Source organism: Sceloporus occidentalis, unplaced genomic scaffold, assembly GCF_023333645.1.
Source record: "Sceloporus occidentalis isolate IW3139 unplaced genomic scaffold, rSceOcc1.0.p SCAF_14, whole genome shotgun sequence".
NCBI lineage: Eukaryota > Metazoa > Chordata > Lepidosauria > Squamata > Phrynosomatidae > Sceloporus > Sceloporus occidentalis.
The window spans coordinates 15,332,520-15,404,100 of record NW_028316994.1 but is presented as its reverse complement, the minus strand read 5'-3'; the positions used below and the strand labels follow the sequence as shown (position 1 = coordinate 15,404,100).

The 71,581-nt window shown below is 43.5% G+C and overlaps 2 protein-coding genes across 2 annotated transcripts; one reads left to right on the top strand and one right to left on the bottom strand.

Moving 5' to 3' along the window:
- Positions 1–12,618: 12,618 nt before the first annotated feature.
- LOC149304214 (myosin-6) lies at positions 12,619–48,495 on the top strand. Its single transcript, XM_089479643.1, has 39 exons — positions 12,619–12,819; positions 14,200–14,343; positions 15,203–15,359; positions 16,777–16,804; positions 17,787–17,895; positions 18,240–18,332; positions 18,691–18,754; positions 19,304–19,402; positions 19,774–19,877; positions 21,138–21,276; positions 23,839–23,957; positions 25,883–26,032; positions 26,724–26,894; positions 27,954–28,263; positions 28,941–29,014; positions 29,522–29,609; positions 30,168–30,285; positions 30,902–31,025; positions 31,738–31,874; positions 32,180–32,306; positions 32,838–32,966; positions 33,374–33,616; positions 35,023–35,199; positions 35,582–35,727; positions 36,170–36,260; positions 36,861–37,250; positions 37,908–38,034; positions 38,182–38,300; positions 38,494–38,690; positions 39,733–39,916; positions 40,397–40,562; positions 40,694–40,818; positions 41,229–41,537; positions 41,706–41,909; positions 42,824–42,949; positions 44,815–45,090; positions 45,880–45,975; positions 47,086–47,220; positions 48,371–48,495. The coding sequence occupies exons 1-39, from the start codon at positions 12,619–12,621 to the stop codon at positions 48,389–48,391; spliced, it is 5,817 nt and encodes a 1,938-aa protein (XP_089335769.1). The 3' UTR covers positions 48,392–48,495.
- A 2,456-nt stretch (positions 48,496–50,951) lies between these two features.
- LOC149304213 (CKLF-like MARVEL transmembrane domain-containing protein 5) lies at positions 50,952–57,683 on the bottom strand. Its single transcript, XM_089480952.1, has 5 exons — positions 57,553–57,683; positions 54,714–54,866; positions 53,649–53,744; positions 51,721–51,799; positions 50,952–51,333 (listed from the first exon to the last, which is right to left on the bottom strand). The coding sequence occupies exons 1-5, from the start codon at positions 57,649–57,651 to the stop codon at positions 51,317–51,319; spliced, it is 444 nt and encodes a 147-aa protein (XP_089337078.1). The 5' UTR covers positions 57,652–57,683; the 3' UTR covers positions 50,952–51,316.
- Between the last annotated feature and the right edge of the window lie 13,898 nt (positions 57,684–71,581).

Sequence of the window (71,581 nt, the reverse complement as noted above, 5' to 3'; positions counted from 1 at the left end):
GACGAGGGTTTGGATCCTGGCTTGGCAATGGAAACCCATTGGGTGAACCTGGGCAAGTCACACACTCTGAGCCTCAGAGGATGGCAATGGCAAACCGCCTCTGAAGGAACTTGACAAGAAAACTCCATAATAAGGGTCGCCTAAGGGTTGCCATAAATTGGAAATGGCTTGAAGGCACACGACGACAACAGCAACATATGTTTTGGGATAATGGCACTGGGGGGAGTTTAAAATTAAAGTGAAAACAAGGCACGGGTGGGATATTTGGGAAACTGGGTTTAGTGGCAGGTGTTCAGACTGGAGCTACTGTGGTCGAGAATGGGGCCAGCAGAGGCAAATCCAAGGTTGTGCACGTTGTGCACCTTCACATTGTTTCCAACTTATGCCAACCCTCAGCAGGGACGTAGCTAGGATTTTAGGAAGGGGGGGTCCAGACTAAGTGCCACCATTATAATGGGGCTTGGGTGCAGCGGTGCAGCAGCACACACCATTCATTTTTCTAATGGAAGGGGGGTCCCAGGGACATAGCCAAGGGAGGGGTTCTTGGGGTCCGGACCCCCCCCCCTTCCATTAGAAAAATGAATGGTGTGTGATGCTACACCGCCACACACAAGCCCCATTATAATGGTGACACTTAGTCTGGACTCCCCCCCCCTTCCTAAAATCCTAGCTACATCCCTGGGGGTCCGGACCCCAAGAACCCCCCCCCCTTGGCTACATCCCTGCCCTCAGGCAAATCTGATCATGGGGGTTTCAAGGTTACCAGACACCAAAGCCAACAGCATTCAGCATTTGTTGTCGTTGTTCTTATGTGCCTTTAAGTTGTTTCCCACTTAGGGCAACCCTATCACAGGGTTTTCTTAGCATTACATTTCTGTACCGCTTATCAGTCCCCACTCTCTAAGCAGTTTACAATTTGTAAGCCAATTGCCCCCAACAAACTGGGTACTCATTTTAGTGACTTACGGAAGGATGGAAGGCTGAGTCAACCTTGGAGCCCCCTGGAATCGAACTCACAACGTTGCGCCTGCAGTACCGGCATTTAGCCATTGTGCCACCAGGTAAGATCTATTCAAAGGAGATTTGGCGTTGCCTTCCCCTGAGGCTGAGAATGTGTGACTTGCCCAAGGTCACCCAGTAGGTTTCCATGGCTGAGCAGGGAAATGAACCCTAGCCTCCACAGTTGTAGTCCAACATTCAAACCACTACACCATGCATCCTCCCTTGCAAAGTCTAATTACCCCCATATCCTTCCCCAACGGATTTCAACATGGGTGACCAAAGTCTCCATCTGCCCAAATAGTTGGGCTACCTGTACCCCTAGGTCTAGTCTAAGAAGTCCTCATTTATCATAGTGCCATTTTCTAGAATATCCAAGGGTCACATATTTTCAGCCCCAGAAAATCCTTTCACAGAACTCCCATTTCACAGTCACCATAAGTCAGAAACGACTTGAAAGCACACAACAACAACCCAATGGAGGAGGGATACAGATGCTGCTCAGTGCCCTCCTTGGAGAACACAAGAAGAGTCCATTGCTATTATTAAGGTGGAAGTTAAGAATTGAAAGACAAGAGTCATAGTCCAATGCTCCAACCACTACACCATGCATCCTCCCTTGCAAAGTCTAATTTCCTCCCTTGTCCTTCCACAAGTGATTGGAGTGTGGATGTGTTGGGGATTAGGTGAGCAAAGTCCCCATCTACTCAAATAGTTGAGCCACCCCTACATCTGGTTCTGGTCTGACAAGTCCTTGACTTACCACAATGCCACTTTCTAGGCTATCTCAGGAGTGGGCATTGCTAGGGCATGGAGGTCGCACATTTATGATAACATTGGCACCATGTGTGAGTGAAAAACGTGGGTTTTGGCCAAGCATTTTGGGTAGAGAATGGAGTTTTGTGGACACTGAGAGCCAGCATGGGGGAAGAAAAGAGAGCCAGAGTGGTGTAGTAGTTTGAGCGTTGGACCATGTCTCTGGAGATCGGGGTTCAACCATGGAAACCAACTAGATGACCTTGGGTGAGTCACACACTCTCAGCCTCAGAAGACCCCATAATAGTCTGGCCTTACGGTTGCCATTAGTTGGAATTGATTTGAAGGCACACAACAACAACCATTCCAGTGATGGAGGGATACAGGGGCTGCTGCTCCGTGCCATCTTTGGAGAAACACGAGTCCATTGGTGTCATTCCAGCAGGGGTTAAAAACTGAAGGACAATGGGGCAAACAGATGTGGGTCAGAATGTGAGGAATACTCTCAACAGGGGAGGAGGCACAGCATGACAATGGTTGAGGATCAATAGCACCCAGATTCTATTGCAAATGACATTAGACTTTGATTACAAAGACACATTTCCACACATGCCCCACGCCCACTCTCTCTTTGCACCCCTTCTGCCCCCCTCCGCAAATCCCTGGAATGTCTCACCTCTTTCGGGATAACAGTTGTACTCTTGTTTGGGTATCCACTTTATACTGACTAAGTGGGCATTATGTTCAAGGAACGAGGCCAAATTTAATTCCTCCCAGCGTCGCTTGCTTGCACTCTTCCCTTTCGGCCGTGGAGGAGACAAGGCCGAGAGATAATTAACTTTGTGCATCCCCCCCCCCACTCCTCACTGCAAGCCTCTCCTCCCTCAAAACTATTCCCTAATTCTTTTTGTCTCGATATAGAAAGGCCAGGATTCCAGAAAGTGAGCCAAAGCCGAGAGGCTGTCAACAGCAGCTGGGTGTCAAGAAGGATATTTCCCAGAGACAGGAGAATGCAACACTCCCAGATACCAAATCCAGGGTCCTCACTCCACCCTGCACCCCTTGACTGACCTGTCCAAACTCCTATTTGGGCAGTCTTGCACATTTTCAACTAAGCAGTGCCTCCCCACCCCATGCATCCCCATCAAATGTTGTTGTTGTTGCTGCTGCTGTTGTTGTGTGCCTTCACCCTAACACAAACCTATCATCAGGTTTCCTTGGCATGATTTATTCAGGGGGAGGTTTGCCATTGCCTTCCTTGAGACTGAGAGTGTGTGACTTGCCCAAGGTCACCCAATGGTTTTCATGACTAAGCTGGGAATCAAACCCTGGCTGCCAGTGATAGTCCAGTGCCCAAACCACTATGCCACATTGGTTCCTCCATCAAATGTCCCATCCCATAAAAAGAAACATGATGTTTAACATTCCTTTTGTTCACAACATGGAAGTGGACTTGTAGTTAAATGCAAAGGTCATTTATTTGTTGGTGAGGGAAACCGCTTCTGTACATGCTCAGCAATGCTCTTGTCATCATCGTACCTTTGTTTGTTCAAATGTTGTTGGACTTCCTTGGATGAAGACAGATCCAGGGACTTTCCGCCTACTCCAGCCGCTTGATAAAATTTGCTTTAGCCCCACACTCAGGGGGACTACATTGACCTGCAACTGGAAAGCCACAATGCAAGGCATGGGGGCTATAAGTTAACTGCATTTAAATTTATAGCATCTTAGGCTGTTGCCACAGTGCTGAAATAAAGCCATTTGACACTACATAGCTCAATGCTACGAAATTCTGGGATTTGTAGTTCAGCAGGGCACTAGAGCTCTCTGCTGGGGAAGGCTAAATATCTAAATCTCTCCTCCCATTGAACTTCACCCCACTCACACCATCTCTTTGGTGTTTTAAAGGGATGCAGGCAAATGCCACAGCCTTCCTTTGCCAAAAGGCAGATGATGGAGTCCGCTCTGAGGGTGTCACCTGGTGCAGACTGCACTCCCCGCATCCCCGTGATGCAAGTTTTAAAAAGGGAAACTCTTTTTCCACCGGCAAGTTAAGACCTTTTTAAAATTTGTTTAGGCAGACCTTTCATTGATTTTCAGCCATATGGCAGAATTGTCTTGACAGTGACATGTGGTATGCTGTGTTTTTATCTTATACGTTGTTAATTGTGTTTTAATAGCATGTGCTTATGTGCTTTCAAGTCGCCTGTCAACCAGTAGTGACCCCCATGAATTTTAATGGGTATTTTAGGCGAGGAACACTCAGAAATAGTTTTGCTAGTTCTTTCTTCTGAAATATAGCCCACACTACCTAGCATTCAGTCTCCCATCTAAGTACTAACCAGGGCTGATCCTGCTTAGCTTCCAAGATCAGATGGGATCTGGTGCCTTGTTAGGGTATTTAAGCCAATATTTTAAACATTACAGTTGTTTAATTTAAAAAAAAACTTTTGTAATGTGACATTTGAAGCAACTTCTATTTTAAATTATTGTAAACAGCCCTGGGTCCTTTAGCAGGAGAAACATGGGATATAAACTGAATAACTAGATAAATAAATTCATTACAATAACTATACTGCAGCAGTAATGTGAACTGAGCACATGCAAAGTGCCTTTCTGTCACCAATCTGGCCAAATCATGATTCCTAGGGTTCTTTAGGGGAATCATCACCTGTTAAATGGCTATGTAAACCATCCATCTGGTCAAAGTTTCATGATGGAGACTAGCTTTCCCCAAGCAGCTCATGCCTCAGAAGGCAGTATCAGGATTCAAGATGACCTTAATAGACGGAGAGATAGATCACAACAAACAAAATGGATATCTTTTTCGTGGTCTCTGTATCTCACACAAATAGGTTATCTCTGCCTGCGCAGTACATTGTTCTGAACAATGCACTCTGCAGGCATAGATAACATCATTTGTGTGAGTTTGCAGATGACCACTTGAAGAACTACCATTAAAGTGAATGTACATTTTGAAATTAATATACTTGCAGACTAAAATCCACAATATCAACTTCAAGAAGGAGACTATTCAGAAGATACAAAATGAAAGATTAATATATCTATCTTAATATTATAACCTTGTGAGCCTGATAAATTTAGGCATTTACCTCCAAAAATGTTCCACTGAAATCAGTGAATCCTAAATCCAATGGATGTATTAAAATTTCTGAGGGGGATATAAAGATACATTAGTGACTCCTACGTTACACAGATGTACAGTACACTGCATGCTGGTTTCTCTAGTTGTTGCAAGTCCTTTCCAACATCATCTCCAACTGCCTGGTCTGGAATTGGCTGCCCCCATTTTGCAGCCATTTCCTACCGCTGTACATTCTCTCCATCTTAGTGGCTCTTGCTTCTCCATCGGCCCAGCCTGGCTCCTCTGCCATGCAACTGTTTCCCGCCCTGGGTTATAACAAAAGAAAGGACCAAGGGAATGATCCGAAAGCATCCTTGTGACACAAACAAAAGCGGGTGTTAATCTCCAAACCCCGCCAAGACTGCAATCCCCCCTCTCCCCCTTTAATCCTACCCCTGGGCTTATCCGGCCCTGAGCACCTGTCCATTCTCCATCCCTCCCTCGGCCGGGTCAACAATAGCAGCTGAGAATCGGCTCCAGTCTGAGCGGCCTTGAGAGGTGTGAAGTTCCAGGGGCAGCAGAGCTAATTCCATCACTCTCTTTTGCTCTCCATCTCAGACTGCCTTCTCTCTCTGACTCCCCTCGCAAAACCCTTGTCCCCTTAAACAACCCCCTGGTCTGCCCAAGGTCAAAGAAGGTGAGGATGGTGGTTTGGGTTGGTGGAAGGCCGAGAATGACATTTAGGTCCCATTCACACTAGGAAAATAATCCGGGATGAATCTTTGTTGTTCACACATGTCCCAAATGCACTCAATGCACTTGGGGTGGTGGTGGCAAAAAAACCACTTAACCCAGGATATTCAATACTGTTCCCCCCCCTTGACTTTTTCTAAAAGATCCGCATTGATCCGCATTGTCGGCAATGTGAATAAGCTTCCAAATCGATTTAGATCACTCTGTATCATTCAAAGGAAGGGAGGCAGCTCCGTTTTATCCCAAAACAACAGCATGTGTGAGTAACAAAGGGGTTACAATGACTCGAAGAGATTCATGAATGCAAAACAAAATGGGAACAACAAACCTGGTATTCATCAGCGCAGTGATCTACATCTCTTTGGGACAAAAAATGAGTGTGCGTGCCCCATAGATGGTTTTCTCGTCTCAGCAGAAGTTGAGTTGATTCATGCCAGGATGGAACTGCTTTGTTGGAAATATTCCTTTTCTTAAGAAAAGTACAGCTCCCATAATAACCCAGCTGCCATTGTTATGGTCATGCTGGCTAAGTGATACTGGGAGTTGTAGTCCCCCTTCCCCCAAAAAGTAACTGCTTTCAACATTGCATCTGATCTCATGCAGGATAGATGCCATTGCCCCCCCACGCTTCATGGAGACAGGAGGTTTTTTTGCAACAGGAAAGAGTAGGGTGACTAGATTCATCATCATCCTACACTGGAATCTTTCCAAGAAGCCAGTTCTAAATTCATATACAATAACCCTTGGTAACTACTTTTCCCATTTAATCTACGTGAACTGCCCTAGAAGTTTAATCTATGTAAACTGTCCTAGAAGGGAGAAGGAGGGGGAAAAAGAGAGGCTGGTAAATGTACTGGACAATATGGCTCCAACACAGACTGGACCTCAGCTGTCAAGAGGAAAAAGGGGGGAAAAGATTCCATCAGTAAGGGCAGAAATGAGAAAGAAAGCAAAGCAAAGAGTTTAAGGTAAACGGTCCTCAGGGGAGCATCACACAATGAACCTCAACATATGGAGGGCTGGAAAGATGATGAGACCAGAATTTTCAACATTTATGTTATGTGAATTCGAAGGGTTCACATAGATTTGTGTGGGTTTTTCAGGAGCAGCCGCAGATGCTGGCGAAACATCAGGAATAAATTCTTCTAGAACATGGCCACATAGCCCAAAAAAACCCACAAAAATCTAGAGTTTATGTTACTTTTTTGGACTGCATGCCCCAGAATCCACTAGACTGTTTTTTTGGAGCCAGCTACCTAGGTAGAGGAGTAGTCCCACCATAATATTAAGGAGTGGACATGGGTCAGGTTAGATTGCGTGTGTTGAATATTGAAATCTCCCACTCCAACCTTGTGAGGCCTTCAGATTGCAAGCACTTCAGGACAGGAAACTTTCCAGTTGCATTCTGTAAAGTACCATGATATACACTGTTGATGCCAGACAGAATAATCTCCTCTTTAAAGGATTTCAGGTCCCAAGACTGGAAGAAACCCCAGTCTGAAAGAGTCAAGACTTTCTGCCTGTCAAAGCAGACAACAATGGATAGGACAAATCCAGTCAGGAGGGGTATATTTATGTTTCGTATACACCTTGTACACATAGCCTGGAGGTAATTTTGTACGATGTTTGTAATAATTTTGTGCGTGAGACAATTTTGTGCATTCTAATGTACACTCAACCATTTGGGGGGGAAAAGCAGTCACTATCACAGCTATCCAGGTGGACAATTTTGGATTTTGGAGTATTATGGAGCTCTAAATGAGGGAGACTCAACCTGTGTTGCTACTATTACTGTTGCAGTTATTACTAATACCCCCCCCCCCCCCACACACACACAAAGAATGCATGCCCTCCAACATTTGACAAATGAAAACTGGGACATGTGTGGTCAAACAACACCAGAATGTGGTCAGTCTCACCTAGCTTCGTTGAACTTCTTCATTAATAACATTTTTCATTGCTTGGCCTCGTACGTCCCAGTTTTTGTCAAATGTTGGACAGTAATAGGTTTTCAGTAGCACAGGCTGAATCTCCCTTATCTGAAGATAGTCTGGTTTACCCACAAAATGTTGGAGGGCATGTTACTGGGTTGAGATCTGACTTGAATGTTATACATGAGGCAATGTGGAAGTTTGTCAGATTTTTAAAGATTAACAGCAGTGATGGGAAAGGGATCAGTTTGGGTCAGGACTAGTCTGTTGTAGAGAGGATAGCTTGCTCTCTTTCCCCAATCATTATTTCCAGATAGAAGCTGCCTCACTCTCCCCCATCCGCTGCCACAATTTCCTTCAAGGAACAAGTGGTCTGACACTTTACTACTAAACCTTTTAAAACTGCCATCGTTTCTATTTATGTCATGTCTAATTTGGCTCTCAGACAGAAGGAACTCTTCACGTCACACAAGGCCAGTTAAAGGTGGAAGGACCACATGGCAGCCCCTTCCATTCCTCATACAGCATTGGATTGGCAGCCAAAATCTTTCTTCATGATAGTATTCTCTGATCTGTCAGTCAATCACTTTATCTATAGCTTGCCTTTTTGTTTCCAAGAGTGGGACTTGTTCAACTTACAGGATAAAAACAAATGCATGAAAAATCAGATGTAGGTTAAAACATACCAAAATCTTTTAATCTATGGTTTTAAATTAAGGCTTCTTTTTGGTAACAGGACATTGTAAAGAAAAGAATGAATGAATATATATATATATATATATATATATATATGAGAAATACTTGTACAAGTATGTGTGTGTGTGTGTGTGTGTGTGTGTGTGTGTGTGTGTATCTTCAACGAATATTTTGTAATTGTTATCACTTCTTGTTACAAGTATATTTAATTAGTATCCATTAGATATCTTTAAATTTAAATGTCTTTAAAGAAACCAAAAAGATTAATGTTGCATCTTGCTTTAGTTCAATACACCCCGAGAGGGAAGAGAACGAAGATGAAATCTATGAAAGCTTACGCTGCCAACTTCTTTCTTCCAGGTGCTGCAAGGCCCCTTTGCATGCTGATTTTCCAAACTAATGCAGCTATACCTTTGATTTCTCCTTTATCGTTTTCTGGGATTTCTCTTCCTTTCGTAAATAATTGCAGCCTCTAGTCTTGTTCAATTTGTTGATGACTTTTATTCTCTTACATCAAAATTAGGTTTGGATCACTCCATATTCTCCATATCCCCCAGCCTTCCTTCTGGCTCAAAACACACTGGGCTTTATGCAATGTACTTTAAAGTGAGAAGCCCCCAGCTATGCTTAAGCATCTTCTCCATTCCAGAAGTCTTTTCCTTGACCATCCCTTGTTTCTCTCCATCCATATTTCACTCCTGCAAGTGCGCACACAGACTGTCATTCTAGCTCTGTTCTCTTATCTGCCACCAGCATCCTCCTCCAAGTGTGTCTGTCCCCCTCCACCTCCTCCTCTGAGGAATGTGTCTCTCTTCTGGGAATCAAGGGATTGGGGGGTGGGAGGGAAGGGGGACAGATGAAGGGATGAAGAAGCACGCCATTCATGGTCAGGCTGGACCTCCAGAGAGCCATCTCTTGGCCTCCTTGTCATCATGTCACTCACAGCTGCCATGGGCTTGCAGTGAAGCAGGAGGGGGAGAGACTGGGATGGGGGGGGGGGGTTGCTGCTGGTGCTATTTTGGATGGAAGGATATAAAGGGAGGGGGATCGTGGGAGGCTCAGATCTTGCCCAGACTCCAGCCTGACTTGCCTTCCTGGCAGTGTAAGTGTTGGGGCACATTTTGGGGGGACTTGACGGCGAGGAAGAAAATGGCTCAGAGCGAAGAAGAAATCAGTTGTGGGTACAAGGTACTGGTGGGAACCCAGAAAGACTTGCAAAAAGAAAGAAAGGGTGTCCTCCAGCGTAAAACCAGAGTTTGGAAAAATGGATTGGCTAGATGATTGGGGAGTTAGAGTCCAAAAAAGTTACTTTTCCATGTTCTGCAAATCTGGTAGTCTTTTTTTTTTATCATGTTCTGGGGAAAACTGTCATGTTTTTCTGATTTGCTAGAGACCCTTTTCCATGTTCTAAGACTGCTCCAAATATACCTGCAAAACTGGATGAGGAAAGAAGGTAGAGGTTACCTGTTTCCTGACCCCCAGATGAGTTGGCACAAGTTTGCTTTTGTAGGGAAGGGGGTTTGGAAAGAAGTGATACGTCCATCTCTCTGTGTAGGGCAGGCATCTTTGTGTTATGTAACTGTATATGGGTGCAGTGGATGTGCCAAGGATGCATGGAGGGAGTCGGGGAAAGATAAATTGTTTTTGAGGATGGGAGGCACAGAAACCAAAAGTATCTTGTATTAGATCTACTTCTGGGTTTTACAGAATTCCTCATCTAAAGTTCCAAAGGGTTCTTGCACCTTTGTTGAACTGTTAATCCAAGAAGGTGAGGTGGATGAGGGGGAAATAACCCAACTTTCCTAGAAAAGTGGCTCTTAAGCAGAGAAGATGGAATTCAGAGGAATGTGTTGATGCACAGCAGGGGTAGGAAAACTGTGGACCTCTAGGTATTGTAGGACTACTTCTTTCATCAACCTGACCATGCTAGCTGGGGCTGATGGGAGATGGGGTCCAATAATGTCTGGAGAACCACTGATTCTCTAATCCTGAAGGAGAATATATTTCTGCAAATTGGATGCAAAACTGGCAGGAGAGAGAGAAAGAGGGAGAGTGGAATTGGTAGTAAGTAGAATAAAGGAGGGAGATAGCTTTAAAAACATGAAGGGGTGAAAACTTGTTGGGGGGGGGACAAAAGTACAATGGTATACGCTGGTGTTTGGTTCTAGGACCCCATGGATACCAAAATCTCTGGATGCTCTAGTGCCATTGTATACAATGGCAAAGTAAAATGGTGTCCTTTATGTAAAGTGGCAAAATCAAGATTTGCTTTTTGGAATTTATGTATTTTTAAAATACGTACAAGCCGTGGATGCTTGACTTTGGTGGATTAAAAAAAATCTGTGTCTATGGAGGGCTGACTGTAATGGGGAGCCACAGAGAGAATTCAGCTGACAGTTTTTGTAGAAAGTAACAGAAGATGGTGGAGGGACAAGAGACGAAGCAGAGATTGATGTCTAAAAGAGCAAAGATTCCATATAAACATTTGGTGGCTGGCGGGGAAGGGATTAAGGAGGCCTAGTGAATGGGACTAAAAATAGAGTACAGGATGGAGAACAAAGAAGTGAAGAGTTGCAGAGGAAAGAGACAAGAGACTGATGAATGGAGGCGGGTGGAAATCTGGAGAACAGAAAACAGTTTGGGGATAGGACAACAAACTGCTTGCATGAAGAAGTAAGATATAGGGAAGTTTTCTGGGTCTCTCACACTGCACAAACTTAACTTAGGGCTGTTAACCCACCATGTCATTTCATCTTCATGTCCACAAAGCAGCTGTCTGTCCTTAACTCCACATTTCTGACAGATTCTTCCAGCTGGTGATCCCACCCTGGCTAGGAAAAGTCAATTGATTCCTGAGATCCAAGAAATTCCAGGACTAGGGGTGGAAACACCAAAGTTCATATACCTACTGAGCCATGAAACTCACTGGGTGACTTTGAGTGACCAACCTCACAGGGTTGTCAGGAGGCTAAAAATGGAAGAGGGGGAGAACACTGCATGCCATCTTGAGCTCCTTGAAGGAAAGACAGGACTAAAATAACAGCAACAAAGTTATCATCATCATCATCATCATCATCATCATCATCATCATCATCATCATCATCATCATCTATGATTTATTTACAGCCTGCCTTTCCCCCAAGACTTGGGCTCAAATGGTTTACAAATTTAAAAGATTACAGTGGGCTCATGAGATCCGCTGGGGTTTGGTTCCAGGACCCACTGTGGATACCAAAATGTGCGGATGCTCAAGTCCCATTATAAGCATGCTGTGGCAAAATGGTGTCCCTGAAATAAAATGAGGAGGGGGGAAAAGGTTTGCTTTTCAGAACTTTTTGAAATATTTTAAAGCCGTAGATGGTTGAAACCATGGATATAGAATCTATATTTATTTATTTATTTATTATATTATGGATATGGAGTGCCAACTGAACATTATAAATCAAAACATTCAAAAGTCAATGTTAAAATAAAATAATAGCCATGTTAAAGCAATTGAAAACAAAACTATTTTAAATACAATAAGATAGATAGATAGATAGATAGATAGATAGATAGATAGATAGATGATAGATAGATAGCACTGTCATCATTTCTTCTCTTTTCTCAGGCTTTAGTTCTTCTTCTACTATTTCCTCCAAGACCCGAACAGGTAGGATGACCTTCCTTCAACCTCTCCATCACCCGTCCCAAATTCTTCCTCTACATCTGAATGCATTGGGGTGGGGGTGAGATTAGCCATGGGATACTGGGATTCAGTTCATTACTGATAGCTCCTATCAATCCCATGAAAGACGGCTCTCCTCAAGTACTTGATTTTTAATTAATCAGTATTTTATATTGTGTTGTTTTATTTTGATATGTCTTTTAGGAAAGGAGGGGAGGTGGGGGTAAGGGATTGTGCTGAATTTTAAATGTATAATGTATTTTACTGCGATTTTTGTTTCTCTTTGTTACCCACCTCGATGCGCAGGGAGAGGAGGGATATAAATTATTATTATTATTATTGCTGAATGAAATATCATGGGTGGTGCATGAAAGAATTCACCAAGAATAATGTTGCAGTGCTTGGAAACATTGGCTGTCGCATTATGGATAGTGTGAAAGCAATGGCAAACCTACTCTGAACAAATCTTGCCAAGAAAACCCTATAATAGGTTTGCCTTAGGGTCACCATACATTGGAAGTTACTTGAAGGCACACATCACACACAAACACAGAGAGAGAGAGAGTCCAAACCCTAGCTTTTCCAAGCCCTGCTTGGGGGTCCTGGTAATTCTGGCCCTCCAAAGTAACTTTCTTAAGCTCTCGTAATGCCACTCCACCTGAGCAAAGGAGTTGCAGCGTGCACAGCATGTTTCTTTCACATGGTCATCTTCTTTTTTTCTTTTGTCCAGGATGGGTGATGCACAGATGGCTGAGTTTGGAGCTGCGGCCCCTTACCTCCGCAAATCTGACAAGGAGCGGCTGGAGGCGCAGACCCGGGCCTTTGACCTCCGTACCGAGTGTTTTGTGCCGGATGAGAAAGAAGAGTTTGTCAAGGGCAAAGTGACAAGCCGTGAGGGTGGCATGGCCACAGTGCAAACTGAGACTGGCAAGGTACCCATAGCATAGTCTTGGGTTCAAGTCAAAGAGGGAACAGGTGCAAAACAGCATGCCCTGTAACTATACCAATTTGGCAGGGGCAGTCCTGTTCAATCCTCTGTCTTCTCACCTTTTCAGTGCTTTTAAAATGTCCTTTTCTCCCCCCCCCCCCCCAAAGAGCATCCTAGCTGCTGTTATCATATAGAGTAGTAGTTTCCTAAATTTCTTCTACGTTTGAATATTATATTGGTCTTATTCAAAATATACTGCTCTGGGCCGAATGGGATTCTCTCTTGTAGTATTTCCATTGTTAAATCATGTATTCTTCTCCAGAATTTACCTTTCTTTTCTTTTTGCTAAATTGCATCAAAACATACCAATACTAGAAGAATGGTTATCTAACTAAAAGAAATGATAGATTTAGATACAGTAATTGGCTAATGAGAGACAGTTCAACAAAAGAAGTAGAAGAATATTGGAAACCGATAAAAGCCTACTAGAGAAGGAAATGGTCAGGTTTAGTGGTCATTGACAAATACTGGATAAGCAGAAAGATTAATTGGAAGAATATTCAGGGACTACATAGGACATACACTATAACATATAACAAAAAATCAAGACAAGTTAAAAATCACTAAGAGTGCAATAAGAATAGAAGTTATAATTACAATGCAAGAAAGAGAAATTTCAGATAAGCAATCAAGCAGAAAGTCTAACACAGTCCTAGAAGAAGATGAATAACTGAAGATGTTAAGAATCATACTTGAGAAAAATGCAAGCCTATGACCATCATTTTATATATATATTTTTCTCCTCTATAATTTTTAATACCTTTCCCAATGAAGAAGCCAATGGAGCTTTGAAAGCTTGCCTCATGTATTTTGTGCATTTTTGGTTGGTCAGTGGAAGGTATCACTGTTTTGTGGATCTGGGATGTTAAAGAAACCTGGCGCAAGGATCCAGAGAGGGAAAGAAAGCAGAGAAGCCATGGGTTTGGTTGAAGGAGGCTAAAGGTCAATTTGGTGGATAATGGGTACTCTGCTTTGCCACTTGGGAAGACAGAATTATCACTGACAGTGCATCCACAGTTCACAGTTATAGTACTTCCATACCATTTTAATGCCATGACACCATCCTATGGAATTCAAGGATTTATAGCAGAGTTGGTGAGGGATGTAGCATTCTCTGCCAGAGAGGTCTAGAACTGTGGTTCTGGACTGGAGCTCTCTTGCAGAAAAAGCTATGTCTCTCTCAGCAAAGTACAAATTTCATGACGCCACAGAATGAACGCATGGCAGTTAAACATGCTAGAAGTATGCAATGTTTATACACCTCGGAACCTAGGGATGGGTAGATCCTGCCTACTCACAGGTCCTTCTTCCTCTTTTCCTTTAGACAGTGACGGTGAAGGAAGCAGATGTCCACCAACAGAACCCGCCCAAGTTTGACAAGATCGAGGACATGGCCATGCTCACCTTCCTCCATGAACCTGCTGTCCTTTTTAACCTGAAGGAGCGCTACGCCGCCTGGATGATCTATGTAAGACAGCTCACACCCCATTACACAAAGCCTGAGAGGAGCAATGCATAGGACACTTTCATGAGGGGGAACCCAATGTTCAAATATGGCCCCACTTATATCTCTATTGATCTAAGAGTGCATCAACGCTATAGAAACAGTGTAGTCTGACATGACTTTAACTGCCATGGCTTCATCCTACAGAATCCTAGGATTTGTAGTTTTGTGGGACACCAGCATTCCTTGGCAGAGAAACTAGCCATGATCAAATCACTCCCGACAGATGGCCATCCAGCCTCTGTTTAATTACCTCCAAAGAAGGAGGCTCCAGCACACTCCTTATTTGCCAGGTAATTTTATTACCTCACCAAACTACAAATCCCAGAATTCCACGGGATGCAACCAATGCAGTTAAAGAGTTATAAAGACAGTTGCTATCAAGATTGCTTTGTAAATATGTAGTGTGAATAATACCTGCATCTCCCTTACAGTCAGCCAATGGGTTTAGTTGCATCCTCCACGAAGTTTGGTGATAAAGAACATTTTGTTCTATAGACACAAAAATTTGTTAACATGCAAAGCACAGAGACTGCTGAAAAAATAATAACCAGACGTGTTCTTGTTCTTTTATATTCAGATCAGATTCACTTTTCTTCTCCTGGCCCAGAGGTCTGGGTTTTGTTATTGTTGTTGTGAGGGTTTTTTCTTTCTTTCTTGTGGTTGTTTTAGATCTTTGGGATTTTCTAGCCTGGCATGCCTTTCTATCCTTGAAATCCCAAAGATATATATATATATATAAATGAATTTCTGCTGGGTGGGCTTAATACATTCTTCTCACCAGATCCATTGCTCTTCCATCTGTTGACTGTTTTTCCCACAGACATATTCTGGACTCTTTTGTGTGACTGTAAATCCTTACAAATGGCTGCCTGTCTACAACGCCGAGGTGGTGGCGGCCTACCGGGGCAAGAAACGAAGTGAAGCCCCTCCTCACATTTTCTCCATCTCTGACAATGCGTACCAATACATGTTGACAGGTTTGTTGCCCCCACTGTCCTATGTTGTTCTAACCTATTTTTGTGCAAAATGGTCCAACAACCATTCAACCGTTCCCACTGTCCAATTTTACCTCTTTTCATAAGCCATGGAACTCATGGGCTAAAAGATGCTATGGTCAAAATATACAGTGGGAATTATGCAGCCTTTCAGCTATTACTGGACTACAATTCCCAGTAGCTGTAGGTACTGAGAATTGCAATCCCAACCTAGACGATGAGGACTATAGAAACAGTAAAAGAGTTCCTATACCTTGGATCAAACATTGATCAGAACAGGGACTGCTGTCAAGAAATCAGAAGAAGACTATAAGAATGGGGGGAACATCTATGAAAGAACTAGAAAAGCTCCTAAAGAGCAAAGATATATACCTAAGCATGAAAGTTAGAATCATACAAGCCATCGTATTCCCTATTTCCATGGAGGGATGTGAGAGCTGGGCAGTTAAGAAAGTGGATAGAAGAAAAATTCATTCATTTGAGATGTGGTGCTAGAGAAGAGTGCTGAGGATACTATGGACATCTAAGAAGTCAAACAAATGGGTCCTAGAGCAGATCAAACCAGAAATCATTTGCATTCCCCATTACTATGTATGGATGTGAGAGCTTAACAGATAAGAAAATGGACAAAAAGAGAATGAATTCATTTGAGATGTGGTGCTGGAAAAGAGTGCTGAGGATGCCATGGAGAGCCAAAAGAAATGAAAAAAGGCAGCAAAGTGAAGCTGCAAGAACTTAAAAGAATAGTAGAGGGTAGGGAGTCTTGGAGATGCCTCATCCACAGGTTCGCCATGAGTTCAGGTTGTTAACCAAGGGTGGTTAACAACAAAACATCCAGAGGGCTGTAAGTTTCTCACCCTGCCATAAAGCATGGATTGCATTTTTAAAAAAGGATTAAAGGACAGGAAAATTCACAGAGCACAGGCCTTAGGGCTGTGGATGTTTACCCAAGTCAGCTAAGCAATGGAACCTCTATCTTCTAGAGCACTTTGATAACTTGATATTTAGATATGATATAGTTATATCATGTAGATATATGATATATAGCTACATAGATTTATATAGATATCTATATAAAGATATATAGTCATGATCCCATTCCCCACTGCCATTTCCTTCTCCTTTTGTGTCATGTCTTTTTAGATTGTAAGTCTAAGGGCACGGGACTGTTAAATTAGCAATCTGTAAAGCGCTCTGAGAGCCTTTGTGGCTGGCAGTGGGGTATAAATACTCTAAATAAATAAATAAATATGAGAGATAAACAATAAGGGATGCCTATCAGCATTTTATCTTACCCGCAAACCTCCAGGTGTCTGCCTACCGATTCACTGCTGCAGTCAAAAAACTAGGTTAAGCCTGACCCAGCATGGTTATTCTTACTTTCTCCTTTTCCTTTCAGACCGAGAAAACCAATCTGTCCTCATCACGTGAGTGACAATGTTGTTGTTATTAAAAATATGTCATCTTGCTTACAGTTAAAAACAAAAGACAAAAACCCTGCAGCAACTCAACAACCCTGAGCATTAAAAAACTCATTAAAATCAAAGCCAAACTTAACATCTCCTAGAAAATATATTTGATGTTGACATGTTACATTCTTATACCTGTTGTATTTTTTTAAAATGTAACTTGAAACCATCTATTTTAGTTGTTTTTAAACAACGACAAACTAAATCTACTTTTCAAGGAGTGTAACTACTGGTGGTGTGTGTGTGTGTTGGAACTTCTAACACATGACTAAATCTTGGAGAAGTTGTTTTTGAAACTAGAACTTCCAGATCCCACCAGCTTATTCAGAACTGACCCCTGGAAGCTGTAGTTCTAGGAAAGTGGTTTCCCCAAGCTATTTTAATTACTTTTTCAAACTAACTTTCCAAGTTTTGAGTGTTCCTCAGCTGAAGGTGTCAGAATGAAGTCCTGTTTCTGTTGTTGCTGATAGATGTATTTGTAGGTTGCCTTCAGCACAGGCTGCATCCATACATCCATATTTCAGAAATGATCTGGTTTGACACCACTTTAACTGCCATGGCCCAATGATATGGAACCCTGGGCAAACTACAGTACCCAGAATTCCATAGCATTGAGCCATGGCAGTTAAAGTGGTGCCAAACCAGATTATTTCTGCAGTGTGGATGCATCAACCATCAAGGAGACCTGCCGTCAAAATCTTGAAAGAACTAACGCATATACTCATGTTGGCCTCATGTATAAGTTGAGGGCAAGTTTTGAGACCAAAATAGGTTTTGATATGACCTGTGGATAAGTCAAGAGTAAAACTTAGACCCAGGACACCCTTCTTAAAAAACAAGAAGTGACTTCCAGGTCTAATATATATTAGGGGCCTGTCTGCTCTTCCATCACCTGCCCTACTGCTTCCATTCTCACAATTGCATTCTGTCCTTGTTCCAGCGGAGAATCCGGTGCTGGAAAGACAGTCAACACCAAACGGGTCATCCAGTACTTTGCCAGCATTGCTGCCATAGGTGACCGCAAGAAGGAGCCTGCCAACACCAGCAAGGTCCCTACCATTTTCAGTCATTTATAACAGGGGTGGGCGAAGTGCAGCCTTCCAGATGTTGTTGGGCTTCAGTTTTCATCACCTGTCAGTGACATTTTAGTCCAACATATATTTTGAGGTGGACAGGTTAAAGATGTCAACTTTTACCCCACTACACAGCAGTAGTCCAGTTTTCCTCAAATCTTCCCCCTCCCAGAAAGACCAAGACACCCTCCCTGGTTCTCTATACTTTCCTCATGGCTGTGCAGCAGAGAGGAAGGAGGGATAGCAATGGGGTTTCTCAAGGATATGAAGTTAAACATCAAACGTTTCTCATTTCTTTTCCATCATTTGCTCCATTTCAGGGGACGCTGGAAGATCAAATCATCCAGGCCAACCCTGCCCTGGAGGCCTTTGGCAACGCCAAGACGCTGCGAAACGACAACTCGTCCCGATTTGTGAGTGCTCCCAGTCCAGGAATTTGGCTAGCATAAGACTTAAGAGAGAGAAAAACGTGGCATCCCACTCAGGGACTGTGCCTAATATGAGTTGATACTTAGGTGGGGTAGGAATCACTAGCATACCCATATGCCCTTCTGTGACTATTCATAAATACTCTTGTTATATTTTTGCTCCATATTTCCTCCTCTATCCCAAGATACCTCCCACGGGCAATGCTTGGTAAGAGGTTGAAAAGTCTTGTATCTTTTCCAAATTCATCCAATGAGCTTTATCACTGTGGAGGATTTGAACCCAGGATCTCATTGATTCATCTCTAACATTCTCATGTACTCACACCCATATGCTTCCACCTAGGGTAAATTCATCCGAATCCATTTTGGGGCAACGGGCAAGTTGGCATCGGCTGATATAGAAACCTGTAAGTGGAGCTACAGAGACTTAGCTCTCTGGCTTATCTGTATGTCCATCTGTAGTGTCTATCTGTGTTTGTCTACATGCCTTTCTGTCTGTCCTTAAGCCTCTCTTTCCATATTCCGTATCCAGCCGTACATATTTCTATCCAGAACATGGAAAAGTTATTTGCGGGGGGTTATATCAGTTGTATGAAAGCTTGGATGTTTTGTTCCCAATGCAATGAACAGTCTTATTATTCCTACCAGTAGAAGCCTTTTATTAACTCCTTTTATTAACTCCACATACATATTGACCTATATGAAGCGGGGATTGTGTGGCTCCCCAGATGTGATTGACTGCAACTCCCAGCAGCCCTAGCCAGATGAGCTAATGTTGAGGAATCCTGGGAATTGTAACTCAACAACCCTTGCATCTTGGCTGCACAGTTCCCATCCTTGGTCGATATTTTGGCTAGTCTTTCTATTTGTAATGGCTTTCTTGGCTTTTGGACACTGGTTGTTTTTTTTTTTTCCAGTCTGTTCCTTTGGTTTTCACATGCACTTTTTCCTCTTAGATCTGCTGGAGAAGTCCCGCGTTATCTTCCAGCTTAAAGCTGAAAGAAATTACCACATCTTCTACCAGATTCTGTCCAACAAGAAACCAGAGCTGCTGGGTGAGTCTTTTTGTTTCCTTCCAGAGGTGATAGAAGGAAAAGCACACTGACTGAAGCCTCTTCCCTCCCAACAATGATATATCATTGTGAACCTAGACCTCTTGGAATGAAACATGTTTTGATTTGGCTTGGATAGGTGGTTAAGAACCACTAGCTTTACAAAAGACATGTACAAATATATAGAGAGATGGATAAAGACAGCCACTTGCTTTTCCAAAAAGTTGTTTGCAAACGCAGCTGTGAGGGTTCTTCTAATAAGTGCTTTGCAATGTAAAATATTGCACCTCACCACTGATGCTCACCTCATCGTATTCCACTCCTAACCCTTTCTGTATCTATTTTCTGTCCTCCCATAACTCACTTCCAAACAGACCTGCTCTTGGTTACCAACAACCCATACGACTACCACTACGTCTCCCAAGGAGAGGTAACTGTCGCCTCCATCGATGACTCCGAGGAGCTGATGGCTACTGATGTAAGTGACCTCAAATTAGGACAACCAGAGACAGAAAAGGACAAGTCACCGCTACTTTTGATAGTGGCATAGAAAGAGGGCTTCCACTTCTTGGCATTATGCTTCTACGTCTTTAGAAATTCCCTTTTCTGCACAATTATTGAATTTACAGGGCCCCTTTCTCAGGGTCAGTGCTAACATTAGGCACAGTGAGACAAATGTCTCCTTGTTGCAGATCGACCCTGCCCTGATACGGCAGCAAATTATTTTTCGATTTGTTATGCTTGTACTATTACTGGAAGAAATAGGAAGATGTACCGGTGAGATTTTTCTGCCACAGGTGCCAAAATGCTTTGGTTTACCTCTTTGGGAGAGAGGGCATTCAATGCTTCTCCTTACATCAAGTATCTTTGATCTGCACTGCTGCATCTAAGGATAATATTCTACCATGGATAATGCAGGGAAGAGAGAAGCAATGAACCATAAATCATCTGGCAACTGTGTGTTTCCTTCATATCCTGCACATGGGCTTCCTAGATCTAATCTGCACAGCAGAATTAATGCAGTTTGACACCACTTTAATTGCCATGGCTCAATGCTATGGAATCATGGGACTTGAAATTTTGTGAGATACTTAGCTTAGCCTTCTCTGTCAGAGAGCTCTGGTGGCACAACAAACTACAAATCCCAGGATTCCATAGTATTGAGCCATGGCAGTGCAAGCAACGTCAACCCGCATTATTTCTGCAGTGTAGATCCTTGAAGCAGTTTGACTGTTGGAAAAGAGGTTGGCAAGAAACCTTTGGCCTGATCCAGAAAACCTCTGACAAAACATACTAGGATCCTGGTTGCATTTGCACTGCCGAAATAATCTGGTTTGATACCACATTAACTGCCATGGCTCAATGCTATGGAATTCTGGGAATTGTAGTTTGTTGTGGCACCGGAGCACAACAAAATAGAATTCCCAGAATTCCATAGCATTGAGCCATGGCAGTTAAAGTAGCATCAAATTAGATTATTTCTGCAGTGCAGACACAGCCCTTGTTGCCCAAACAAGGCTAGAAGATTGGGGTGGAACTATTTATAGTCAGTGGGGGGTGCTGTGGGCCAATCAGCTCTCAGGGGGTGGAGCTATCATGTAACTGTGGAGCAGTGCCACCTGCAGGCCAGGTTGCAAAATGCAGGAGTCTAGGAACACAGCGGGTACCAAACTCCAAGAGCATCTGTTTGTGGCCAGTCATCCTCAATATCTGTTATCTCTTTTTATCCCTCACGCAGAGTGCCTTTGATGTCCTGGGCTTCACTCCAGAGGAGAAAGTTGGAGTGTACAAGCTAACCGGTGCCATCATGCATTACGGCAACATGAAGTTCAAGCAGAAGCAGAGGGAGGAACAGGCAGAGCCTGATGGGACTGAAGGTGAGAAGATAATGGGTGGCATAAAACAAGAATTGGACAGATCTGTTGGGTGAGAAACAATGTGGTGTAGGGGTCAATGTTGGACTGGGGCTTGGGAAAATCCAAGGTCTAATCCAAACATCTAGCTATAGAGGGGTCTTAAAATAAAGATTTGTACTTGTTGTTGGGTGCCTTCAAGGGTCTTAAAATAAAGATTTGTACTTGTTGTTGGGTGCCTTCAAATCCTTTTTGACATATGGGAACCCAAAGGAAAATCTATCATAGCGTTTTCTTGGCAAGATTTGTTCAGAGGGGGTTTGCCATTGCCTTCTTCTGAGGCTGAAAGAGTGTGACTTGCCCAAGGTCACCCAGTGGGTCTCTATGGCTGAGCAGCTATTCGAACCCTGGGCTCCAGATTCATAGTCCAACGCTCAAACTGCTATGCCATGCTGGTTCATGTCAAATAAATAGGAATTCTGCCCCCACTGAATTTTCCTGCAATCCCCAATTTATAGCATTACAGATACTGAGATAGTGAAAATCATTCATACCTAGAATGCTTGGTGTAATTGTACCTGTCCCTTAGATGCCAAAACTGTATTTCTAAATGTTCATCTAGAGTTTTAAGGCACTGCAATAGAGTGTGCCCTTGTTTTCCGCTGGGGTTTGGTTACAGACCCCCCCCCCCCCCCATGGATAATGAAATCTGAGGATGTGGAACAAACTCCCTCGGAGTGTAGTGGAGTCTCCTTCCTTAGAGGTCTTCAAACAGAGGCTGGATGGCCATCTGTTGGGGATGCTTTGATTGTGATTTCCTGCATGGCAGGGGTTGGACTGGATGGCCCGTGCGGTCTCTTCCAACTCTATGATTCTATGATTCTGTGATGTTCAAGTCCCATTATATACAATGGCATAGCAAAATGGTGTCCCCTATATAAAATGGCAAAATCAAGGTTTGCTATTTGGAATTTGTACCTTTTTTTGAAGATGGTCAAGCCTTGGATGCTTGAATCCATGGATAAAAAACCCTGTGGATAAGGAGGGCCAACTGTACTTGAAATTTTGTGATTGAAGGAAAATTTTGTGGGGCAAGGGAGAGAAATTCTTATTCTTATCTCCCCAGCTGCTGCCCATAGTTATATTCATGAAAACATGGGGGGGAATTGGATGATCTTGAGTCCATTTCTCTCTCTTTCTTACTGCTTTATCACACGAGGGGGCAAACGGGAATTAAACGAGAGTTAAACTAGAGAAAACCAGGAAATGTCATGTGATAAACATCAGGCATTTCCTGGTTTTCTCTAGTTTAACTCTCGTTTAAATCTCGTTTGCCCCTTAGTGTGATAAAGCAGTTAGTCTGACCTACCTCACAGGGTTGCTGTGGGCATAAAATGGAGAAGACTGCTGTATACACTGCTTTGAACAAAATGGAAGGAAGATAGCAGCTAAGAATAAGGATAATTAATAATTCATATGAATCATAGAATCCTCTGAATCCACAGAAAAGAAGAAAAAAAAAATCCACTGTGGACCTATCGTTGACCATACTCTCTCTCTTGTTATTATCTACTGTGTACTTCCTTAGGCTGTAGTTCAAAGTTCCTCTTGTTTTTTTTTTTCCTGTTGTTCGTTTACTAACTCTCTTTGTATTCTTCGAATACCACCATTAGAACTATTAGAAGTTAAATATATCAGTGCCTAGTGAGTAAACTTTGACTTAAAATTAATCTTCTAACCCCAATGCTATCTAACCCTCTAATATTCTATTTCATTTTATCTTTAGCTCATAATTCAAATAATCGACATTCCCTTTTCTCTTTTAGTATATAGTTCTTCCATGGATTCCAGATTCCATAATGTGTTTCTAATGTTTCTTTACTTAATAACATTGTCAATTTTTGCATCTCACAAATTTCCATCACCTTTAGTCTCCAGTCGTCCAGTGTCGGGCTTTCTTCATTTTTCCAAAGCTTAGCATAGACTATTCTGGCTGCGACTATAAGAAAAAATAATAGTTTGTCTTGATTTCTATCCAAATTCAGATTATCTGAAAGGTTTAGAAGATACAGTCTCGATTCCATCTTTTTTACTGAATCCAATATCTTCCTAATTTCTTTATGTATCTTTTTCCAGTAATTTTTTGCTTTAATGTAATTCCACCAGCAATGTAAATATGTGCCAATATGGGTCTTACATTTCCAGCAGGTGTGGTTTTTATTTTTAAACATTTTGGCCAATTTAAATGGCGTTAGATGCCATCTGAACATCATTTTATAAACATTTTCTTTTATTAGGACGCATGGTGTGTATTTAATTCTTATTTGCCATATTTTTTCCCATGATTCTAATGGGATTCTGTGTTTTCTTTTTCTTTTTCTCTTTCTTCGTAATGTCATTGCATGAGTTGTTTTTTATTTGTACAAATAAAATTTAATAAAAAAAAAAAGAAAAAAAAAGAATCCTCTGAATCCAGTGTGGCTTGTGTGAGAGAGAGAATAAGATTTGTTGAAGGCAAAAGAAATCACAAGAAATGAAACGACTAATGCATCTACCAGATCCAGAACTATTTCCTTTCCTTTCTAGATGCGGATAAATCCGCCTACTTGATGGGCCTGAACTCAGCTGACCTGGTCAAGGGGCTCTGCCACCCGCGGGTGAAGGTTGGCAATGAATATGTCACCAAGGGGCAAAATGTCCAACAGGTGAGGAGATTTGCTTGCGAGCAGCTCCAAGGTTGGGCTGAGGTTCTGGTCCCCAAGTCTCCAGGCAGAAACTTGGCAACAGGCAGCTGGTTTGAACTAATAGGTCCAGAGTTGCACTGGCAGAGAAACTGTACCTGTTGACTTAACTCTCTGTTAGACAATTGTCAAAAGGGAGGAGCCTCCTCTTTGTTTCAGGCTTATATACATGCTTTACAGCATTCTCTATCCAATTTTCAAAAGAATAAATTTTCATCTTTAAAAGAAGTAGGTTATAATGCAGGAATGGGAATCATGCAGTCCTACACCTGTTTGGGGGTTGTGAATCCCAGCATTCCTCGCCATTGGCTATGGCTGGAGCTGTTAGGATACCCAGTAATATCTGAAGGGCCAAATGATTCCCATCCTTGCTATAGTGGTTCCAGAAAATTTACAAACATACAGTATCCAGAACTTAGACAAATTACTTTTGGGACTACAGCCCCCAGAATCCCCTAGACAGGGTGGCTATGCTGATAGGGAAATCATGAGCGCTTTCTTCCTTAGAAGGAAGAACTGCTGATGCAGGCCAAGTTAGTCCCATAGTTTGCAACAGGCTGGGCTATCAAAATCCAGCAAATTCTGAGTTTGCAAGAGCATGTTCTTCTGTCTCTCTTTCCAACATGTGGACATTTTCAAGGAGGAGTTTAAATGTGCTTTTAGGATATGATTGTATGCATGCTTGCCTGAGAAGGCACCCACATTGAATATAATGGGATTTTTCTACATAGAAATGTACTGTTAGGCCCACAGATTTTCAAGTTGTTACTGTCACACTAAGGACTAGAAACGTGATTTACCACTACCAGTGGAAAGTCAACAGGAGTAAAATGGCCATATTTAGGGATAGCCAACCCAGGAGACAGCCTGGAGCCACTGGGTTTTGAGAACAGGGTACTGGGATCAGGATACATCTGTCACACAGAGACTATCTCCTCAACAGCTGAAAGAAACAATACAACTTGTGATTCTGATTTACAAACCCTAGCATGCACGGTCTTTAAGGATTCTCAGACAGGGATCAATTGTGCTTGCAAACTATATATCGGGGTTATGATATGGGCCACAAATGCAGTCATAAAAATAAGGTATTCCAGAGTTGAAAGACAGTCCTCATCCAGGGGAGCACTTGATCTAAAGCTGAGCCCAGGAATAAGGTCTGAAACCACAAGAGATCATGGCTTATTTTGGAAGCATTCTATCTGGGAGGCTTTAGGAAAATCCAATGGTTTATGGAACTGGGAGGCAGAAGGATTAGATAATCCATGGTTTCTAGTCCTTATGGCTGTATATTAAATCCTGTATCGGAAGCAGCATGTGTGAGAAGAGGAGCTGGGATGTGCCATTTCCCTCAGCTTGTGCTGGTGGCCTTCTCAGAAGCAACCAGTTGGCCCCTGCAAGCCTAGAAAGACCATTGGTTTGGTACAGAGTTATTTTTGGATTACAGCTCCCAGAATCTAATTCTGGGAGTTGAAATCTGAAACTCTTCACTGATCTATTAAAATTCTCCTGAAGTTCTTTGCTTTTGGAAAATAAAGAGAGGAAACCAAACTGGTTGTCCCTCCACCGGTGGTGGTCCTCCTCCTTGTTCTGTGACAAAACACATCCATCATTAGTCTGGATGATGTTAGAACCAGGTGTCTTTTAGAAGTTGCCAAAGCCTCAAATACCAGGGAGGTGATATAGTATAGGGACATAGAGGCTTGTTGGAGTTCTTTCACAGTGCCTTTCTTGAATTTTGTTCTTTTTCTTTCTCCCAACCCAAGTCAATGACTCTGTAGTGGCTTCGTCTTCTTTCTCAAGAGGTTGCTCATGTTTTTCTCTTCGTCTTCTCTCATTGCATTTTTGCATCAACCCATGGTTGGCTGACTTACTCATTTTCCACTCAGGTGTACTACTCCATTGGAGCCTTGGCCAAGTCTGTGTATGAGAAGATGTTCAGCTGGATGGTGGTCCGAATCAACAACTCTCTGGAGACAAAGCAGCCCAGACAGTATTTCATCGGGGTGCTGGACATCGCAGGATTTGAGATCTTTGATGTAAGTCCATTACAGTAGGGCAATAGAGGGGATGGAGGGGGGAGCAATGGCATGCTCTCAAAGAGAATTTAAAAATGCAGGAACATCAATAAACCAGTTCTATCCATTTTCATCTCTGCCAGGTCTCAAGTCTTTTGCAAAGCTAATGAATCATAATTCTCTACTCAAGATCAATCCACCCCAAATGCATTATAATAATATATTGTTCCTGGGATAATCCAGCTGCATCCTCCCTGTTCCTAGCTGTTCTGAGGATTGTGAATAAATTTAGAAATAATTGAGGAAGGTGGCAGATGATATCATTGTCCCCGCAAAGCAGATTGTCTGGACATATCATCCCTGTGGGCTTTGGTTTTACTCCACCACTGAGGAGTGATTTAAGACTACAGGTTGCTCATATGTTATATATTTCAGCCACAATTTTGCAAGAGTATTTTGGACTGAAATTCCCAGAATCCTCCAGACAGCTTGGCTATGCTGGCTGGAGGATTCTGAGAGTTATAGTCCAAAAGGAACTTCCCCAAGCTCTGATTGAACCTTCCAGTTTCCCACCCACCTGTAAGAACAAACCATGGGCTGTAAAGACTAGTGATCTTTGTTTCAATCTTGGGGAAATATTTTCTACCAGGATGGTCCCAGCTCATTGCTTCTTGACTTTATTCTCCCCCACCAACCCCTGTTCTCCACCCAGTTCAACAGCTTTGAACAACTCTGCATCAACTTCACCAATGAGAAGCTGCAGCAGTTCTTCAACCACCACATGTTTGTCCTGGAGCAAGAAGAGTACAAGAAGGAAGGCATTGAGTGGGTCTTCATTGACTTTGGCATGGACCTGCAGGCCTGCATTGACCTCATTGAGAAGGTAAATTATGAGATTGAGTTATAGGAAATTCAAGATTTGCTGCACAGATTCTCTTTTCTTACACACTGCTGTGAGACAGAGGTGCTGTGTCTGCCCTTCATAGCTATACCAGTTCCATACCAGAACTCCATCCTATGAGATCCTGGGATTTGTAGTTTGGGGAGGTATACAGTCATAACAATTCCATACTATGGCTGCATCCTGTGGATTGCTGGGATTCGTAGTTTGACTAAGCTTTTAGCATTCTCCATTAAAGGCAGTTCTTGTCTGTTCTCCTGAATTTCTGCACTAGAGGTTTATAGGAGAGAGTAAATTCCAGCATTCCACCAGACAGTGCCATCAAGATTCTTTTAAACCACATTTTTCCAGCTGCACAGATGTCCCATCAGATCCTGTTCTGCCACCACACAAAGCCAAACACAAAGGGATTTTCCCAAAGTTAAAAAGTGCCGTGATTTTGCTGCTTTTCGCACAGGTTAATGTCACATTGATACTTAATTCTAGTGACATCATCTGAAAACATCCTGGGCTTAAACCCCAGTTATGCACGGGATTTAGGCACTTCCCTCCCATGTGATAAACTCCTATGATAGGTTTACCTTAGGCCACCATAAGTCCAAAATGACTTGAAGGCAAATTAATTGATTGGATTTGCTCACAGTGAGCAACTGCTGCATAACATTACCCTGCTGAACTTCTAGTGACTTCCATATCAGAGGAGCAGTAAGTATGTTCTGGATTTTAGACCAAAATTTAAAGGTGCTATGCAAAGTGCTAAACCTTATCTGACAAATAGGTTCAGGATTTCTGATAGCTTCTTTAAAATTCAGATTATTTTATTTATTTTATTTATGGTATTTATACCCCACCCTTCAGCCCTAATGGCTATCAGAGCGGCTTAAACTCAGATTAAACTCAGAGCAGATTCACCACCCTGCAGGTATGGAAGCAACCAGCTGACACACTAGTATTCTGGAAGTAAACTGATCTGGTTTAGCACACCTGTTATTTTTTTTACCTTGTCTCACTGTTATTTTTCTCTTCCTTTTCTTGGGTCAGCCACTGGGCATCATGTCTATCTTGGAGGAGGAATGCATGTTTCCAAAAGCATCAGACATGACCTTCAAGGCAAAGCTGTATGATAACCATTTGGGCAAATCTAACAACTTTGGTAAGCCGCGGAATGCCAAGGGCAAGCCAGAGGCCCATTTCTCCTTGGTCCATTATGCTGGCACCGTTGACTACAACATCCTGGGCTGGTTGGAGAAGAACAAGGACCCCCTCAATGAGACAGTGGTGGGGCTCTACCAGAAATCGTCCCTCAAGCTCCTGGCTACACTCTTCTCCAGCTATTCTGGCACTGACGCTGGTGAGACTGGGGTGGTAGGGCAGAGGAAAAGGAAGAAAACTGAGAATGCCAGAGAGAGATGAAGGAAAGATGTGGGGTGAAGGATGGGCAGATGGATGATGAGGGAGGGAGGGATGGAGGCAAGTTGATGAGGAATGGATGATGAGGAAAGAGTGAAGGAGAAATGGTTGGAAACAAATGGACCAATGAAGAATGGCTGGGTGGAAAATGAAGGATGGTAAGATGTAATAGGAGGAAGATGTGAAAGACAGATGAATGAATAGATGACAAGGGATGGAGAATGGTGGGTGGAAGGATGGAAGAAGAAAGATGAATAGATGACAAAGGACAGAGAATGATGGATGGAAGGATAGATGCATGGATGGAAGAAAATCGAAAGGAAGGAAGGAAGGAAGGAAGGAAGGAAGGAAGGAAGGATTATGATGAAAAATAAAGATGCAGGGTGGAGGGATGGTAGAAGGAGATGTGCAAGAACTAGCTTTCAAAACCAAAGTTTCTTGAACCTGCCTTGACTCCTTCGGGAAAAGGTGGGATATAAAATTATTATTATTATTATTATTATTATTATTATTATTATTATTATTATTTAGAGGAACATTTATTTTGGCAGCTGTGGATTTTCAAAGCTTTTAATTCACCTATAATATGTAACCTAGCACTTTATCCTTTTATCCTAGGTGGAGATGGTGGGAAGGGTAAAGGTTCCAAGAAGAAAGGATCCTCTTTCCAAACTGTTTCTGCACTTCACCGGGTATGAAACTAAAGCCTTCTAGACCTAAGCATGGGCTCGGGGATCCCAGCTCTCTGGATTGCCTTTTTCTGGTGGGACGGGGAGGATTCTGGGATGATATGCTAAAACTGCAAAGAGGACACATTGTTCTGTTTGTTGTGTCCAAGAATTTTCAAATCTTGTTTTGGAAAATTTGGAAAGGAGGGAAAGATAGAGAGGCAAGTGCATTATTGAGAGATGATGGCTAGATTCTATATTGTGCTTGAGTAGTGTGAATTTGTGCCCATTGAGTTGCACTTTGCTTGCAGTACACCACCTTTCTGCAGAATATCAATGCTATGCCAACAGTTGTCTGCCTCTCTGTCTATCTGCCAGTGCACCTGCTTATAGTCCCATTGTAGAACAGACAACACACAGTGGCTGTTTCTGCAAACCCACCAAATAAAGTGGTACCTCAAATGTAAGTGAAACAGCCACCTTGTGGAGACCTTTATTCCTCTCTCTTCTCTTTTTCCATTTCTCTTATAGGAGAATCTGAACAAGCTGATGGCCAATCTCAAGACCACCCATCCTCATTTTGTGAGGTGTCTCATCCCCAATGAAAGAAAAGCACCTGGTAACCGAGTAGAGATGGAATTGACAGACTAGGAGTATAATGGGCTGCTTTGGAGAGATCTTTGGGCCACCAGTCCCAGTGGTTTCCCTTCCATCAGCAGATCTATGTTTCCCTCATAACTTTTGTCATTCTCCAGTAATTCTCCTCTTCCTCATTTCCTGATTTTGGGCAGGCCCTAGAATGAGGCACTTGCCTCAGACAGCAGATTTCTTTGGGCATCAGGAAAGGGCAGTAAATTCTCAGTTATTCCATGTGTTGTTATTTTATTGCTGCTCTAAATGATGAGAGAGATGCTGGTGGGAAGTTCTGCCTTGTGCAACCCCAATAACTATGTTGGCTATGGGTTATTTTGCACCTGGACTTGGGATGGGATGTGGAATTCTGGGACTTGTAAGCCAAAAAAAGGAACTTTCCAGGACTCTGGGGAGAAATGAAGGTACATGTGGGTAAAGTAAGTTTGGTGGAGAGACTCAGTGGACCAAATGGAGAAGACATGTTTCTTTACAGCTGAGCCCTTCCCTCCCATCTTCCCTCCCATTTCTCATTTTGCTTTTCCAGGTGTGATGGACAACCCCTTGGTCATGCACCAGCTCCGCTGCAATGGAGTACTGGAGGGGATCCGGATTTGCCGGAAGGGATTCCCCAACCGGATTCTTTATGGGGATTTCAGGCAAAGGTGAAGTTGGTTGAGACAGTTGTGTGTGGGATCTACCTTCCCTACTCTCCACTGTGTCCTTTACAGTCCTTTACAGTCTCTAACATCTGACCCCAAATGCCTTCCTTAAGAGGAATTTCTAAAATGTCACTCTGGACATGGGGAAGAGATGGCTCTCTCTTTAAGTTATGGTATGGCTTGGACAATGTTGGATAATGAATATTAATGGGTCAATGTACTAGCTCTTAAACATCAGGAGTGTTAGTTGGGTTCACAGTCCAACAGGAGGAAACCTAAACTGGTGCTGTCTAAAAAACAGTTTAAATGAGGGGGGGGGGGAGCTTGTCCAGGTGAGAAAGTTGGTGGACATTGCAGAATTTGTTGCTATAGTTCTCTGTATTTGTTAAGAAAAAAAATATCCAGATGACATTTCTGTCCAACAACATCTGGAGGGCTGACTGATTCCCACTCCTGCTTAGGGCTCAAGCTGCCCCCTGCATGCTTGCTTCTTGCCCCAGTCAAATCTCAAGTTCCTCTCTTTATGAAAACTGGACCCTGTGCCTTGATATTCTTCATCTGGAACCCCACAGGAAGAAATTTTCAGGGGAAATGTAATACAGTTGTTCTCTCCCCACAGATACCGCATCCTGAACCCAGCTGCCATCCCCGAGGGTCAGTTCATCGATAGCCGGAAGGGAGCAGAAAAACTACTGGGCTCTCTGGATATTGACCACAATCAGTACAAATTTGGACACACTAAGGTGAGGGGGCAGAGCTTCCATCTGTGTAAAAAGGAGCAGAGCTTTGAAAAGTTATTTTGGAGGACTACAACCCCCAGAAACCTCCAGGTGCCATGGCCATGCTTGCTGGGGGATTCTGAGTGCAATTAAATGTCTGTGAGAAGGTTCTTTATGGTTTCATTGGGAGGCGAAGAAGCAAAGCTGTTCTTCAAGGACATGTCCACATTATAGGGTTAAATTTCTTATTTCCTTCCTTCTGCCACAAGGCATCCTGCAAAATGTAGTTCTTGGGGGAGGAGGAGATCTTGGGATCTCCAACCTAGCATTCTCAGCATCTTTTTCAAAAGTACAATTCCCAAAATTGGCTGTTATTTTTCTAAGGGTGGGAGGATGCCATGATTCCTAGAGGAGTACTGTATAAAAGAAATTTCTGTTTGTAGGTAAACTATTAGATTGAGGGAAGGCCTCAATCAGGGGTGGGCAAAGTGTTGCCCCCCCAAGACTGTTTTTGTGACCCTTGATGCAGACGTCTTGGGCTACCTTTTTCTGTTGCCTCAAAAAGTGGATTACATCTTCAGAAAGCCTCCAGGAGCTAAACTTCATTTTTTAAACAGAGCTCTTGGGCCTCCTGCACTGAATGACGTTCAAAACTATCAATTTTTTTCCAAGCTTATGCATGTATTTAAATGTTGCCACAAGCCACATTTCTCCCCTGTATTTTCCAACCCAACAGGTATTTTTCAAGGCTGGGCTGTTGGGACAGCTGGAAGAGATGCGTGACGAACGCCTTTCCCGCATCATCACACGCATCCAAGCTCGAGCACGAGGCCAGCTCATGCGCGTTGAGTTTAAAAAAATTCTGGAGCGCCGGTGAGTCCCACTAGTTGTGCATGGATCAGGGGGAAATTGTTACGAATGTGGGGGGAAAGATGAGATTCACAGGAAAACCAATTGCTCATAGACTACTAGAAAGCTATTCTTTAAAGGCAAAATGCAGGCTAATAGTCTCAAATGCTCAGCTGATGTTCCATTAATGAGAGATGGACTATTAATAGCTGGATCTCTTTGTGTTTTGGAATGAGATACCCATCAGAGTTTGGGAAAGTTGATGGGGATGCAAAAGGAGGAATATGTTTTCCTAAGGGTCCAACCTTCTTGTGTCTTTATTTCTCCAGAGATGCTTTGCTTATTATTCAGTGGAACATCCGTGCTTTCATGGGGGTGAAGAACTGGCCTTGGATGAAGCTGTTCTTCAAGATCAAGCCTCTGCTGAAAAGTGCAGAGACTGAGAAGGAGATGCAGGTGATGTGAAGGGGAGAGATCAAGAATCCTCCCAGGAATCTCATTCTTATTCTTAAGATCCAGAAACTCTTACATGGAGCTGAAATGTGTTTTGGAGGTCCAGGAAGCTGCCCCAGTGGACTTGACTCCTGAACTGGCATGCACTGTATTGAGCCATGTATGCTTGATGGGAAAATACCCAAATTCATCAAAATTAGATCTGGTCCCACTGACTTTGCTTCGCCATGCCCACCACATGGCCTTAGCCTCAACCTCCACTAGAATGGGGCTCCTGAAACACTTCCCAAATTGGAATCTGATCCTCAGACTAAAAAGAATCCCCACTCCTTCGTTAAAGAGTTGCCAGTCTGAAATGACTAATTAGATCAATCTGTTTCAAGGCTTTTAGCAGTGCAATCCAACATGTGTCAACTCAAGGTGTAATTATACTGTAGAATTAATGCAGTTTGACACCACTTTAACTGCCATGGCTCATACTACAGAGTCTTGGGATTCTAAAAGTTTTGACAATCTGTTCTATGTTCTCTACAGACAATGAAGGAGGAATTTGGGAGGCTGAAAGAAGCTCTGGAGAAATCAGAAACACGAAGAAAGGAGCTAGAGGAGAAGATGGTCTCTCTGCTGCAGGAAAAGAATGATCTGCAGTTACAAGTTCAGGCTGTGAGTAGATTTATTAGATCAGATTTAGACCCCCCTATTTCCCCTTTAGTCTTTCAGCCCTACTGCACAAATCTCCCCTGTATTTGAATCAAGTGCACAATTCAGAAAATGACTTTTTTGGATTATAACTTGCAGAATCTCCTAGTCAGCATGGCCAGAAAAATGACTTTTTCAAAGTTCTGATAATAGAGGCTTGAAAGCTTGCATTATTATTATTATTATTATTATTATTATTATTATTATTAATTGGTCCAATAAAGGCATCAATGTTTTGTGGATTTTGGAGTTTTCTTTTGTATTTTGGGAGTGCAGTTGTTCATCTTTGTTGATGGGGATGATGGGAGTTGTAGTTCAACCCATCTACAGCATTCGCTCTGTTCTTCTTTCCCTTCCTTTACCTCTTCCAGGAGCAAGACAACCTGAATGATGCAGAGGAACGATGTGACCAGCTGATCAAGAACAAGATCCAGCTGGAAGCCAAGGTGAAAGAGATGACCGAACGGATGGAGGATGAGGAAGAGATGAATGCCGAACTGACAGCCAAGAAGCGGAAGCTGGAAGACGAGTGCTCTGAGCTGAAGAAGGATATTGATGATCTGGAGCTGACCCTAGCCAAGGTGGAAAAGGAGAAGCATGCGACAGAGAACAAGGTGAGCAGAGAGAAGGCCTGAAGTGAGTGTGCCTTTGAGGGAAAAGCTGAGATTAGGGTTGGAAAGAATATTCAAATATATTTGCAAAATGATTGAAAAACATGACTTTTGCATTTTGAGAAACCCTGATGAGAAGAATCCTGGATTGACAAGAATCTTCGGAGTTTGGGATATGTTCTGTGCAAAATTCACACATATTTGTGTGTACTCCCAAATTGCAAACAGGCTTTGAAAACTGTGGTTTTTGAAGACTTTCTCACCACAGAAAGAAAATTGTTAAAATTATTCATTGCGTCCTTCAAGAAGAAACTTTGTGAATAATGTATTAAAAGATGAGTTCTGGAAAGTAGTTGTGTTGGGGTGGGTTGAGCATTAAAGCTCTCCTAGGCCAAATGTTGCCAAGTCTGAATTGATTGTCTTGAAGTGTCTTAGTCTGCAGTGCTACAGACCCAGGTTGTATTTATACTGGAGTTATAGCAGTTCGATATCACCTTAACCATAATGACTGCATCCTGTCAAATCTTGAGAACTGTAGCTTAGAATTTTCTGCTAGATAGTTCTAATGCAATCTCCTTTACTACTAGAGGATTCCATAGGATTGACTCACGATAGCTGAAGCGGTATCAAACTCTGTAGTGCAAATAAATCCCAGGAATGGGGAACGTGGTCCTTCAGATATTGCTGGACTGGAGTTCCCATCAGTCTTAACCTAGCCAGTGCTGAGCAATACTTAGAACTGTAGTCCAACAACACTCCCAACAATCACAAGTTGCCCATCCCTCCTATAGATATTTACATTAGAGGTAATCCCATTTACTTCAGTGACGCTTACTTTTCAGCGAATACATGTTGGACCTCACTGTTAGTCACCCACACTAGAAAATTTTTGAAATACATTAATTTGGTTGACTCTACTATTGCTGGAGTTATTGTTGTGATATTCTGAAATCTTTGTGTGTGTGTGTGTGTGTGTAGACTTGCATCCCTGTCAAAATGAGCTGGGTATCAATTATATATTTTCAGCTTGTTTTTGAACTGAAAGTCTTTTTACTAGCTTTGGGTCAAAGATAGTGGACATCAAACAAAAATAAGTAGGCCTGATTAAGCTACAGAAGGTTGGACTGAATTAGAACTAGAAAAAGTTACCTTTTTTGGTCTAGAACTGCCAGGCTCTCAAAGCCGGCTTGGCCATTAGAGATTCTGAGAGTTGGCTCCAGAATCAGCTAAACTATTGGATGCTGGCTATTTCATGGGTCTTGAGTATTTCTTGAGTATCTTCCTATCAGTTTGTCTTCTCAAAGCTAGTTGAATTGAATTGGCAAACTACAATGGTCAGACCTCAAGTTATGACTTTCCTCTCCCTTCCCACAACACCTTATATTTTGGGGAATTTGGTCTTCTTTTAGGTGAAAAACCTCACGGAGGAGATGGCAGGTCTGGATGAGATCATTGCCAAGCTTACCAAGGAGAAGAAGTCCTTGCAGGAGGCACACCAGCAGGCTTTGGATGACCTCCAAGTTGAAGAAGACAAAGTCAACACACTCACTAAAGCCAAGCTGAAGCTGGAGCAGCAGGCAGATGATGTGAGTCAAAAAACAATGCCAACAACAAGAGAGGATTCTCCTGAATGTGAATGTATGAACATAGTCAAACATGTCACCATCTAGCCTGAGCCTTTCCCAACCATGAACTCCAGATGCCTTTGGAAAACATGGCCCATCTTCCCTAGACAACTGGTCAGTTGGCCAGTAATGGGTCTTGTAGTCCAATTTCTGGGGACTCAAGCTGGGCAAAGTCTATGGTCTAAAATAAGTAAGACCTATCTATCCTTTAATCTATGACTGAACTATGGAATAGCCTGGATACCATGCCTAGTAGCATATTCTATTATCCTGAGCATAAGTAATAATGTGTTATATTACAATCCTTTTTCTCCCCTTCATTCTGCTGACTCTTGCTAAACAGTTGGAAGGCTCCTTGGAACAGGAGAGGAAGATACGGATGGACATGGAACGGGCCAAGAGGAAGCTTGAGGGGGACTTGAAGCTGATGCAGGAGAACATCATGGATCTAGAAAATGACAAACAACAGCTGGAAGAAAAGCTGAAAAAGTAAGAAAGATGCCTCTGTCTGGCACACCTTGAGAGACAAGAGGGGATGGAGTAGCACAGGATGAGGGACCAGAGAATTCAGATCTGTATGCAGTACAGAAAGGACACGTCTGGTCATATTTGGGTCAAGTCAGCTAATGAAGCCATCTTTGCCTTCTGCCAGGTGCACATGGCTACCTGCCAATGAAATATATGGTCTACTGCCAGCACAAGGCAATCAGAAGCTTTCTGGGACACAAGAAGATGTACTAGAATAGAGGACTATTGTCAAGGCTAGTGGGAGGGTATGAGCAAGAATGTAGTTTCTACATTCTTGACCACAGGGCCTTGCAGGTGATGGCATAGTAAATGAGGAGAGCAGTTGGATGGAAATCTTGCCTACCACAGAGATAGATGAGTGAGGTGCAGGAGACATATTTACTTCCTGAAATGCCCTATGCAGGAAAGAATTTGATATCAACCAGCAGAACAGCAAGATTGAAGATGAGCAGGCCCTTGCTGCACAGCTGCAGAAGAAACTGAAGGAACTTCAGGTAGGTGGTCCTTTGGCTTTCAAATGGACCTAAACTCATCTCGGACTTAGTAACATCCTTTCTAATGGCCCTTTGCTTTTTCCATCTGTACACCATGGTTCCAGTTCTAGAGCCATGTTCTATTCTATTCTAGGACATCTACCCCTTTTGGAGTAACAACCTTCGTATCTAGAGGAATTCTAGAACATTCTCTGCTCTTGAGATCTTTCTGGCCCTGGGGAATTTCTATTCTAGAGCAGCTCCCTGATCTAGAATTGCCCACAGCCTTGGGAGCATTTGATTTTAAAGCAACAATTTGCTCTAGAATTTCCTAGTCTACCCTAGGAATTTCCTTCACTCTAGAGCTGCTTCTTCCAAACTACCTAAAGAACATTTCTGCTACATGGGAGCTACTTAACATTGTCTTCACACACACACAAAAACCCAGTAAGATGCAATACTTTTAGAATAAAAGGATGTGCCAGTAATGATGAAATGATCTCAAGAACTTTACTCATGGAGTAGAAAAGTGTCAAAGACTAAGATAATCTTACATAGATCTATTCTGGGGGGGAAGAGACTGACAGGACTCATAAATTATCTTTCTTTTCCATGTTTAAGGCACGGATTGAGGAGCTAGAAGAAGAGCTGGAGGCCGAGCGCACAGCCCGGGCCAAAGTAGAGAAGCAGCGCTCTGACCTTTCGCGAGAGCTGGAGGAGATCAGTGAGAGGCTGGAGGAAGCTGGGGGAGCCACCTCGGTACAGGTTGAATTGAACAAGAAGCGGGAGACCGAGTTCCAGAAGATGCGACGTGATCTGGAAGAGGCAACTCTCCACCACGAGGCCACGGCTGCAGCCCTGCGCAAGAAGCATGCCGAATCTGTGGCAGAGCTGGGCGAGCAAATTGACAATCTGCAGCGTGTGAAACAGAAGCTGGAAAAGGAGAAGAGTGAGCTGAAGTTAGAGCTGGATGACCTGGGCTCCAACATGGAGCAGCTGCTGAAAGCCAAGGTGCAAGAATGAGGGAAGAGGGAAGGGCTGAAGCTAGTTAAGTGTGCAGGGAGCCCATTCATTGATTCCTCACTACTTTAAGGATTCTTCACAGGAAGGTAGAAGCTGGGAGGTGGTAGGTTAATATTTTCCAGCATAAGAAAAATGCATCCTCCCTAAACACTCAGAATCCCCCTAAATTAACATAAAAAGGTCAAAATTGTCACTGACTGCAACATTTTTTTACCCCTCAGTACCCTCAGTTCCTCCAAATACCAGGAAAATAGGAACAATCCCAAAGTACGTCAGAAAACAGCCAAAAAATGAAAGTGATCATGACGGTTGTGGTGGTGAAAAATGTCCCTCAGTCCCTCTTCATTTGCACACCCTGATTTAAAGGCCTACTTAAGCCCAGAGGTCCCCTCCAGGGAATTTTCTCATGGGTGGCTTCAGGAATTTGGAGGCACTCAAGCAAGAACCCACCCTTTTTACCCAGAAAAAAGAAGTAGAATGCGCATGTTGAGGGGGCACCTCAGAATCCATCAAGCAGATGAATTACAGGGTACCCTTTCTGGATGGGTTGATCCAGCTTCCTTAGACTGGATCTTTGCTGACATTTAGAGCTACTTCTGTTTCTTTCTCAACTTCCTTCCTTTTACTTTTTCCTCTTTTCCACAGGTGAATTTGGAGAAAACATGCCGTACTCTGGAGGACCAATCCTCAGATAACCGAGCCAAGCTTGAGGAGACCCAACGGACCCTCAACGACACCAACACACAGCGGGCTAAGCTCCAGACAGAAAATGGTACCATCCTGCCTTCCTTTACTCATCTTCCTGTTTATGTCCTTCCTCTTTGGGATGGCTGCTCTTGAGATCAGCTGTAGTTGGGGACAGAACACTCATCCCTCTTAGCTTATGACCTTTAACTTTCCCTTTTTTTTCTGCCATTAGGAGAACTGAGCCGTCAAATAGAAGAGAAAGAGGCTCTCATTTCTCAGTTGACCCGGGGAAAACAGTCATACACACAACAAATGGAAGATCTAAAGAGACAGTTAGAAGAGGAGGCTAAGGTATGACAATCTCTTGGAAACAGTAGGTCAAGACTGATGGGGATGGGGATGGAGAGATGCCACAAAAGAGAGGGCTGGGAGAAATCAGTCAAGAGTTCCTGCATGGCAGGGGGTTGGACTGGATGGCCCTTGTGGTCTCTTCCAACATGATTCTATGATTCTATGAAATGTATACATGCCCCTCCTTTCTCAGGCCAAGAATGCTCTGGCGCATGCACTCCAGTCTGCCCGCCATGACTGTGACTTGCTGCGGGAACAGTACGAGGAGGAGATGGAGGCCAAAGTGGAGCTCCAGCGCCTGCTCTCCAAAGCCAACTCTGAGGTGGCTCAGTGGAGAACCAAGTATGAGACGGACGCCATCCAGAGGACAGAGGAACTGGAGGAGGCCAAGTAAGTGAGAGAATGTGGAGCAGAGCTCCCAACTTTTCATAGGAGCCAGTCAATGAGCAGCTGACTGATCTGACAGGCTGGGCTACAAGAGTGGCATCTGGGTTTGAAGATCAAGTTGAAGCAGGATAACCCAAGGCATGGAAGAGCAGGAAGTTGCATCCACTCAGTCCTTCAGATCAAAGAACCAAGCCTAACATGACATTTCTTGTAGAAGGCCACATCTGTCCTCTGTCCTCGCAGGTTTTGGATGCCTCTTGAAATTCAGACCAAAAAAAGGTGGCTTAATGATTCCTCTTTTTTCACCAGTACTCAGTTGGTGGAATTTTGTCCCCCTGACAGTTGTGAAGTCCCCAGCTTGGGGCCTGTTTTGAGGTCTGATACCTCCCTGCTTTTCTCCTTCACTTACACACCACCAGTTTGTCTGGTTTTTGCTTCCCTAGCTTTTTTAACTGAATGGCTGTCCTTTCCCCATTTCTCCCCTCTGCCCAGTCCCATGGATATCACTCTTCACAGTTGGTTCCTCTAACGGGGAAGCTTTTGGCTCGGGTTATATTTTAGAATGGTGGCGTATAAGACGAGCAAAAAGCTTTTTGGTTGGAGGAGAAATCCCCATTTAAAAAGGCGCCAAGGTAGGTGGATAGGAAGACTGATCTGGGAATACTTTGACTTTGCTAACTAAAGGAACTGGAAGGAGTTGCTTTTCTGTGACTCATGAGGCTAAAAGAACAGGGGGTCAGCCAAGAAACACCCCACAAACATCATCAAAGCCACCAAGGCTTGCTCCCCTCCCTATGTAGCTCTTTGTTGATTCATATACAGGCCAGAAGTTCCAGGTGAGACACAGAAATGGCTCCCTGGTTCCCTTTGGTCATGTCATCACTTTTGCTCTGGTACCTCCTGGTGGTGTCATCAGTCTTTGCTCTGCCACTCCTTTGCCATTTCATCTATGAAAAGGTGGGAGAAATGACTTCTCCATAAGTGATGGAAGAAAACATCTCCTTCCTCCATAGTAAATTACTTGCTGCCATTTTTTGTGTGTCAGGAAGAAGCTGGCACAGCGGCTGCAGGATGCAGAGGAGGCAGTGGAGGCTGTGAATGCCAAGTGCTCCTCATTGGAGAAGACCAAGCACCGCTTGCAGAATGAGATTGAAGACCTCATGGTGGACGTGGAGCGCTCAAATGCAGCTGCAGCTGCCCTGGACAAGAAGCAGAGGAACTTTGACAAGGTGAGAAAGTAAAATGGATGCCAAGTAGGGCTGCCATGACAGGTCTGTCCCAAATCCTGAAAGTTCAGAGCCATATCCTAAGACCTTGGGTCAACATCTTGTGAAGTCATAGGAGGCTGGCCCTGGTAATATTGAAAGGGTAATAGAAAAGGCAGCATCTTAAAATGTCATTAAGCATGATAAATTAAGCATCATTGACAGCTGCACAGAGTACTATACACTATTAAGGTGAATAAACAAACTACTAAGTCTAACAAATGAGGAAAATAAATATACATAGTCTTCAAGGTAGTGCTCTCACCCTGAGATTCGCTGACCTGAAGATCAAAGAAGATGGTCCAGGCCTTGAAATCTGAGACCCCTAATACAAAGCACAATGCACGGGGGGAAAGGGGGAAATAAAAGTGAACAAAGGAAACAGCCTGCAACTCAGGTGAACAGAGCAAACATTATCTCCCTTTTCCCTATCTGCCCTGTTAGATCCTCTCTGAATCAAAGCAAAAGTATGAGGAGTCCCAAGCAGAACTGGAGGCTTCACAGAAGGAATCCCGCTCACTCAGCACCGAGCTCTTCAAGCTGAAGAATGCCTACGAGGAGGCACTGGAGCATCTGGATACTTTAAGAAGAGAGAACAAGAACTTGCAGGGTGACTTAGGCTGGGATGAGAACCTTCCTTTAAGGAAGGGCCCTTCTTTACTGCCTGGGGCCACCATCCCTCAGTCGTACATACCCATAGCTGAGTCTAATCCAAATCTTCTGTTTCCCTTCTCAACACAGAGGAAATATCTGACCTCACTGAGCAGCTGGGTGAGGGATCTAAGAGCATGCATGAGCTGGAGAAGGTCCGGAAGCAGCTGGAAGCTGAGAAAGTAGAGTTACAAGCTGCTCTGGAAGAGGCTGAGGTGAGAGAGAGAGAGATGGCCAGATTCCTGTCTTCATTCTCCCTTTAGTATCAAATTTTCTTCCTCCTTCCCAGTTTTCCTTTTTTCCTGCATCTTCTCATTGTTGCTGGTTTCCCACTTTTCCTGCATCTTCTCATTGTTTCTGGACCACAAATTTATTATTATTATTAACCTTTATTTATGAAGCGCTGTAAATTTACACAGCACTGTACATGCAATCTTTTTAGTTAGACGGTTCCCTGCCCTCGGGCTTACAATCTAAAAAGACATGAGACAGAAGGAGAAGGGTTTAAAATTTAAAATCAAACTACAATCACCACCACCACCACCATGATTTGTCTCTTTCCATCCTCCCTCTTTTTCTTATCCATTTGTTCTCTCACTTTACACATAAATCCCTGACTCTACAGGCCTCCCTGGAGCATGAAGAAGGCAAGATTCTCCGGGCTCAGCTGGAGTTCAGTCAGATCAAGGCCGACATTGATCGCAAGCTAGCTGAGAAGGATGAAGAGATGGAGCAGGCCAAGCGGAACCATATGAGAATGGTGGACTCGCTTCAAGCTTCCCTGGATGCTGAGACCCGCAGCCGCAACGAGGCGCTGAGGGTCAAAAAGAAGATGGAAGGCGACCTCAACGAGATGGAGATTCAGCTTAGCCAAGCTAACCGGGTGGCAGCTGAAGCCCAGAAGCACCTCAAAATTGCTCAAGCCCACCTTAAGGTAATGAGAAAGGCATCATCTTTTCTTCAGTATATCACAGATGTACTGATGGTGGAATTTCACATTGTGGTCTGGACAAGGTGGAGAAGTGCTTGAGAAGGATTGTTCTCATTTTAGAAAAGAAAAGCTTAAAAGTTGTTGCTGGCTTTCCTTTTTTGTGTTGCACAGGACAACCAGATCCAACTAGATGATGTCTTGCGAGCCAACGAGGACCTGAAAGAGAACATTGCCATAGTGGAGAGACGGAATGCCCTCCTGCAGGCTGAGCTTGAGGAGCTGCGCAACGTGGTGGAGCAGACGGAGCGTGGCCGAAAACTGGCGGAACAGGAATTGATTGAGGCCAGTGAGCGGGTCCAACTCCTCCACTCCCAGGTGAATGGGACCTCCTATTCTTCTGATATCACTTTGAATGATATATCTATTCCATGTTTATGCCATACTTTAACCCACACAGTGTCCTTTAAGAGATTTTGGACTTCACCTCCCAGAAGCCTCAGCCATGTTGGCCAATAGGCTAGGATTCTAGGAGCTGAAGTCCAAAATCTCTTAAAGAGCACAGTGTGGTGACCACTGTTTTAAGCTCACGGGAGCGGAACATTCCCACAACCCAGGACTAGGACTTTATCACATGATGCTAGAAAAGCAGAATTTTATCAGGATAAAAGCATCTTTGGCCACCTTTTATCACATGACATTGTGTCTGTCCTACTGCTGCCTTTCATTTTATTTGTTACTGTAGCGCACGTTTTAATTGATGGGCAAAACCCATCAATAAGCTCTCAGTCTTGCTGCTATTATAGCACTGTCTTTGTGTGATAGGTCCCTTCTGCGGCAGTTCCACTTTTCATACAGTTGCATGGTATGAGTGGCCATGATTCTGTTGGGAATTACAACCTGACGGCATTCTGAGTTGCATCTACACTGCAGAATTAATACCATTTGACACCACTTTAACTACCAAGGCTCAATGCTATGGAATTCTGGAATTCATAGTTTTATGAGTGATTTAATCTTCTTTGTCAGAGAGTTCAGGTGCCACCACAAATTACAAATCCCAGGATTCCATAGGATAGAGCCATGACAATGAAAGCGGTGTCAAACTGCATTAATTCTGCAGTGTGGCATTGGCCTACAACAGCCATGTGTTACCCCAGTATTGTTATTGGCAGAGTAAGGATGAATGGATAGTTATGTGCCTGAAGCCAAAGTGGGAGGTTGTAATGGAGGGGATATTTGGACTCAGCTTCTCTCTTTTCTACTTTTTGACACCTTCTCCTTCTCCATAGAACACCAGCCTCATCAACCAAAAGAAGAAGATGGAGACAGACCTGTCTCAGCTCCAATCTGAGGTAGAGGAAGCTGTACAAGAATGCAGGAATGCTGAGGAGAAGGCCAAGAAAGCCATCACTGATGTGAGTTGTTTTAAAAATGAAATTGCAAAATGTGGGGCAGAGAATGGTGACACTCAGGGATAATTTTAGCCTCCTTTCCATCACCTAAAATGGAACTGTCTAGCCTCAGATGCCAGATGCTCATCCATACCTCACCTCTTTTTTCTTGAATGGCTGTGAAAGAGGCTATCAATCCCATTTTGGAGAAAGGTGGGGTATAAATCCAATTAATCAATAAGACACAAGACCTGTGCTGGATCAGACCAAAGGCTTGTGTTTGCCAGCATACTAGTCCAGAAGGCAGAGCTGAAATAGGATGAAATTGTGAGAAGACATCACCAGCAGTGTTTTCTGATCCAGCTTTTTCTGTACAAATCCACAGCTGTGTTTTCTCCTTCCCAATGCCCCACTATCTAAATTTCCAGTTACACCTGTCATTGGATCTAGAACACTGCTATGAGGGAAATGTAAAAAGAGTACTTCTCTCATAATGATCATATATTAGTATTTTCCAGTCATGGCTTGAATTATGGCAGCTGCTTGTTTTATTTACTGAATTTATATCCTACCTTTCTACCAAGATGGGATTCCAGGTGGCATGAATCTAGTTTGGGCATGATGTTCATTGCAAAGACTTTAATGTTTCTTTTTAAGATGTGCATCCAAGGCTGATTTTACAAGTGAAATTTGAAGAAAAAAAAAGAAACAAAACTGGATTTGAATTCTGACATAGGAAACATTTTTTTTAATTGTTGCTATTCAATTTCAGTGATAAGAGTGACAGAAAAATAAGAGAGGAACTTCTCATTCATTCTCCCATGCACATATATATGTGTGTGTATCCGCTCACATCGTCCAAACTACCTCATATGTGACACTGTGAGAAGGGCGATTTGCAAAAACAAATGTGTAGGAAGAGAATTCATGGATGGCTTGTTAGAATCCCCTCACACCCCCAGTTTCCTGAGAACCATGTTTTCCATTCTGCATTATGGTCTACCAAAATTCAAAATGGTTGCTGTGAATGAAACACATGGGCCTGGAATTTGACTCTTGTGTTCTCTACTGGAAGGATTCTGTCAAGTTAATAGAAGTGTAACCTAAAATTGTCCTTTCTTGAAAGAACCATCTTGGTCGATGAGATATGTTGTGTATGTGAAGAGGAGATTGCTGTATCGCTAGAAAACAACTGCCTTGGCAAAACTCACAGGAATAACCATTTAATGAGTCTGGGGAAAAATCACCTAGTGATATAAATCTTTGCTTATTTAATTATTGCATGGAAGGATGAATATATGCCTTCCATCTCTGCCCCATATTCCTCTTGTTGAGTGCAAACTATTTTTGTACTTCCTACTCAGTTTACAAAATTTTAAGTAAACTGAGGACAAAGGGAGAAAGGGAGAGGACAAAGGATATTTTAAAAGCAATTGAACCAATGGGACAGCCGAGGATTAACTGAGGTTGTCCTTGCCAAATTTAGATAGTTGGAGACTACGTGAAATAGTTCAGAATTTTTCTGATTGGGTGAGATTTTGGGAGATTTTGTGCAGTTTTTGAAAACTGTTTATACACTTTGGAGAAAAAATTCAGAGCAAAAAAAGTTTCTGGCAAAAATGAATCTATTACAAGAAAAATTCTTGAATTACCAAAAAAATAAATAAATAAAAGAAAATTGTGTGATGCCTGGTCGTTTCCTTGAGAGAATGTTTCAATCTGTTGACACACTTTTTCTCATCAAGACTAGAAAAATTACAAGTGTTACATCCCTAGATTCACTGGCTATTGCTGTCAAGGAAATGGTAGGGGTTAAAGGACAGAGCACCCAGTGGGTTTACCAAGCTGAAACAGACCTGTCCTTCTTTCTTATCTCCTGAATGGGGCAGGCGGCCATGATGGCGGAGGAGCTGAAGAAAGAGCAGGACACCAGCTCACATCTGGAGAGGATGAAGAAGAACATGGAGCAGACCATCAAGGACCTCCAGATGCGTTTGGATGAGGCTGAGCAGCTGGCCCTGAAGGGTGGCAAGAAGCAGCTCCAGAAGCTGGAGGCTCGGGTGCGGGAGCTGGAGAACGAACTGGAGTCGGAACAGAAGCGCAATGCGGAGAATGTCAAGGGGATGCGCAAGTTTGAGAGGCGCATCAAGGAGCTCACCTACCAGGTGTGTGTAGGGGAAGGGCTTTGAGTTCTTTTCTTCTGGTTGAGTCAAGCAAGTTGCTGGGTTACAGCAGTGATTCCAAACTTTGGCCCTCCAGATGTTTTGGACATCAGCTTCCAGAAATCCTGGCTGCTGACCCAGCTAGCTGGGGCTTCTGGGAGCTGAAATCCAAAATATCCTAAAGGATTGAAGTTTGGGAATCACTGGATTACAGCCACAACCCTTCTTTGCTACAGAGTAGCATAAATATCCACTAGCAGAGATATCCCAGGATAAATACAGCCATTGTGCAGTGTCAAAAACCTGTTCCACATGAGTTGTGGAACTTATGTTTGAGTATGTCACTAACAGGATGCCACACAGCTACCCCTACCCCCCATTATGGCATTATGCAGACAGGAAAACTCTCCACTGATATGCACACCAACAATAATTTTAGCTTTTAAAAAGTTAGGATTGGTTCAAACATAACTCCAAACTAAAATTTGGGCTAATTCCTTTATACTCCAAACCATGGTTTATGAACCTGGCATACACTCAAACCTTGGGTTGTGACGTTTTCCCAGAGCATCCTTGGCTTCTCATCCAATGTCCTTCAGATCTTATGTAACTACAGTACAGAGCGAAAGTTCTGTTTGCCCAAAGGGCTGCTTGCAAGGAAACTACAGTTTGTTGGACTGTGTGGATTCAGATATCACAACAACCATGGTTTCCAACGAGAAAGATATGGAAATGCAGCTCAAGGCTTTTCTTTTCTCTCTTTTTTAATTTCATTTTTTTTCTCATCTGCAGACTGAAGAAGATAAGAAAAATCTGCTGAGACTCCAAGATTTGGTGGACAAACTGCAGCTGAAGGTCAAAGCCTATAAAAGACAGGCAGAAGAAGCGGTGAGTTCCTAGCTCCCATGCTTCAGTTTTTCTTCTGTCCTTTTTATAAGCAATTGTGAAAGGAACTGAAATTGCCAGATCAAACTGCAGCCCCATTACATGGTCTCCTCATCTTTCTGAATAAAAATATGTTCTACTAAGCCTATGCTGCTAGAATGTTCAGATTTAAAGTCATCTCATGCTTTTCTAAAGCTTTCATTGATCAGAGGGCTTACATCTAGGTCTTACAAGCTACCCTAGTGATGTTTTGGAGGATATGCTGCATGATAAAACCTTGGTAAACTCTGATATAAAGTCTTCTGAACAAGGTTTCCAAGATCTGAAGCTACTTGATATGATCAAACTCTGCCAAAGCTGAGCAGATAAGCTCTGCTAGGTCAGTTTTTTGCCCGTTCTTCTGCAAACCATTTGATGAAATCACAAATGGTTCAGCAGATTGACCATTTGGAGACTTTAGTTTAGTCTCCCTCTAAAAAAACTCTTTTCTTTTTTATTGTCCAGGTGGGTCAGCCGTTTTCCAGCAATACACAATAAAGAGATAAGTTCCACATGCTCTGAGATGGTCAGCTGTTTATTCCTTTTTAAAAAATAGCCCAATGCCTTTCAGTTTACATGAGAAAAGGCCTTCTTCACCAGATATTACTGGAGTTGCAAACACTCCCCAAAACAGCGGACCATTGACCATTGGGTTCTTTTTATGCTGTGTCTGGAGAGTGTTCTCAATTCTAGTGATTTCTGCTGAAGACTCCTGGAGAAGGCCTTTCCTCATGTAAATCAAAATGTGTTGGGCTATTTTAAAAAGGAATAAACAGTTGACCATCTCAGAGCATGTGGAGTTTGTCCCCTTACTGTTTTTATTATTATTATTGTTAACATTTATTGATATAGCACTGTAAACTTTTACACCGCGCTTTACAAACAGGAGATAAAATAGACATAAAACCTGCCAGATGGCATACAATCTACAAACCAAGGTGTAAAAAGTTATCTGCTTTTAATGTGCTTTCCAGCGGCCCCTGCAAACATGTGCCATAGCTGTGAAATCAGCACCAGACAGTCACACAGATTTAATAAAGGCTTCCTTTTTTGTTTCTACTGTCTTCTTGTCAGGAGGAGCAAGCCAACACCAACCTGGCCAAGTTCCGGAAGGTCCAACATGAGCTGGATGAAGCCGAGGAACGGGCCGACATTGCTGAGTCCCAAGTGAACAAGCTGAAGGCCAAAAGCCGGGATGTGGGAGGAAAGGTGCGTATCGTGAGCTAGCTGAAGGAGACGAAGGGACTGGGGAACAGGAGTCCACCACCCTTTAACCACCTTCCTCTGACTTTGTATTCATGATTTCTTTTCTATTTCCACTTCCACTACACTCTCTCTTTCCCAACCTCATGCCATACAGTAGAGTCACTGGGGTGCAGAGGTGGGGGGGGGGGGTGCCAACCACACCAGGTGATACCCCAGAAGAGGAATGACACCCAGTTGGCTCCTTCTCCCTTTTAGCTGCAGGAGAGACAAATGTGTGCCCATCACAGATCCTCTGTCACTCCCTGGGGAGGAAGCCCAACAACGGAGCAGCACAAGGGGCAAATGCATGCCCTTTCCAGGTGACACCCTCCACACTGGGTGACACCCTAGCTAGTGACACCACACTGTGCCTTCTTTTTCTTCTTTTAATAATAATAATAATAATAATAATACCCCACTCTTCATCCAAAAGGCTATCAGAGCGGCTTACAAATTGTTAGACATTTCCCTGCCGTACCAAAAGAATTCAGCTGTACAACTTGTGCTGATGTGTTGGAGTGGGTTGGATCTGTCTATATTCAGTACTCCAGTGTCAAGACACCCTCAGATAAGATCCTATGTGTTGGCAAGACTGCTTGCCAGGGGCTGGTTACAAAGAACACTTAATTCCCATGTTTCAGCCACATAATTGACTATCAGTCTGTTTCCAGGCACAATGCAAAGTGCTGGTTCTTACCGTTAAACGCTTACACAACTGGGGCCCCAACTGTGTCTGTGTTGTGTTCCTTCAAGTTGTTTCCAAATTCTGGCTACACTATGGTGGTTTACATGGTTTTCTTGGCGAGTTTCATCAGAGAGAGTTTGTCATTGCCATCCTCTGAGGCTGAGAGGATGTGACCCAGTGGGTTTATATGGCTGAGTGGGAACTCAAACTCTGGTCTCCAGAGTCATAGTCCAAGACTCAAACCACTACACCAGCTTGACTATCTGAAAGATATTGGCCAGAATCGAGTATGGCACTCATGAAAGCCTAGCGACCATAGCTGTTTCATTCCACTTTCTGTGACTCTTGTTTTCTTCCTGCATTAGATAGACAACCTCTCTCTCACCTCCTTTTTTTCCTCCCTCACCCTTTCATCTTCTCTAATTCCAGAAACTTCACGATGAAGAGTGAGCAGGGCTGGAAATCCGAAGCAGGCAACATTGACCCTCTGGGCTGTTTTTCTCATGTAGCATGGCTATGTAGCATCACAAGAAAAGTTTAATATATTGCCATGAATAAAGTTAAACAGCAAACTGAAATGCTCCATTTGCCATCCTTATCATTTACTTCACCAGCTGAATAGAACCAGTTGTCACTTTTTGAACTGAAATGTGGCTGAATTGTGTCACCCTCTGCCTTTTACAGCCTCACAACAGACAGGTATTCAGCAGGTACAGATCTTCCCCATCACCTGCTGAATGGCTGCCTGGCCTTGAAGTGTTAAAAGCATATGTTGTTGTTGTTGTGTATCTTCAAGTCATTTCTGACTTATAGGGACCGCAAGGTGAACCTATCATGGGGCTTTCTGGACAAGATTTGTTCAGAGGAGGTTTGCCATTGCCTTCCCCTGAGGCTGTGAGAGTGTGACTTGCCCAAGGCTAACCACTGGGTTTCATGGCTGAGTTGGGAACTGAATCCTGTTATCCAGCGTTGTAGTCCAGCATTCAAACCACTACAATATGCTGGCTCACTTAAAGCATAGGAGTCCTGCCAAATGAAATAACAGCAACCCAAGTCTTAAGCCAAAACTATCCGGCTGTCTCTTGTTCTTTGTTCAACAGAGTATATGAGGCTTCTGGGGTTTTTCTACCAACTAATTCAGAAGTGGAAGATGCTTTCATAAATTGTCAGAAAACCTGAAGGCAGACACAGAGAGACGAAAACACACACAAAGGGCCTGTTCACAGAAATAACCTGGTGCAAAACAGGTTATTTCTGCAACCTTCACACTAGCCCCAAATGCACCAGGCATGTTTGCTGGCGGGCCGGTGAAAAATCTCACTTAACCCGGTGCTTTTTTGCATTGGGTACATAACCGTGTCTTTTTTTTTTTTAGGGCCAGAGTGATCTGGATTTTTGGCAGTGTGAATGCGCTACCAAATCGATCTGGATCAGTAGGATTGTTCCCAGCCATGAGGTGCTGCCATGCTGATGCCAGTTGGCACCATGGTGAATGCTAGACAGGGTTAAAATGTCTTGGAGAGATTCAGTCGCTGTAAATGTAGTGGGAACATCGATTTAACATCACATCGCTGCGGAGATCTACATGTCCTCAGTACAAAAAAATAAGTGTGAATGCCCCCCTTTTTCAGCAGTCCTTGGTTTATGCAGATATCACATATGCCCTCTGGCGGTCATATTGAGCATCTACTCCTGTGGTTAGCATCTACTCCAACACAGTTTATTTTCCATGTTATAGCACCACATCGTGGCCAATATGGTAAATTACAGCCTTACTTATTTATTTATTTTGGAAGATACCAAAGCCTCATTGCAGTTGGGTCCTTTGACACTTAGGAATGGACACGCAGGTGCCCTCCATTTCTAACTCTGTGCAATTTTGTCCACTATGGCCATCTTCTGTTCCAGTAAGGGAATGAGTTCATAACTGACCCACAAAGTGCCTCTTCTAGTTCGTCTTCTAGCCACCCAGCAAGACTTCAAATTACCATTGGAATTGTTGTGTGCCTTCAGTTTCTAACTTACAATGAACCTATCACAAGGTTTTCTTGGCAAGATTTGTTCAGAGTGGGATTTGCATTTGCCTTCCTCTGAGGCTGAAAGGGTGTGACTTCCTCAAGATCATCCAGGCTGAACAGAGATTCGAGCACTTGTTTCCAAAGTTGTAGTTCAAAGCATCAAACACTATGCCACACTGGTTCTCACAACTGGGATAGGGCAGAGCAATGCAATGTTCCTGCATTTAATCCATCCACATGCCCAGCTACAATAACAAGTGGAACTACGCTTAGAGGGAAGGCAAAGGGGAGATGACAGGTGCCACCATCATCCCCATTCATCTGTCTCTGCAAGCCCTGGCTCCACTACACAATTGCATACATGCACCTCATATTGTTGTTGTGTGCCTTCAAGTCATTTCCGATTTATGGTGATCCTAAAGCCAACCTATTATGGGGTTTGCTTGGCAAGATTTTTCAGAGGAGGTTTGCCATTGCCTTCCTCTGAGGCTGAGAACATGTGATTTGCCCAAAATCACCCAGTAGGTTTCATGACCAAACTGGGAATCAAACCCTGTTCTCCGGAGTCATAGTCCAACACTCAAACCACTACATCAAGCTAGCTCTCATATACAGGTACCCATTTTTTCACTCCCTGGGCTCACCTGCATTCAAGTGCACAGTGAATGTTATAATCACACATATGTGCTGCTTTGTCCACCTACAGAACCCACTGACAGAAAACTACTTGTAACCCTCAGAACAAACTGAGATGCCTCACACAGCCATACTGCATGCTGCATGTTCACGCTCCATCACATTCAACCCTGTGCTCACAAACCCATCCTGATTGTTCATGCATGAACCCACAGCTTCACCCCCATTGTGTGACTCACAACCAGACAGGCAGATGCATATGGAGACCTTCTCACACAATCAGACATCACATGGCCTTCAGAGTACACTTGCACATCCCACACTTGCACATGGTTGCACAAAACACTGTACAATATTAAAAGCAACTTTAGTTTTGCTTCCCTGGAAGTTAAATACAAAACCCATCAACAGCCCAGACCAGGGTCATTGTCCTCCATATGTTCCACTTTGATGGGTGAGTGCGAAAACATTTTGTGGGGAAATCCTTGTTCAATGTTGCCCTTTGCTCACAGAAATATAAGATGGGGAAACATAAACTACTGGGCCAGGAGAGGGATTATTGCAGGAGTTGGATACAAGATGTTGGAGCGTCATCATCATCATCATCAGGTCTTACGTAGGTCAACAGAGGCTGTGGAATGGGGAAAACTTTGTGCTGGGGAGCAGCGGCAACATCTTTGTGTGCGTAGCGTTCACCAAGAAGAGCCGTGTGCCTGTGCTCTCAGCCAAGATCTGGGTCTATAGGAGAAAAAAAGTTACAAGAAGTTATTTGCTAGTTCAAACCAACCTCAGATGTTCATAAGTAATCCTAAGAGGAGAGGAAGAAAAAGAAGAGGAAGAGAAGGAGGGTGAAGTAGTAGTAGTAGAGGAGGAGGAGGAGGAGAGGGAGAAGACGAGGAAGGAAAGAGGAGACAGAGGAGGATGAAGATGACAAGAGGAGAAGAGGGGGGAGAAGGAAGAAGAGGAGGAGGAGTAGAAAGAGAAGGGGAAGAAGAAGAGAAGGAAGAGGAGGAGGAGAAAAAAGAACAGGGGGATACCCACTCTGAAGATCCATTTGACATCTTTGCCTCATCTCTCACCATGTCACGCTGTGCCCCACCCCAGCTCCACCCAGGCTCTGCTCACCTTGATCCGATCCCATTTCTGCCCTGTAGGTTTTGTAGGCATCAAAGCAGAAAACAGCAATAAGGATAAGGCTGAAGACCTGTCAGGAGACAGAGGGCCACGAATAAGACATGTGGGGACTGCAGACATACGTTTTTGGTCTCCCTTGTACCTGATAAGTATGTGGATGGGAGGCCACTGAGAGAAAACAGATCTCCAGGAAAGGCTAGGAAGAAATCTTACCTGAAGCCTTAGAGAGCCCCAACCGTCACTCAGGGTTGGCAATACCAGGTTGGATGGATCGTCCAAGGAATATTGAGTATGAGATAGCTTACTATGTTCCTCAAGCAACCAGCAAAGGGCAGGTTATGCTGTATCAAGTCCTATATGTCTCTGGCCCAGGCCATCTAAAGAACTGTATCTCCCTACATGAGCCTGCTCAAGCTCTGAGGTCTTCAAGGGAGGCCCTTCTCTTAGAGGTTTATCACAAGGGGGTGGGGGGGGGAGAGAGAATGGAAGTCTAAATAGGGTTTAACCCATGAAAATCATGCAATTACTATTAAAGCACAATTAGCACTTGCACACAGAGCGGTCATTATCCCAGGAATAACAAAGGAATAAGCAGGCAACAAACAGCAACAACTCATTCACAGAATGATTTGTTGCTGTTTATTGCCTGGTTATTCCTGGGTTGGTGGTGCTTTAATTGCTTTTGATCGTGACGTCATGTGAAAACCTTTATCGTGAATGCATGCAATTGAATGATTTTCACAGGATATTCCTGGGAAAATAGTACTTTAATCACGACGTTGTGTGAAAATCTTAATCGTGAATGCACAATTTTCATGGGATAAACCCCCTTTACACTCCCAATTGTCCCCATATGATAAACTCCCTTCTTGAGTTCACTTGATAGGGACTCAGGAGAGGGCCTTCTTGGTGGCTGGTGGATCATGGTCCAGAGCACAATATGCACCCAAATAATGCCTAGTAAGTGCCAGGTCACAACAGGAGCACCTGATGCACATCAGACATGCCCAGTGTACATCAGAAGTACCCAATTCACATCAGAAGTGCCCAGTGTGCATAGAAGTACATAATGCACATCCAAAGTTCTCAGTGTGCATCAGAGGCACATGATGTACATCAGAAGTGCTTAGTGTGAACTGTAAGTAAATAATTCATATCAGAAGAGCCCAATGCATCCCAGAAGTACATGATGCACATTGAAAGTGCTCAGTGTTCCTCAGAAGTACATGATTCATATCAGAAGTGCTCATGATGCACATCGGAAGTGTCCAGTGTGAATCACAGGTACACAATGCACATTCAGAAGAGCCTAATGCACCTCAGAAGTACATGATGCACGTCAGAAGTGACCAATGTGCATCAGAGGTACATGATGCACATCAGAAGTGCCCAATGCACATCAGAAGTACACAATGCACATCAGAAATGCCCAGCATGCTTTGCAGCATTCTTGCAGGTGTCTAGATGCACATCTTCACAATTCATCAACAGGGTTTAATTGCATTTCTGCGATGTAGCTAGGATTCCTAAAGTAACGAAATTGAACCTCAGTCTTGGCCATTATTGCATATATTCTTACTTCTCTTTTTCTAAATAGTTTTAATTGTATTTATTTTAACATTTGTAGGCCTGAAAGGTAGAACATAAATGAACTAACAACCACTCCCATCTATGTTCTTTCAGTTAGTCTTTCTGTTAGTCTCAAGGGTGCTACAAGATCTCTCTACAACTCACTCTCATCTATGTTTTGGAGGGATGTCCCACATTTGGGAAAATCTCTCTTGCTCCTAAGTCTGATCCTAGCCAGTATAGCATTTACTCACCACCACACCATCTGGATTCTGGTGGACATTTGGGATGCGAAGGAGCTCTGAGTGGGATAGAAGGGAAGGAGTTGGGATAGTAGGGTGGCCACTTACAAAGGCTGACACTGCAGATCCCTCGTGACTGGCAGCAAGGACTGCGAAGGCCACAACGGTGAAGACAATGGCAGCACTGACACAGCGAAGGAAGTCCTGTGATGGGAGACATCAAGGGACACCAGTGGCTTAAATTGTGGGGGAAGGAACAGTAACCAGAAAGGGGCTGGTTGCCAGAATGCTGCAACATTTGGAATTCCAACTTTTAGGAGGCTGTAGCAAACTTGACAAAATGCAGCTCCCCGAGTTGAACAAAAATGGAAGTGCATACAGCCAGCCAAACACATTCCAAGGTGAAAAGCAAATTTAGTACAGAGCGCCCTTGGTGTCTGCTGGGGTTTGGTTCCAGGACCACCACCTCAAAATGGATACCAAAATCAGTGGATGCTCAAACCCCATCAAATACAATGGCATGATGAAATAGTGCTCCTTATAGAAAGTGGCAAAAACAAGGTTTGCTTTTGGTATTTATATTATTTTTGAATATTTTCAGGCTGTGTGTGGATGGTTGAATCTGTGGATAAAAAAAAAAAAAATCCATAGATACAGAGGGCCAACTGTATAACAATGCATTTCAGTGCACTTCCGTGGTTCAGTCAAGGTCCGCATGAAACAAAAAAACTGGAAAGCACAGTGGAAGAATAAGAGGAGAAAAAGTCCCACATGCAATTTCAACGTGATGGTCAAAAATGGATATATATTTTTTAAAAGCCCATGCATTTCAGCCTTATCCCCAATTAGCCTTCTTCAGGGGCTAGTTAATCCTTAGAAATTTCTGGAGTTGCAGTGCTCACTCTCTGTACAAGTGGACACTGGATTATTGAAAGAAATAGAGTGCAGATTGCAGTTTCAGAAATTTCAGAGGATTGAATAGTCTCTGAAGAAGGCCAAGTGCTGATAAGGCTAAAAAGCATGGGCTTTAAAAGTTTTTGACCATTACATAGCCCATGGGACTTTGTATCCTCTCATTCTTCAGTCAGGAAAGGAACCACTGTTTCGGGGGGGGGGGGGGATGACTGTCAAAGACAAAGGGATGTGTGGAACTGAAAAGAAAAAGTTACCCACCAGGCAGGGCCAGTTGATACGGGTCAGGCGCTCGTAGTAGTGTGTTGCTCGCAGTGCCAGGAACGCCAGCGTCACCAACACTTCCAGCAGGGCAGCTCCCATGTAGGCTGAGATGGACGCTGTCAGCAGCAAGAACACCAAAAAGCAGAGCCCCTGAGGCAGGATGATGAGAGAAATAAATATACTGAACATGGGTAAGAGTCTCCCTTATCCAAAATGCTTGGAGCAGAAGTGTTTTGGATCTGGGAATTTTTTGCATTTTGGAATATTTGCATATAGATATCTTGGAGATGGGACCCAAGTCTAAACATGAAATTCATTTATGTTTCCTATACGCATAGCCTGAAGGGAAATTAGTACATACTATTGTTTAATAATTTGGGCATGAAAAATTTTTGTGTACATTAGACCATCAGAAAGCAAAGGTGTCACTATCTCAAGCACCCATGTGGACAATTTTAGATTTTGGAATATGCTGCATTTTGGAATTCCAGATAAGGGAGACTCAGACTGTCATATCTTTCCTGGGAGAAGTCAAAGACCTAGCCATGTTAGTCTGGAAAATCAGCATGCAAAGGGATCTTGCAGCACCTTTGCAATTAACTGAGAGGAAGAAGAGATGTGGGGTGGAAGAGAGAGACTGATACAAAAAAGGTACCCAGCCCATTAGGACACACATATTCCTCCTTCCCAGATGGCACAATTGTCGGATCTCAATTTGCACAGCAGTTGGGTGCACTTTCTTGGTGTTTCTCAGCCTGGGTCAGCCTTCCCCAAATGGATATGCCTCTAGATGTGCTTGCCTACAAGCCCCTTCATGCCCTGGCTATGGATAATGGGATTTGCAGTCCAACACTTCACAGACATGCCAGTTTGAGGAAAGCTGTCCTGGCCAGTCACTTCTTGGATCCAGAAAATGAGGCTGACTCCTATAAGCTCTTTTAACCACCTTTTCATAGCAGTATAAAAAGATGGATGATGAATATTAAAATATAACCCATCTGTTTCAAGTGTTTGTGAATACTCCATATCGTACAACTCTCACTGTTTGACAGGGACAATGCCAGTTAATCCTGCCTTCCCGTTTTTCCAGCTCCTTTTTAAATGTCTCAGATTCTTTCTCCTCTTTCTATTTTCTCCCCTTGTCCTCAGCTTCCTTCAATTGCTGCAAAATGAGTTCAAATACAAATGTAGTTTGTACTTAATTAACTCAGCAGGAAGGGGAGGAAAGGATGGACTGAATCTTGCCCTTCCCAGTAGGTTCTGGCAAAAGCAAACTGTTGCAGCTCTTCTAGCTCCCACCTTGTGTTTTCTTCCACATCAGTAACTTCTCCTGCCTTGACTACACTCCGCCAGTCATATGTTGAACACTTGTATCCCAGTTTTCACCTCTGAAATGCTTGAAGGAATGTTGTGCCCTCTACCTGCTGCTCTAATCCCTTCCCTCCACTGACCTTTGAAGGCCCTAGCATCCTCCCAAAAATGTTCAGCTGGAGGAAAAAGCAATTTTGGCCTTTAAAAAAAGTCTCTTCTGCCTAAAAAAGATTTGCTAACAGTTTAAATTGCTATTTCAGGATAGAACCAAACATGCAGAGACACCTTTGCACAAAAAACCTGATAGGTGACAAATCCCCGGATTCCATAGGATGGAGTCATGACAGTTATAGCAGTGTCAAACTGCATTAATTCTGCAGTGTGGCAGCAGACTGAGTGATTTGTGATGATGGCAATAACAACATAGTAAGCATATCTACATTCTTCTGCCCCATCATTTTAAGCCCTTAAGGATCTGTAAGACTCTTCCTCAACCATCAGTTACTTCCACAACCCATTTGTCCCAATTTAAGCCCTCAAATCACCCATTTTCCCCAATCCTGGGTCATGAGGTTGTTTCAGGTCAATTAGACCTACCTACCAATTGGTTCGAACATTGGACTACAATTCAGGGAACCACGGTTCAATTCCCAGCTCTGCCATGAATCCCACTTGGTGGCCTTGGGCATCTCAGCCTCAGGGGAAGGCAATGGCAAACCTCCTCTGAACAAGTCTTGCCAAGAAAACCCTATGATAGGTAGGTTTAGCTTTGGGTCGCCATAAGTAAGAAACAACGAAGACACACACAGCAATAACAACAGTGAGATATTGTGGAGATAGGAATCAAGTCCTAACATGAAATTCATTTATGTTTCATATGTAAACCCACTGGGTGACCCACAAGTCACACACTCTCAGCCTCAGAAGGAGGCAAAGGCAAACCCTCTCTAAAGAAACTTGCCAAGAAAACCCCATGATAGGCTTGCCTTAGTGTTGCCATATGTCAGAAATGACTTGAAGGTACATGATAACAATGCACAGTATAGACATAGCCAGAAGATACTTTTATCCATAATATTTTAAATAATGTGGTTCATGAAACAAAGTGAAGTGTCAGAAAGCAAAATAAAAAAAAATTAAAAAAAATGTCAGCAACCCTGCATGTGGACAGTTTTAGATTTCAGAGTAGGTTTTGGAAATCCGAAATACTCTGAAACCCAAAATGGTCCAAATGTGGGGCGGCTTGGAGAATGAAACCTATGACGGTTCACTTTGTTTCTGAGTTTCCAAATTCCAGATAAGGGAGACTCAACCTGTACAATGCAAGGAGAAACAAAGGTGAGAAAGTGAGGTAGCAGAGAAAGGAAAGGATGTGTGTAAAAGAAAGAGAGAGGTGGATTGGAAGCCAGAGATGGAGAGAGGAAAGAGAAGTAGAGAGATTGAGAGAGAGGGAGGCAGGAAGGTGTTGGGGGGGTCTGTGGTAGTGATGGAGGGTGGAGAGGGGAATAAAGGAGGGGTCTTTTACCAGCTCGGCCTCCATCAGGACTCCCTTGGGGGAACGCAGGAATTCCTTGTCAAGAGCAAAGCCTTGCAGCCCCCCAGAGGGGTCTTCATGTTCCCCCATCCTGCCTCCTCAGAGCGCCTGTTGCTGCTGCTGCTGTTGCTGCTACTGGAGATGACTGGTGGTGGGGATGGAGGGGGGGAGGAAGGGAAGAAGGAGGAAAAAAGGCCCAAGAAGAGATGAAAGGGGGAGTCTGTTCTTCCCAGTCCACCTGGCACCCGGCCCAGTTTCCACGCATAAGGCAGGAGAGAGGAAACCAAAGGTTGTTTGGTGGGGAGAAGGAAGAGGGGAGGGATAAGACTGAGGAAAGGGGCTAGAAGGAAACCCCAAATGGGCCTTGAAAAAAGAAAGAATGGGAAAGTCGTAGGAAAAGAGGGCCATGAAGGCAGTTCAGAGAAGAAAGCGTTGGTTTTGCCGTGTGGGAAGGGAATGTTTCAGATTGAACACCACACATTTGTCCTGTTTCTCCACAAAGCCCAGGTCAGGCCCTCAAGGCCAGAATGGTAATCACAGTGAAGTCCCCCCTTCCTTCCCTCTCAATATCCACCTGCCCTTTTGCTCTGGCATCCCAACATCTCCCTCTGCCAAACAATGAGGGATTGTCCCCAAGGGCCAGGAGCGGACAGCCCCAGAAGAACAAGGTCCCAATTGTCCAAAAGTCCGGAGGGCCAGAGGCTGGAAGAGAGACGAGAGAATGAGCGACATTCTCTAGCATGACCAGTTCATTTGGTCCAGGAGAAGCGTGGGAGGAGATGGGAGAAAGGACCAGGGATGTGATGCCCAACAGAGCCAGCAGAGGGAAATCAAGAGCGGAAAGGCGTATGGACCGGACAGCATCATCCATCAATTCAACCTCTCTTGACCGAAGTACTGGACTACAACTCCCATAACTCTCCTTTCATAATCAAATGAAATCTTTTCTGTTCCAAAGGGCCTTTTTGCAAAGGCTTTCACTAGTGCATAGTTTGACAGACTTTTGTCTTTTATGGATTTCTCTTAAAAGCATTGAATGAGGGGGAAAACTTTTGCATATGCTCAGAGGCACTGTTTTCTGTTGTCCCCCCACTGAGAATCCTAAACCACATATTTAGCTTCTGAGCACCAAATGAATAAATCGTCATCGTCGTCATCATTATCATCATCATCATCATCATCATCATCATCTCTATCACATCCTGCTAAGATGACTGAGGATGATGTGAATTGTAGTTTAGGAGGTGGCTAGGGATATGCAGAGCCTCCATTAGACTGCAGTGGAGAACTTGAATAAGGAAGACTTGACATATTTTTGGTTCTTTGAAAATGTTTAATTTGAAAATAATAAAATAAATATATTTTTAAAGATTTTTAAAGATTTTGGGAAGGTGAGGGGCAAAATACAATGAATGTAGCATAAGACAATTGGGGTGATCAAAATTAGTGACCCTGACACCAAAATAGAAAAAAGTATTACTAGGATGCAGTGCAAAGGCAAACTGGATAGATGATCATCCCTCCATATATTTTCTGTAACAGTCAGTCCGTTCTGCAGCAATTCATACACAAGAGACAACATTTTCTCCCTCAATTTTCTTTGCAATTTCTTTTGCCTCTCACTAAATCAAACGCCCCTTAGGGTTGTCACATCTTTTGCCCAGCTATGCTCCAGTGCTATTTTATATAAGGGACAGCATTTTACTATGCCATTGTATTTCATCATGGGAACTGAGCATCCCCGAATGTGGGTAAACTGGAACTAAAGCCCAGTGGATACCAAGAACCCACTGTATTTCTAAATTTCCACATCAACCCCCCTAGCACTGGAAGCCCCTATGAAGCGGCACTGGGCTGCACTGGCCTGGGGCAGTTTGCCCCCTCTGCTGCCACACATATGCAAGATACATTCACTGGATACATGGCTGACTCCAGATAGTAGAAGTTGGGCTTCTCAGGACAGGCCTTCCGATAAAAAACAAGGGTTTCATGCATGACGTTAACAGAGTTTCCATTCAGGGCTTGTGTGTTGTAGATTTTTTTGTCGCCATGGACCTCACAGGTCCTCAAAGAGACACATCTGTGGCAGCTGCACTTTGCCTGCAAGAGGCGCTGCGGGTAGCGGCTCCTGTCAATGTCTTCTCTGGAAGAGGCAAGAGCAGTAAGATAGATTAAGTTCAGACATACAGGCAAGTCTTGATTTATGTTAGGGCAATATTCTTGAACTTCCAATATCAAAAGAGACTCTGAGGGTGCATCTGCACTGCAGAAATAATGCTGTCTGACACCGCTTTAACTGTTTTGGCTTAATGGTATGGAATTCTACGATTTGTAGTTTTGTGAGATATTTAGCCTTTTCTGTTAGAGAGCTCTAGTGCCACAAACTACAACATCCACCTGAACATCCAGTTCACAATGGAAAAAGAAAAGGAAGGAACACTGCCATTCTTGGATGTCCTAGTCATCTGCAAATTGAACCAATTGTTAGGTCACACAGTATACAGAAAACCTACACAAATGGACAGATACCTACACAAGAACTCCAACCATCACCCAGGACAAAAAAGGAGCACAATAAAAATACTGGTAGACCAGGCAAAATGAGTCTGTGAACCCCACTTCCTGGATGATGAATTGAAGCACCTAGACTGGGCTCTACAGGCAAATGGTTACTCCAGCTCAGACATCAGAAGGGCTGCCAAACAGACCCAGAAAAACCCATAGGAATGAAGACAAACAACTGCCCAAAGTGAAGGTGTTTTTACCATACATCAAAGGAGTCACAGATAGAATACAGAAAGTGGTGCGGAAACACAACCTCCAAATGGTCTATAAACCAACCAAGAAAATCCAGCAAATGCTGTGCTCAGCAAAGGACAGGAAGACCCTTTCACAACTGCAGGATTTTACCGCATACTGTACAGCTGCAGACACATCTACATAGGGACCACCTAACACAATGTTCAAACACGAATCAAGGGACATGAGAGACACTGCAGACTGGGTCAGCCAGAAAAAACACCAGTAGCAGAACACGTAATAAACCACCCTGGGCATGAAATGCTGTTTGAGAACACAGAAATTCTGGACCATGCCAACAACTATAAGGTCAGAATGCACAGGGAAGTCATTGAAATCCATAAACACCTGGACAACTTTAACCAAAAAGAAGAAACTCTTAAAGTAAACAAAGTTTGCCTACCAGTGCTGAAAAACACCAAAATCAAGACTCAGCTCATGCAAAGAAAACCACCCAGAATCAGGGGAGTTTCCCAGCAGACAATTAAAGAGACACAAATCCTCCTTGCATATCCTCCCACCCTGAGGCCCTGCCATTCAACAACAGAACAACACAGAGATTAACATATAAATCACATGCTCTCAACCAAGGGTCACACAGTCTATATATATATACCCCACTCACTCTCATGCCAGCATTCTCTGACAATGCCAGCCACAGATGAAGGCAAAATATCTGGAAGAAATTCTTTCAAAACATGGCCACATAGTCCAAAAACCCCACAAAAAACTATGGAATCCAGCCATGAAAGTCTTCTACTTCACGCCTAGAGAAGTGTTTTCTTTATAGGGCAACCTCTGGTGGATATTGCCCATAAAGTCATGCTGGAGGACCTAGAGATTGCTAGGAAGAACGTTTTAATCAAATCCGTGAATAATCAATTCTGCAAAAGTCAAAACAGCAAATGTGGAGGGCTGACTGCAAAACATTTGAGCTTACCTTCTCCAGGCTAGAGAAACCCTTCCCTTGCAAAGGGTAAGACTCCATTTTCTACTGTGTCCACCTCAGAAAGTAGAGAAAACCCTTTCTAGTCACACCACAACTCACAATCCCACTGGATAACCTTGGCCAAGTCACACTCTCTCAGCCTCATAGGAAAGCAAAGACAAACCCCCTCTAAACAAATCCTAGCAGGAAAACCGTATGATAGGTTCACCTTAGTCAGAAACAATTTCAAGGCATACAACAACAGAATGTCAGGGATCATCATTGTCATCGTCATTATTGCTGTTGTCGTTGTTGTTCCCACTCTGTATCATAAGGTCTCTAGGTGGGTCACAATGAAGTCAGTTTAAAGGGTGTAAAATTTAAAACCATCAGAATAATGCAAATATGAAATCAAAGTAAACCACTGAATAATATGAAATTCAATAATATTATATAATTACAGTATGACCCTCATATCCATGGGAGGTGTATTCCAAGAACTCTTGTGAATACCTGAAACTGCAGATAATAGGGAACCCTATTATTTTCATTAAGATGAATGACTTCCAGCCCAAGCATGCCATAGAATCACATTGGATGACCTAGAAATGCTTAGGGAGAACATTCCTCTAGATATTTCTAAGTCCTCCAGCATGACTCTATGGTATGCTTGAGAGAGAAGCAGACCAAAGAATCACACTGGAGTACCAGAAATGCCTAGAGAGAATACACCCTCCACATTTTGACTTTTGTGGATTTGATGATTCACAAATGTTATTAATATGTTTCCTCTAGGAAAATCTAGTCCTCCAGTGCAACTTTATAGTCAACTTTATCCAAAAGTCACACTAAAGAACCTAGAGATTCCTAGAGAGAACACTCCACTAGGCATTTGTAGCTCCTCCAGCGCAACTCTATGGTCAATGTCTGGCAGATGTTGACCACAGAGTTGAACTGGAGGACCCAGACATTTCTAGAGAGGTGTTCTCTCAGGTAAAAACATAGTGTTTTTGTTATTTGCAGTTTTTTGCACATTCACGGGGGTCCTGTGCTCCTAACCTCACCCAACGTGGAGGGACAAGTGTACATTGTTTTCAGACATGGATAAATAAAACTGCAGATACCAAATCCATGGATATGGGGGCCATACTGTATATGAAATATTGCTTAGGACTCATTAGACGGGGTTCTCAGTTTAGCTAACAAAGAAATAAATTGAGATCCAAAGGCACCGTCTCCTTTCTTACTCATATATCCAAGGGGAGACGGAGCGTTTCCTGATGGGTCCTTCAGAAGAGGCCTGGCAGTTGTCAGACAAAGCCAAAGACCGGATGTCCCCCACTTTCCTATTGATTTTTGTCCAAATGTCATCGATCTTGTTCATGGTGCAGCAGTGGGACTCTGAAAAGCAGGCTTGGGCTGGAGATGCTGGAAACATCAAAATTGTGACGCAAATCATGGCCTGTGGTAAGAAGAAAAGAGGAAAGAAGAGCTGATGTTTCCCAAAGATCGTGGTGGAGGAACAGCACAAGAAAGACTTGTGATGTTGTTGTTTTAAACTAAGCACAAATAATGAGCAGAGCTTGGAGACATTCTGTGGTTGGACTGCAGCTCTCAGAATCCCCCTGGCTGGTGGATTCTGGGAGTTGTCATCCAACACAATAACTTCCCTGAGTTCTGAAACCAGTTACTTGTAATGAACAAAGATGTGTCTTGCCCAGGATCACCCAGTAGTTTAACATGTCCAAGTCTCATCATAGAATCATAGAGATGGTAGGTACCCCAAGGGCCACCTAGGTCAACCCCCTGCTATGCAGGAATACATAACTAAAGCACTCCCAAAAGATGGCCATCCAACCTCTGTTTAAATGCCTCCAAAGAAGGGGAGTCTGTCACCTCTGAAGTAGTCTATTTCACTCTTACAAACCATTACAAACCATCTTATAAACCATCACTCTTAAAAACCAACTCCCCTTCTTTGGAGGCATTTAAACAGAAGTTGGATGGCCATCTTTTGGGAGTGCTTTAGTTCTTACAAACCATCCCCCTCTCTGCCTCTGTAAACACACACTTTGCAAAATGGATGACTCCCAGAAAGATCTGGGCAGTCTTTATGATTACAATTTTATGGTTCTGGTTAAATGGTACCATTTCTCTCAAAATATGTCATTTCAACTTGAGTCTAGGTGGCTACATTTTAGAATCCATCAAAATAAAGCATGTAAAGGAGAAGGCTAGGTTGTTCCTATTTGCTTGGCCTGGTAATTTTCAAACGGCAGGGAACTCCTCTGCCCATGGGAAAGGAGTCAAACAACATAGCCTGAAACATCAATACTCTTGAGCAGGGGTAGGCAACCTTTTTGAGCCGGGGGCCGGGTTGCTGTCCCTCAGACAACTGGGGGGCTGAAGCCAAAAAATAAATAATTAAATAATTTTTTAAAAAATTAAATAAATAAATAAACCGGGGCAAATGTAGGACAACATTTTCAAATGGTGGACACTTTTTTTAAAAAAGTGGAGGAAACGCAATTTTTTTTGCTGATTTAAAAAAAAATGTTAATGTAAATGCATGTTTCTGAGGCATCTATAGACAATTGCACCCCTTGCCCCTGCACGCGAGAGGCCAAAGGCCCCGGTGGCAATCGGCGGCAGGAACGGGCTGGGGCCGGTCCCAAGGCCTCGCCGGGCCGCATCCGGCCCGCGGGCCGCAGGTTGCCTACCCCTGCTCTTGAGGCATACCCTGCTATCTTTATAACTTTTTTTGTTAATCTCCCCTTCGTAGCCAGCATGGTGTTGTGCTATGAATGTTAGACTAGGACACTAGGAGACCAGGGTTTGAATTCCCATTTGGACAAGGTAACCTACTGGGTGATCTTAGGCAAGACACGTTTTTTCAGCCTGTACAGTCCCTATAGTCCCTGAAATTTTCAAAGCCAACATAAAAATCCAAATTGTCCTCCTAGGGCCCTTCCCCTGCCAACAGTTGGCATCTATGGCCAGGGGTCAGTGCCTCTGTTCCAGGTTTTAGCCTGAATTTTAACAGGTTCAGCACCTTGGATACCAGTTTTAAGGTTCAAACTCAAACCAGGAGCAGATTTACTGTTCCACCAACATAGGCTCTATGATCAGCTTTATCTCCCAAACCGTACCCTCCATCACTTTCCTAGAAAGCTAGAAAAACAGAATTCCTTGGACTCACCGACAGGATTTTGTTCATCTTGGATTGTCGCGCAGGGCTTCCGTCTCTGGATGCTGCCGGGGACTACCTGCAGTTCCAAGCCTTGGGATTCCCATTTTTATGGCCAGCAAAGTTCCACTCATCAGCAATGCAAACTTGTGGGCACCCTCTTTTTCCTGGATACAATGCAATCAATGTTTTGTTCCATTCGCTTTTTAAAACACCCACGGACGATACATTTTAAAATAGCGGGGTGAGGCAAAGTGGGGAGCAAGATAAAGAAAAGTGGCTGCAGAGCATAATGGTGGGGGGCACCTATGCTGAGATGGGCTTTGACCTTGAGAAAACAAGTGTCCAATTGGGATTTTAAGCCACAGGGCTCAACCATCTTTCAAATCAGAGGATTGCTCCTGCAGTTAGAAACCTGCTGTCTTCCTCCCTCTTCTCTACTTTTGATGTCCTTATTATAAAACAGGGGTGGCTAAAGTGTGGCCCTCCAGATGTTTCTGGACTGCGACTCCCAACATTCTGTCTAGAGCTATCTAGAACTGCAGTCTAAAGACACGACGAGGGCCAAGCTTCAACTCACCAGACGTTGTAAAGCTTCTGGGTTCTGAATTTCAATGGGAAGCACCCAAGCATTGGCCTAATGCTGTGGATATTGTCTTAACGTTTAAGGTGAGCTGGAAATTTTCAGTACAAATATCATTTCAAGAAGAAGCGACAGGGCCATCCTGCAACCAGGCTGCCTCACTGACAGAATTTGAGGGAAGAGGTGGACATCACTGTGAGAAACTGGAATGGAAGGAGATAACACAACTAAGGTGGGAAAGGGTCAAGGAATCAAGTCCTATGAAAAATAACAACAATGACAACAACAACAATATTTATTTGTATCCCACCTCTCTGTGTAACACAACTGGGGTGGCTTACAAGTTAAAACATACAGTCCCATATCCCAGTATCCCACCCACCCCCTAAAATACAATTAAACAATTCATAACTTAAAACATACTTTAAAATAACATACAAATTAAGAATGGCTATGGCAGAAGTCAGGGGTATAACAGGTTCGACTTTATTTGGTGCCCGGTTGTCTATTCAGAAAAGGCCTGCCGGAAGAGATCCATCTTAACAGCTTTTTTTAAAGCTGTCTGAGGTGGTAATGTGACGGATCTCATCCAGCAGAAATGGTTGATGGGTCCATCCACGCCAGTGGTTCAGTAGGGCTAGTGTTATTCTCATGCAGTAACTCATGCTGTCTACCCCAGGCTACCTAGCACATACCCCAACCACCCCGTCTACAAGCTAAGCCACCTCTGACATGGTAGGGGTGGGCTGCTGCTGCCTTTTGGCACCTTTTTCCAGGTATGGCATGACTACTGGTTGAACGGGAGGCAACTCACTTTGACACCTAGCTAGCAGATCAGAAAGAAAGTGATATCAAAATGCTATAAAATAATACTGTAGCATGGATCATACTGTAGCATCACTAGAGGGGTGCGAAGAGTATGAACCGCATCAGGTGACAACTCAGAGGGGTGTGAACACCCAGTGGGGTGGTTACTCCCATCCATCTTAAGACCCCCCTGGCCTTTGCCTCTACCAGCTAGGTTGAGGGCCTCTGCTATCCCTCAGCTGTGGCCACTGGTGAGGTGGGCTGCTGCCACTGTCCAGTAGCCTTTTTCCTGCTTAGCCAACATCCGTGCCAGTCCTGGAAGAAGCTGCCACATGCCAGCAGCACCGCACCCTCACCAGTGGCTACAGCTGATGGATAGCAAAGGCTGGTGAAGGGGAAGGCCAGGGGGCTCTTAGGATGGATGGGAATGACCACCCCTTTGGATGTTCGCCCCCCCTGCTGTGTCACCCAGTGCAGTTCCTACTCCCCGCACCCCCCAGTGATGCCCCTGATCCACACTACAGAATTACTGTCTAGCATTTTGATATCACCTTATCTGGCACCTTATCTGATTTTTACCTGAGAGAACACCTCTCTAGGAATCTCTAGGTCCTTCGGTGTGACTTTTGGTTAAAGTTGACCATAGAGTTGCACTGGAGGACCTAGATATTCCTAGAGAGAACATATTAATAAAATCCGTGAATAATAAAATCTGCAAAAGTCAAAGCCACAATTTGGGGAGGGACAGGTGTAACCTCATCAAACTGCAAATCCTAGAATTTCGTAGCACAGAGCCATGGCAGTTAAAGCGGTGTAAAACTGCATTATTTCTGCAATGCAGGTGCAGCCTTTAATCCTCTCTTTCTGAGGACCGCAGCCATCCTGGCACAATTCCAGGCATTTGTTTTGGGATATCCCCTGGAGCAACCAGATTAAAGTGCGTATACAAATATTATTGACAGGATTTCCTTCTGGTTATGAAAAGTCTGGTGAGGTTCCAATTCAAATTATTTCTTCTTCGTCTTCTTCATCTCTTTTTCCAGGATTCCCTCGACCACAAGTGCTTTCCCCGTCAGATATCCCTCCACGCCAAGCCTCTTCTGCAGAAGACAACCACCCTGTTCCTGAGTCACTCAGTAAAATGAGAACCTGAACAAAAGGTTGCCTTTGAAACCGCAAGGAAGAAGGCTGACCTCAGTGACTCAGTGCGCATTCCAGCGCAGGTATGAATCATTGGACCCCTGGAGTAAAAACTTATATGTGCCTGAAGACAAAGATCAGGCTGGCTTGTTCAAAGCAAACATGAAACACAATATGCACATGGATGTGTACCATTGGACTGTGAGGGGCATTGCCCCTTGCCCTGAGAAATAAAAATGGCAGTGGTGGCCATTTGCTGATGGCCCTTTTGTACTTCTTATCCCTGGGCTAGTCTGTTCTCCCTGCACACATATACAGTAGGCCCTTGGTATCTGCTGGGGTTTGGTTCCTGAACCCCCTGTGGATACCAAATTCTGTGGATGCTCAAGTCCCATTAAATACAATGGCATAGTAAAATGGTGTCCCATATATAAAATAGCAAAATCAAGGTTTGCTATTTGGAATACCCCCCCCCCCCCAATATTTTCAAACCATGGATACTTGAATCTGTGGATAAAGAATCTGTGGATATAAATGGCCAACTGTACAGTCAGTCCTCCTCTATATCCACATATTCTTTACCTATGGATTTAACCATCCAAGACGCAAACCTTGATTTTGCTATTTTATGTAAAGGGCCACCATTTTACTATGCCATTGTATTTAATGAGACTTACGCACCCACAGATTTAGATATCCATGGGAGGTCCTGGAATCAAATCTCAGCAGATATCAAGGGCCCACTATATAAATGCACACAGGTATTTTCACATTGTTTGAGAAGAATACTTTTTTTTGTAAAGGATCACCTGTCTTTGAGCTTCTGAGACTTGTAGTTCGAAAAAAGGCATTTTTCCCAGGTGTGACCTGTCATCTCTCTTTGATGATCCCTCATGTTCTGTTTCCAGAAAACATATCGGTGGTGGTGGGGGGGGGGGGGGGAGGTAGCCCTGTTGGCCATGCAGCTAAGGACAATAACATCCCAAATCCACAAAACAGTAGTACCTTTATGGGGACAACCAAAATATACAAAATACGAGATGCAAACTTTCAAAACTCCCCATCACCTTTCTCTGATGAAGAAGTGAGTGGAACTTTGAAATCTTGCATCATGTTGTGCATTTTGGTTGACCCAATAAAGGTACCATTATTTTGTGGACTTGGAATATTATTGTACCCTTTTGCAGGGTTTCATGTGGGATTCCCCCCAATTCACAGCTAGTTTTCTTCCCTAAAGACTTCTGCTTTCTTTGCCTCCTTAATATAGAGAGCACCATTTTCTTCAGAGGACAGTGTTGCTCATTGTCATAGACAAAGTGTGTACACTGTCACATTTGAGAATGTAAAGTATTGCCATCAATGACAGCATCGGGAAGCTGACCCATCCACCAAACCCATTTTGTCTTGTTGCAAAAACAACAGGAGAAGAAAAAACAAAGGAATGTGATGGATGATCTCACTGGTTTGCTAGACAGCCACTGGGCATTGACTGGTGATTTCGGCGCATGACTAATAGCATCATAGACCAGCAAGCTCATGACAAAAAGCATTAAAGCCTCCTGGATAGGAACAATGGCTTTCAAAACACTGGGATTTTGCAATTATGCATCGACTTAGTGAGCGTGTTGAAAATGCAAGAGGACAAGCTGGGACATTTTACAGTCTTATGATCCCACCATGATCCTATTAGCTAGTTCCTACCACAGTTGTTAATATGTGCCTTAAACCTGACTCCAACTTACAACCACCCTATGATAGAGCTCTCTTGAAAAAATGTATTCAAAGGAGGTATGCCATTCTGTTTCACTTGAGTGGAGAGAGTATGATTTGCCCACAGCTCCCACATGCTCTCAGTTGCCTCAAATTGGTGGCAACAGTTTCGATTAATCTTCTGCCATCCCACTTTTCCAGCTGCTTTTAAAATGTCCCAGTTTCTCTTTCCTCCTCCCACTTTCCCGCTTTGCCCTCAGCTTATTTCAATTGCTGCAAACTGAGTTCAAAATGCAAAAGTACCTTGTAGTCTGTTAATTGTGGAGGAGGGAGAAGAGGAAGGCCTTCCCAGTAGGTGAAGGCAAAAGCAAACTGAGCCACTCTCTCCAACTTGGGTGTTTTTCCTCCTGAACAACTTTAATATCATGACAGCACTCGAAGACACATGTCTTGGTTTTCAGTTATGAAATTCTGGAGGTATGAAACCCACTGGGTGACCTTGGACAAGTTACATTCTCTCAGCCTCAGGGGAAGCAATGGCAAACCTCCTCTGAACAAATGTTGCCAAGAAACTCCTGTGATAGATTCATCTAGGGCTGCCATTAAGTTGGGAACAAAGCAAAGGCACACCACAACAATGTACCGTATATACTCGACTATAAGTCAGCCTCATGTAAGGCAAGTTTTGGGGCCAAAATTATGGATTTTGTTATGATCTGTAGATAAGTCGAGGGTAAAATTTAGAGGCATATAGCAAAGATCTAAAGGATGAAGCAAAGCCAAACAATGTCAAAGAACTTATTACATTCCATCAGACATAGCTTTGTGCTTACTCTTAAAACTGGATGGATGAGAGAGTAGAGGGGGTCAGTGCTTCACATATTATACTCTTGCTTTTCACCAGGAGATGGTTCCTTCTTTTAAATAAGAGTTACAATATGATGGACCCATGGATAAGTTGACTCAAGCTTTTTGGGTCAACGTTTTGACTTAAATTTCTAGACTTATACATAATAATAATAATAATAATTTGTTTTATTTATAGACCGCTATTCCAAAGATCATAACGGCGAACAGCAAGTAAGCTAATTAGCGAGTAAGCTAATTTGCCCCCAACAGTCTGGGTACTCATTTTAGTGACCTCAGAAGGATGCAAGCCTGAGTCGAGCTGAATATATACAGTAAACATAACAGATTGAGATTCAGAAATCTGGTAAAAGAAAGGAAAAGGCTGGGTGACTGCTCTCTAATCATTGATCCGTACTATTTCTTGAGGTACATGAGACATCTTTGGCTTTGGATAGCCCAAAGGCAATACTTCCTAGCCAGTAGCTGACCTGGGTACATCTACAGTGTAGAAACGATGCAGTTTGACACCACTTTAAATGCCATAGCTCCATCCTATGGAATCCTAGGATTTGCAGTTTTACAGTCTTTAGTCATCTCTGCCAAAGAGTGCCAGTGTCTGCCAAAACTAAAAATCCCAGGATCCTGTAAGAAGGAGCCATGGCAGTTAAAGTGGTATCAAAAGTTGCATTATTTCTACAGTGTAGATGCACCCAATGGTCATATTTGCAAAATGATGGGAGTGCTTAGGCTTGTGTGTGGGTCACGCTGATGGAAAGGGGAAGGGTTGCACTCTGTTCATGCTCAGACAGGGTCTTCCAGCATCTTTACTGCATGTTTTCTAGAATGGAAACTCAGATATGGAAAGGGATACCAGGACTGAGTCTAGGTAACTAGGAGGTAGGTCACTCAGACCTTGAGAAAACACAGGGAACACTGTCTCATCCCATCCAATATTTCTTTCCCACATCTCCTCCCCATGTCTGCCTCCTTATTCTTAGGATTCCCTTTTGCTATGGTGACCGGTCCTGTTATGAATGGTCTGCCCAGGTATTTTTCCTCGCTCGGATATTTTCCTTCATGCCTCAACCACAAGACAAGCCTGTTCAGAGTGGGATGCAAATTGCCTCCAATAGCCATGGAAAGCCAGCTGGGATTTCTCTCCGAAACAAAACACATGTACCTGGGAGACAGAGGAGGCATCGCTTTGTGCCCAATGCCACACATTGTCTTGCTGTGGGGTGAGGGGGTTGTATGGAAGAACGGGTTGCATTTCCCACCCACCTCCAGCTCCACCTTTTCTCCAGAAAGGCCTCGACAAGGCCCAAGAAAACAAATGTTGCAGTTGCATAAATACATATTTCCTTCCAACCCAGACATCATTTGTATAAGTAGGTGAATGCCAGAAGTGGACAGATTAGGAATAAAGAAACAGAGTGAGTAATGCAGAATTTAAAAGCCCCTTGCCACCAATTATATGGCTGCTGCCAGCAGACTATGCCATGGTCCCTTCACATTCACTAGGGTTAAGGGTCAAGGACCCCCATGAAAAATTTAAAAAACACTATTCTTTTTACCTAGCGAACACCTCTCTAGGAATTTCCAGAGAATTCTCTAGGAATTTCCAGTTTGTTGTGGGGCTCCGCTCTGGGCCCCACAACAAACTCCAACTCCCAGAATTCCATAGCCTTGAGCCAGACAACAAGTTAAAGCAGTGCCAAACTGGATTATGTCTCCAGTGTGGATGCAGCCTGGGAGATGCAGTCAAAATTTCATGCTGCTAGTCCTCAAGGTTTCCCCCAAACTTCTTTTTAACTAAAGTCTCCCTGCAGATGGAAGGATCTGGTGTGTTTTAGGACCCAGGATGAGAAGGCAGGAGGAAAGAGGGAGGGGGAAAGGGGGCTGGAGGAGGAATAGATGTGTGTGTGTGTGTGCCGGGGGGGGCAGCTTGGCTGGGGGGGGTCTGCCAGCCAAATCCAGCTGCCTGCCCTCTTTCTCCCCCCCCCCCCTTTCCTTCTTC

Bases quoted from the DNA above. Each gene is read 5' to 3' on its own strand.
- LOC149304214 (XM_089479643.1), top strand. From the start codon at position 12,619: ATGGGTGATGCACAGATGGCTGAGTTTGGAGCTGCGGCCCCTTACCTC. The intron at 19,403-19,773 runs GTGAGTCTTTTT...ACTTCCAAACAG, and splicing joins CAAGAAACCAGAGCTGCTGG to ACCTGCTCTTGGTTACCAAC. The intron at 47,221-48,370 runs GTGCGTATCGTG...CTCTAATTCCAG, and splicing joins GCCGGGATGTGGGAGGAAAG to AAACTTCACGATGAAGAGTG.
- LOC149304213 (XM_089480952.1), bottom strand. From the start codon at position 57,651: ATGGGGGAACATGAAGACCCCTCTGGGGGGCTGCAAGGCTTTGCTCTT. The intron at 54,867-57,552 runs GTAAAAGACCCC...ATCCTGCCTCAG, and splicing joins TCCTGATGGAGGCCGAGCTG to GGGCTCTGCTTTTTGGTGTT. The intron at 51,800-53,648 runs GTAAGTGGCCAC...GTCTCCTGACAG, and splicing joins GATCTGCAGTGTCAGCCTTT to GTCTTCAGCCTTATCCTTAT.